General features: G+C 35.4%; 4 protein-coding genes across 39 annotated transcripts; 3 read left to right on the top strand and 1 right to left on the bottom strand.

Moving 5' to 3' along the window:
* Nucleotides 1–3,121: 3,121 nt before the first annotated feature.
* On the top strand, nt 3,122–3,724 carry LOC18446078 (uncharacterized). The gene has a single exon (XM_011629487.3). The coding sequence runs from the start codon at nt 3,141–3,143 to the stop codon at nt 3,567–3,569; it is 429 nt and encodes a 142-aa protein (XP_011627789.1). The 5' UTR covers nt 3,122–3,140; the 3' UTR covers nt 3,570–3,724.
* Nucleotides 3,725–8,583: 4,859 nt separating this feature from the next.
* On the top strand, nt 8,584–9,114 carry LOC110008266 (uncharacterized). The gene has a single exon (XM_020674765.1). The coding sequence runs from the start codon at nt 8,584–8,586 to the stop codon at nt 9,112–9,114; it is 531 nt and encodes a 176-aa protein (XP_020530424.1).
* An 8,317-nt stretch (nt 9,115–17,431) lies between these two features.
* On the top strand, nt 17,432–30,476 carry ATSPO11-1 (Spo11/DNA topoisomerase VI, subunit A protein). 31 transcript variants are annotated; one of them, XR_016042822.1, is made up of 15 exons: nt 17,432–17,511; nt 17,908–18,013; nt 18,759–18,832; nt 19,045–19,146; nt 20,847–20,920; nt 23,532–23,548; nt 24,077–24,146; nt 24,228–24,264; nt 25,522–25,569; nt 25,643–25,701; nt 25,787–25,813; nt 25,942–26,047; nt 29,790–29,910; nt 30,124–30,187; nt 30,282–30,476. XR_016042822.1 is itself a non-coding variant. In XM_011629488.3 (15 exons), exons 1-15 carry the CDS (start codon nt 17,454–17,456, stop codon nt 30,406–30,408), a joined length of 1,095 nt encoding a protein of 364 aa, XP_011627790.3. In that variant the 5' UTR covers nt 17,432–17,453; the 3' UTR covers nt 30,409–30,476. The 31 variants fall into 31 exon arrangements, 16 of the variants coding, with proteins under 16 accessions (XP_011627790.3, XP_088705892.1, XP_020530507.1 ...); XR_016042825.1 differs by having other exon boundaries at nt 20,844–20,920; nt 25,651–25,701; XR_016042826.1 differs by having other exon boundaries at nt 20,844–20,920; nt 25,651–25,701; nt 25,782–25,813.
* Nucleotides 30,477–32,455: 1,979 nt separating this feature from the next.
* KCO1 (Outward rectifying potassium channel protein) lies at nt 32,456–40,844 on the bottom strand. Of its 6 annotated transcripts, none has more exons than XM_088849778.1 (4): nt 40,453–40,844; nt 40,155–40,234; nt 34,774–35,762; nt 32,456–33,087 (listed from the first exon to the last, which is right to left on the bottom strand). In XM_088849778.1, the coding sequence occupies exons 3-4, from the start codon at nt 35,670–35,672 to the stop codon at nt 32,937–32,939; spliced, it is 1,050 nt and encodes a 349-aa protein (XP_088705904.1). In that variant the 5' UTR covers nt 35,673–35,762; nt 40,155–40,234; nt 40,453–40,844; the 3' UTR covers nt 32,456–32,936. The 6 variants fall into 6 exon arrangements, with proteins under 6 accessions (XP_088705904.1, XP_020530481.1, XP_011627791.1 ...); XM_020674822.2 differs by having other exon boundaries at nt 40,458–40,844; XM_011629489.3 differs by lacking the exon at nt 40,155–40,234.
* Between the last annotated feature and the right edge of the window lie 31,245 nt (nt 40,845–72,089).

The following is a 72,089-nucleotide window of genomic DNA, read 5'->3' as shown; positions in this document are numbered from 1 at the left end:
CCTGCTTGTAATCATAATTCAGCCATGCACCTTGCTGGCCCTAGCAATGGGGCCGGGCGGCCCGCCCCTAGCAATGAGGATTAGGCTAGGCTAGGGCTAGTTCGGGTAAAGTTCGGCCCTGCCTAACTTTTTTTTTATGTTTTTTTTCTTTTATTTTTCTTCATTTATTTTTGGCTATGCCCTATTGCTTGCTTACATCGACCGTCCATCGCAAATAAACGGTAAGAGATTGGACAAGAGAGGGAAACAACCGTACAAATGAAGACGAGCCAGACCGCACATGCAATCTGAGTCCCACTTTATTCCAAGGTAAATTAAAAAGGAAAAATTTTATATAAGGTTTCAACTTTAAAATGTAGAATTACACATGCATCTCATAAATCCATCAGAAAATGTTGTTTTTATGTTTAAAAAACCTCTAATTGATCATCTCGACATTGAGATGTATGAATATGAAGAAAAAAAAAGATTTTGAGTCTAAAAAATAGTGCATCTTGCAATACATTATCTAGACCGTCCATTTTCAAGATTTTCATACGTTTATAGATGTACTTGATGTTAACCATTTTTGGAGTTTAAAATTTTATAATTAGATATGAAAATAGATTTTGAGATAATTCTAAGAATATTTTTCACCAAAATTACATGTTAAGATAAAATTTGGAGGTGCGCCTTAATTAGATCGTTGAAGTTGCAACTTTATAAAAACCACACCCAATTAAAAGGGGGAGACATGATACACCCAATTAAAAGGGGGAGACATGATACATTATGCTCTCTAGGGAGTTGTATAATTCTTCTTTTGTTTTATTTTTTTTATTTTATATATATATCTATTATTCCTAATAAAATAATCGACTCTTTCTTCATTGATGCATTATTTGAACCATTGTCCCCATTTTAATATGATACACGTGGCATGAACAGAATTAGTGTGAATAATTAAATTATATAAACTAAGATTTAAGTGATTCCAAGGAAGGGGGAAAGAGAAGAGTGGGGAAAGGTTTTCTTTCTATCAAAAGGAAAGCATAAATCCTTGTCCTCATTCTCTGTCTTTTATCACTAAAACTATTTTATCAAAAATGAAACTTTATGCTCTCCCCACATATCAATTCACAAGATTTTTTTTAATCAACATTTCTTTTGTATTCTTTGATTGTCTTTTAATTCATAATTATTTCAAAAAAAAAAAAAAGAGAAAAGAAAAGTAAAGGAGTTTTTTTAACAGAGGTTAACTAGAATGTTTCTAAAATTTATTTGAGTCGACAGGGTTACTATGATTAATTTTTTCAATAGATTTCCTACTCCCTTAGGAGTAATACTATCCATTTTCTCCCCCTCGGGCAAAACACAAGCTAGATATATTTTATAGATCTCAAATTTTGGAGATGTAATCTCTATGGCCCACAGAATAACCTTGGCCAAAAAAATAAAATTTCAAAATAAACGATGTACCAAAAAAACCCAATGTCTCAAGATTGAATAGAAACCGTCAAATATTTGAAGGGCTAGATCTAAGTGTTTCAAAACTCTAAATTTATCTTATTTTTGTTGAAAATAATCATCTAATAGTAATTTTTATGTGGATTCGAGACTAATAAATGATTTTCCTAAGTAGGTGTTTTGGGCGAGGAGGTAGGCACATAGTATGCTATATGCACTCATTAATTTTAGGATTCTACACTTTGGACCTCAATAATAAATGTGCATTTGAAGCACTTGAAGAAATAATCTCATAGGAAACTCAAATTTTAGTTTTTTTTTTTTTTGGAGAATAATCATCTAGTAATTCTTAAGAAATGTAATTTGTATAAGGCTGATGCCCAATCAAAGTAAGGTGCACTTTCAAATAGTGTCGAAATATGTATTTCAGTATTAGAATTTTTTTTGATGGCCTGAAAATTTATTTTCCTCTCTAATTGTAAATTTTAAATATTCCAAGTTATTGTAGAACAAACACATCCATGAACATTTAAAAATCTTGAAAATTGGCAATCTAGATAATATATTACAAGATGCATTATTTCCATTACATAAAAACTATTTTTTTTCGTATCCATACATCTTGAGATCGAGATGATTAAATTGAGGGTCTTTCAGCATCGAAGCAACCTCTTCTAGTGAATTTTTGAAGTGTGCTTTAATTTGATTTTTTAGGGCCTCACCCTTATATAATCTTTTTTCATATTATCCCAAAAATTGTGTATTAACAGATAGGGATTATCAAAATAAGAAAAGCATCGCCTTAGAGCTCAATGAAAATTGTATTGTTTGGCATGAAAAAACCCTCAAATCGATCATCTCGGCCTTGATCATGTGGTTGTGAAAAAAATTAGGATTTTAAGTCCTAAAAATAGTGTGCATGGTAACGCATTATCTAAACCATCCATTTCGTGCTAAAATCTGTGTTCACAAATCTGCAAGAGATCTATACCACTTTTTTTAGCTTCAAAATTTATAGTCGGCGTTGAAAATTGAGTTTAGATCTATGATGGAGATTCCAATACCCAAAGTGCCTTGTAAGGAGGATTTACTTTGTTTTTCTAAAACTAAGGTCATATAGAAACTGCATAAAAATAAAAAATAAAGATTGAAAATCATCTTTTTACCGAGGGAGTAAAAGTACAATAGGGTCCAAAGGGGGGGAGCATAACATAGATGGAGGGCAAGGAACATAAAAAGGACAGTGTCAGCTAGCAGGCAGGGTACCTTAGGAGAAATGCAATGAAATGCAAAGCACTTTCCTTTGTGGAATCTTTTCAACCCTTCAATAATCAATCCATCACCTCCATTCCCTGTAATCTCTCTCTCCATATATTGGCCCTTATTCAGTGATCCTTCCCCAATCCCTCCAACTCCTATCACCATTTTCTCAAACCCCATTATTCCATCTCTCTAAGAAGGAACTGTAATTTCTCTCTCTAAAAGCAAGAGAGGTACTCACTTTCTTTCTCTCTCTACGCAAAAAGTCAAGGGTGGCCTATTGTCTTGCTGAAAAAGCCACAGGATTAAAAGCTTTTTATCCCCCCAATCCCAAAGGAAAGAAGGTAATCCCTCTCTCTCTCTCTCGACTGAGATCCAGAACTTTTCTTGCCCCCTTTCTATTTGTGGGTCATTTGGAGCTGACAGTGAAGGCCATGGAAATATCAGAGATGCTCCTCAAGTACAAATACCATGCCATCTATGCATCTCTGGTCTTTCTCTCTCTATTGTCTCTGGTTCTTGTAGCACCCAAATTCCTCACCATTTTGAAGTTTTTCTGGCCTCTATTGGTTTCCACTGGTCTTTTCCTTGTGGCCATCATCTTCTTTGGTAAAACTGCTTCATGGGAAATGGGGTCTTCGGAGAGAGGAGGGGAATTTTCAGATGGGTTAGAGAGTGAGAGCAGAGAGGGATTTGTGGGTACCTCTGAAGGTTCAGTTAACTCCTCTAATGGCGTCCTTGAATCAGCTGCAGAGCAACATGAAGGTGGGGTTTCGGTGTTTAATAGCATCATGGGTTTTATGGGTCACAAGGAGGAAGATGCAGGTTCTCGTAGAGAGAGAAAACAGAAGAAATCTCTTTGAAATTGTGTTTTTCTCTCTTCATTTTCTCTTATTGTAACTATGTAAAAATTGTGTGTCTCTGGTTACTGGTATTTTTATGATACATGTAATGAAGTACCAAGAAACCCTTCTGGTTTCATTAATTGTAAATCTGAATAAGTATCTCTCTCTGTAAATTTCTCCCTCTCTCTAAAAGCATTTGGTTTTGCCCTTTTTCTGGATGTGGATTTTTGGGGACATTTGATTTTAGTGCGGCTCCCTCTGGTCTTTGGAATATAGATGGTAAAGTAATGGACAGCCGTCAACCATGAAATGGACGGCTGTAATTGAAAAGCCTGCACGCTTTATTCTTAATTACTATATAATAGAATTTATCTTTAGGCTTCTCTTTGGTATACGGGTTATGAAAAAAGAGAGAGAATATCGACAATGTTTTTTTGTTATTTTTCAATATTTTTTGGGATCTCCTTTTCAAATCGATGTAGACCTAAATCTGAATCGGTAATTCAACTGTCCAAGATGAATATGTGGGATTGATGATCCACCTAATAAGCTGAGTTTACCGAAATCTGAATCGGTAATTCAGCTATCCAAGATGAATATGTGGGGTGGATGATCCACCTAATAAGCTGAGTTTTACCAAAATCTGAATCGGTAATTCAGCTATGCAAGATGAATATGTGGGGTGGATGATCCACCGAATAAGCTGAGTTTTACCAAAATCTGAATCGGTAATTCAGCTATCCAAGATGAATATGTGGGGTGGATGATCCACCAAATAAGCTGAGTTTTACCAGACTAATGTAAATCGTAAACCTTTAAACTCAAGAGGATATGGAAACCAATAGGAAGTCATGATTTTTTCTCCACGAAGGATATGTTTTGTCATCTCGAAATATATACTAAAAGGTAAAGACATATTAATAAAGTACTTATAAGTTTTGTTCATAATCACACTTATTTTTTAGTAAAAACATCATCATTATTCTTTTTAATAAAAAAAATATCCTTACTTATTTTATGAACATTAAATAATTAAACCGGACACCCTTTTTTAAATGTAATTTATAAAATTTTATAGGTGTCAATCGATAACCGGCTATAAAAAATACTACCAATCAAAAGCCTCAATCAGAAGGGAAAAACTCTTAATTCTCCCCAAGGCAGGATAAATGTTTCATTGTAAAATTATAAATGATTCGCCCTTTGCAATCTTGCCAAGCCTTAGGTCTTCATGACGCGCCCACCTTTAAGTAGTGTCGTTAGGGAATTGTAGATTATAAAATCATATAATTGCTGAGTAAACAGATAGGTGTTACCTGTCTTTTATAACTGTAGAAAAAAATTATATAATGTTGTAATTTTATATTATAGAAGTGAGGTGCACTTCAAAAATCTAATAGAAAAGAATGTTCTAAAATTAAAAAACCTTCCAATTGATCATTCGGATCTCGATATATATGAATATAAAAAATTTGAAGTCTTATAACAAGTTATCTGAACCGTTTATAAATTTACAAATTTTAATTATTTATAGATCTACGCAATTTGTATTATTTTTAAAATTTTAAATTTCACAATTAATTTCCAAACCATCTTAAGGTTTTGAATACGGAAACTGCATCTTCAACCAATTTAGAGGTGAGCCTTTCTTGAATCTCAAAAGCCACCCCCGTACAATATATATCGCAAAAGGCAACCCCTTACACTCTATATCTCAAGAGAAATATTATTGGCAGTTTACTTGCACGTGTAAAGCCATATGTAAAAGAGATTTGAAAGTTAAATTTGAAAATTTTGATCAAAATTTTAAATATCAATTTCTATAAGGCCTGGGTTTTATGAAAACAAAGTAAAGACTCACCATGAGTCCTTGTCCTGAAAGTACTTTGGGAATTGGAATCTCCACGATAGCCCTAAAATCAATGTTTGGAACCAACTACAAAATTTTGAGCTCAAAAAATGCTCCAGATCTTGTACATCCATGAACTCTTATTTTTGGAGTGAAATTTGAATAATGCGTTACAATATATAATATTTTTTAAAGAGAAAAACTATCTCAAATTTTAAGTTTTAGAGAGACAAAATATTTTAAAATTTTAGAGAGAGAAATTATATCAAATTTTAGGTAGAAAAAGTAGTTCAAATTTTTAGAGAGAGAGAGAAACTATTTCAAAAATTTTAAAGAAACTATATCAAATTTTAAGTTTTAGAGGGGAAAGTTTATTAAAATTTTAAAGAGAAACTATATCAACTTTAAGAGAGAAGCTATTTCAAAATTTTAGAGAGAGAAACTATCTCAAATTTTAAATTTTAGAGAGAGAAAGTATCTTAAACTTTTAGAGAGAGAGTAATTATATCAAATTTTGGAAAGATAAAATATCTAAATATCTTTAGAGAATGAAATATTTCAATTTTTTTTTAAAAAAAACCATCTCATATTATAAGTTTTAAAGAGATAAAGTATCTTAAATTTTACAGAGAAAAACTATATTAAATTTTAGAGAGAGAAATTACTTGCAAATTTTAGAGAGATAAACTATCTCAAAAATTTTAGATCGAGAAGCTATTTCAAATTTTACGTTTTAGAGAGATAAATTATATTAAAATTTTAGAGAGAGAAACTATATCAAATTTTAGAGAGAGAAACTATATCAAATTTTAAATAGAGAAACTATCTCAAAACTTTCATAGCGAGAGACTATCTCAAATTTTGAGTTTTAGATTGAGAAGATATTAGCATTTTAGAGAGAGAAACTATATCAAATTTTGTTACCAAACAATAAACGTGGAAATGATGATAAGGAATAAATCTTGTTACCAAACAATAAATCTTATTTATTGAAAACTTTATTAAAATAATCCTTAATATTAGAACTCCATAGATTTTCTTGAATTTTAAATATTCAAAATTCTTAATTTCAGCCTTTTCCAACAGGCCCTTAATCAATTCAAATAAAAAAACAAGTAGTCCACTTTTTCCTCATTGAAGACATTGATAACGGTCATAACTCTTTTTCTTAATTGATCAATAGCAAGACATGTATCACACCATTAAAGAACCATCTGGATGTGAATTTTTTTTTCTAGAAAATTCGACCTTTTTTTCTCTCTAATCTGTACGAACCCTTTCCTTCTCATTAAAACTCATTGTCTCCATTTCTCTCTCATCAGTTGCAGCAATAGATAATGAAAAGAAGATATTTTTTTATATTAAAAAAAAAAAATTTACATATATATCCATTATACTTTACATTATTACGGTTACACCTAATAGTGTAAAATATACCAATTTTTGGTAATTTTTTTGTATTGATTTTTTATAACAGTAACTTTGTTATTCATTTAATACAGTTGTATTGACGATGGCTACTGAGGGAGTGCAACTGGTATTCTGATATGGGGGGTCATTTGAGACGAATGCAGATGACAGACTTGTTATTTATAAAAGAGGAAAATTAAAGGTCACTAAGTTTAATGGGAATAGTTCCTTAGAGGAACTAAAACGTCATTTTACAAATTTAACCAAGTGTGATCCAAATAAATTAGGTATTATGTACCACAACACAAGTCTATCTAGTGGGCGTGATTTGATTGATGTTAGTGATGATATAGATGTATCTTTTATGTTGGGAGGGGAATCTTCGAGAATTGTAGTATATATTGCCGAGGCACAACAAGAATTTGTTGCTGAGGACCCATCTTCAAGGAATTGGTATATCTACAATTTATTTTTTCATCTGTAAATTGCTTTATTTTAATCTTATATGTGTAGAAATTGTTGTTTCATCTTACACTCTATCTTTTGTCAATAGTCGGCGTAACACTTTACCTGAGCAAGATCAAAAAATTGGAGTGGTGCCCAACCCTAAGCTCGTACCAGAGCTGATATGGAGGACATTGAACTACTAGAGAGTCCATGTAGAGGAGTTGGTAACGATGTTCAATTGAGTGTTGGGCAATTTTTTGAAAATGTTAATGAATGTCGGCATCATCTAGATGATTTTGCAATCCACAACAATTTTATTTTGTAGTTTGACAAAAGTGAATTAGGACGAGTGTGGGTAAGTTGCAAGGCAGATGAATGCACATGGCAAGTGCGATGCTTACGAGTTGGCAGCACCGCATACTTTAAAGTGAAGCCTATGGTTAAGGAGCACACATGTAGTGGTCCAATGGGGAGGGTCCATCAGCCACTAGCTCGTAGTATTGGGTAGCAAAAAAGATTAAAGGCCGCCTTCTTGACCAACCAAAAATTAAAACAAAAGACATTGTAAAGGATGTTCCACGTGATCACGGAGTCAGGCTTTCCTACATGCAAGCTTGGCAGGGAAAAGAGGTTGCTAGATAGATGATATATGGATCACATGATCAACAATACCATGACCTCTCTCTGTATATTGAGAAGATCAGAAGAACCAACCCGGGAACTGAAGTTTGCATCCATACAGATGAAGGCATGTTCACACGACTATTCATTGCCTATCGTCTATGAATTATGGAGTTTGTCAATGGATGCAGGCCACTAATTGGTATTGATGGAACAGTCCTAAAAAGAAAGTATCAAGGCATTTTATTGTGCGCTATCGCGGTAGATGCAAATAATGGGCTCTTCCCATTGGCATTTACAGTGATTGAGAAGGAGAATTACCAGAGTCGGTATTGGTTCTTAAGTATATTGAGTGAGCTCTTAAATGGGTACCTTAATCTGCCCGCCTTAACCATTATATCAGATCGACAATTAAGCTTGCCAAAAATAATAGAAAAATGCTTTCCAACATGTTTTTCATCATTTTGCATGTGACATATGGGAGAGAACTTCAAGGGTTTTATGAAGAGGTCAGCAAATACTAAAGTATTGCTGATGCTGTTTTGGAAGGCTGCTCATAAAGCGACCATTGATGGGTTTGAAAAAATAATGTTTGATATACAATGTGCCGACCCAGAAGCATATGATTGGATTAAGAATATTCCACCGAAATTTTGAGCAGATGTCTATTTTCCAGGGTCTAGATACAATTATCTTACATCAAACATGGTCGAGTCTTTCAATGCTTGGATTTTATCGGCTCGAGAAAAGCTGATCATTACAATGTGTGAAGAAATAAGGATACAGTTGATGACCAAGTTTGAAGAGAAGAGGGAATTAGGTAATACTTGGAGCAGCATGTTAGTACCGAAGGCTCAAGAATTACTTGACATGCGAAAGATGAAGGCTCGATTTTTGCACAAAGTTATATCCGTCATAGACACGCTTTTTGAGATCCACTATCTTGGGAAGAAGTACGCTATCGATTTAATGCAGTTGACATGCAGTTGTAGAAAATGGAAACTCAGTGGCATTCCGTATGGCCATGCTATTGCGGCAATTAACCATATGCATATGGATCCCACTGTGTACTGCCTTAAGTATTTTACAGTGGAATACTTTAGAAAGGCATTTGAAACTCCCTTTGCACTTGTCCCAGATGATATTGAATTGACAGGCATTTACAACCGGACAGTGTTGCCACCAAGGACTACGCGCCTTCCTGATAGGCCAAAAAAGCAACGAAGAATATCCTAGACGGAACATCTGATCATCAGGCCTTTGAAGTGCAAACGATGCGGCGTAGAGGGTCATAATAGGACAACATGCAGAGAACCGATAGAGTGAATTTGATGTTAATATTTATTCTTGTATGGAATTATGATTTTCATGAATTAATGAATTGAGTGAATATTGTGTTTTTGTTGTCAAATTTGCGTCAGTGCAATCAGAATTCTTTGTTGTCATAAATCTTCTAATGGATGAGTTTGCCAATCTTTGTGTCGAGATAGATGATATCAATATTAGAAATCTTTGTGATAGCCTTAAAATAAGAAAAATGAATCTCATATCCATACATCTAGAAATGAGTTATTCTCATGTCCATGTATCCAAAAATGATGTCCATATTTTTATCATGTCAATGCATCTTGATGTCCATAATCAATGTGATGTCTAAACAATTTCCGATGTTCAACATCGAAAATTGACATATTTTCGGATTTTCAACATCCGAAAATGGTACTATGAAAATCTCCCAGTAAGTTTTCGGATGTTGAACATCCGAAAAAACGTACTGTGAAAATCTAGGAAGCTCCGGATATTCACAATGAGTTTTTGGATGTTGAACATCCGAAAACTCACTGTGAAGATCTCACAGTAAGTTTTCGGATGTTCAACATCCGAAAACTCATTGTGAAAATCTAGGAACTAAGTTCAACATTCGAAAATATTACTTTTTCAGATGTTGGACATCCGAAAATTCATTGTGAAAATCCAGGCGCTTTCTGGATTTTCACAATACCATTTTCGGATGTTGAACATCCGAAAAAGTAATATTTTAGGATGTTGAACATCTGAAAATTTACTTCTTAGATTTTCACAGTGAGTTTTCGGATGTCGAACATCCGAAAATATGAGATTTTCGAATGTTGAACATCCAAAAAATCACTGTGAATATCTAGGAGCTTTCTGGATATCCACAGTGAACATCCGAAATTGTTTAGACATCACATTGATCATGGACATCAAGATGCATTGACATGATAAAAAAATGGACATCATTTTTGGATGCATGGACATGAGAATAACTCATTTCTGGATGTATGGATATGAATTTTATTTTTCTTATTTTAAGGCTATCACAATTGTTGCCATCATTGATTTTATGATTTTGGATGCACAATAGTTGTTAGTTTCACCACCATCAATCACAAGAAGTAATGTAAATAATGTTAAATTAATAAATCCCATTAATCTTATATCAAATGTATACTGGATAGCTCTAGGCAGTGATATGATGCTAAACCCAATATACATATGCAACCACTAACAATCAAATTTCACGAAGACTCCAAGAATTCTCAAGATGGCCCATAAGTACAACAACTCTCATTGATATCAATAGTGATACTGAAGATTCTGCAATATATTTAGTGAGCAGTAATAATACAAATACTATAACATTTCATAAAAAATATACTAGCTCTATATTACCCTCAAAATGACCCATTACAAAATTGGATTCCTTAAAAACGAAGTTCAATCCCAAATTCTATCAAAGTTGGATTTTGGATAGTGGTGCTACACATCATACGTGCCCACACAAGTCACGGTTTAGTTCATATGAACCATGTGATGGAGGTTTTGTAGTGATGGGAAACAATTCAAGTAGTAAAATAGTTGGAATTGACATGGTGAAATTAAGGATGTATGATAGAAGTATCTGCACACTTGAGCATGTTCGACCTGTGCTGGACTTGAAAAAAAATTTAATTTATCTTTCTTTATTGGAATCCCATGGCTATAAATTCACTGATTAAGGGGAGTTCTCAAGGTATCTAAGGGTGCTCTTATTGTGATCAAGGGTGTTAGAGTTGGAAACTTGTATAAGTTAGTTTGAAGCTCTATTATTGACGATGCGGTAAATTCGGTAGTGGAGAATAATGATCTTCCACTACACTTATGGCATAGAAGGTTGCGTCCCTTGAGTGAAAATGGTATAGAGATTTTGATAAAGAGGAACTTAATTTCTACCAGAAAGTTTGGGCAATCCGAATTTTGTGAGCATTGTGTCTATGGGAAACAACATAGACGACTTTTCAAAGCTAGAAGCCATGTAAGCAAAGGATTACTTGATTATGTTCACTCAGATTTATGAGGGCCCTCACCCATAATGTCATATGGTGGTGCATTATATTTTATTTCTTTTATAAATGACTTCTCAAAGAAAGTATGAGTGTTCACTCTTAAATCAAAGAGTGATGCGTTTTTGGCCTTTAAGCATTTTTAGGTTGAAGTTGAGAAGCGTACAGAGTGCCACATCAAGACACTTCGCACCAACAATGGGAATGAGTACAATTCCGATGCGTTTACAAAATTTTGTAAAGATAAAGGAATCAAGAGGCAATTTCCCCACAATTTACACTCCCAAACAAAAATGATGTTGTGGAAATGATGAATCACATTTTGATGGAGCGAGCTAGAAATATGTTGAGCAATGACAAATTGCAGCAAGAACTATGGGTCGAAGGCACAATGACATCAAGTTATCTCATCAATCAATAACCTTTGGCGACTTTGGGAGAGAAAACACCCCAACAGGTATGGTCTGAAACTCCTTGTGATTATTCGAATTTGAAGATTTTTTGTTGTGATGCTTATGTTTTAATTCCTAGTTGCTAAAGAGATAAGCTTGAACTAAAACTATAAAAATACATTTTTATTGGGTATAACAAAGGGATGAAATGATACTGGTAATGGGATCCAAGTACCCGAAAGATAATTACAAGCCGAGATGTGTATTTTGATGAGTCATCCATGTTGACAATAGGTATAGAAAATGAGATTAAAGAAAGTGAAGAATCTCATAATGACACCCAAGAAATTTATTTTCAATATTATGTCCTAGTATTTAGTGAGGGTCATATACTGGAAGAAGCACCCATAAGTTTCAATGAAGAAGCTGTTGATGAAGAAGAACAAGTTGGTGAACCAAGTGATTCCCATGAAGAAGTTGCATCATCCATGACCAGAAGATCTACAAAGGTAATTCGTCCACCCGAGCAGTTTAGGGATTATGTAGATCCCGAAGTCCTATATGCCTTGGTTATTATGAATGAAGAACCGAGCACTTATCAAGAAGCTATGGAAGGAGATGATTCCATATCTTAGAAGAAGGCCATGGAAGATGAAATGTTGGCTCTTCGGAAGAACAAGACTTGGAATTTTGTAGAATTGCTAAATGGTAGAAAAACGGTTGATTGCAAGTAAGTGTTAAAAATCAAGAGAGGGATTATAGAAATCTAGAAAGGTATTGGGCAAGGCTATTTGCATAGCGAATTGTATAAAAGGAAGGTGTCAACTTTTTTGAAATTTTCACACTGATTGTCAAGTTAGACTCCATAAGGTTGGTGCTTGGGCTTGTTGCATTACATGATTTAGAGCTTCAACAAATGGATATAAAAACAACTTTTTTACATTGTGAACTTGAAGATGAAGTGTATATGCAATTACCGGAAGGATTTCTTGAAAAAAGAAAAGAGAGGCTAGTGTGCAATTTGAAGAAATCCTTATATGGATTCAATCAAGCATCAAGACAATTGTATTAGACTTTTGACATATTCATGAGTGGTCTTGGATACCATAGGAGTGGTTATGACTATTGTATTTATATGAAGTTTTTTTATGATGGTTCTTATTTAATTTTAGTCTTGTATGTTGATGATATGCTTTTGGCAAGCAGGGATAAGGTTAGGATTGATGAGCCCAAGGCATCTTTGAGCAGGAGTTTTGAAATGAAAGATCTCGGGCCGGTAAAACAAATACTTGGAATCGAAATCCAAAGAGATCGACGGAGTGAGACTTTATCACTTTTACAAAAGAGCTTTATAGAAAAGATGCTTGATAAGTTTGACATGAGCAAGGCAAAGCCAGTGAAGACTCCATTAGCCCCTCATTTCAAGTAGTCTTCCAAGCAAAGTCCAAAGGCTGTGGATGAAAAGAAGAATATGGCTAAGGTGTCATATCCACGTGTTGTGGGAAGCCTACTATTTGTCATGATATGTAGTAGATCGGATGTAGCATATTCGACTGATGTCATGAATCGCTTTATGGAAAATCCTGAAAAATGCTCATTATTAGAAAGGTACAAAATGAGATCTTCATTATTTGAGAGGTACAAGTGTTTATGCTATGATATTTAGCGAAGGCTCTGGGCACATTCAAGGCTACGTTGATGCAAATTACGCCGATGATTGATAGAGGAAGATCAACTACTAGTTATGTTTTCAAGTTTAGAAATGGACCGGTAAGTTGGATGTCTAAGCTTCAATCAACGGTGACATTGTCCACCACCGAGGCAGAGTACATGGCGGTGACCGAGGTAAGCAAATAAGCGGTTTGGCTTCAAGGTTTTATTGGAGAATTGGGTATCAATTCTAAGCCCATGAAAATATTTTGTGATACTATGAGTGCCATTAATTTGGTCAAGAATCTCGCTTATCACAGAGGACGAAGCACATATTAGTCTGATACCATTACATTCGACAAGTTGTTGAAGATGATTTGGTTCGGTTGGTGAAAGTTGGAACTAAGAAAATGTAGCGGATATGCTCATGAAGATGGTTCCGATAGAGAAATTGGAATAGAGCCTAACTTATCTAAGCTTCATAAATAAGTGAAAAGGGGAGTATCGGCAATGCAAGTAGGTGACTTACTATCAAGGTGGAGATTGTTGAACAGTGATAGAAAAATCACGATTTGGATGTTTTTGCATTTTCCCATTTGTTTTTAGTTTTTTTGTCATTACAATTAGGTGGCTTGCATAAAAGCAAAAATGAATTTTTTGGGTTGCACGATTCACGCTTCTTTGGGTTTGCTCTTCTCTCCCTAGAAAGGAGTTACGGTTCCTTGGGTTATGTTGAGAAAGGGAATGAGGTGAAGACTGATTTTTGTCCTATATTTAGGAGAAATTATATGCGTTTGTATTGCTCATATTCTTGGATCATCCGAAGTGAAGCGGGGTAAATCGTGGTTTTTGGATGATCACAAGAATATATTCTTGGTGATGTTTTTCACCAATTTTTTTTCCTTGAAGGTAATTTTGTATCCCTTTATAAATTTCTCTTTTGATAATTAAATTACTTGCCAGCTTGCCTGTGGACATAGCCCTACAGGGTGAACCACATTAAATTTGTGTTGTGGTTTGTCTCTCTCTAATTTTATCTCCTGATTATGTTTCAATCTCTAATTCGTTTTTCCCAAATTATTGTACACGATCCTTGAGCTTATTATTGAATTATTAATGTTACATATTCGATATTGATTGTGTGATATTCAGTGATTGGTTAAATTGGGATTTCAAGAATTCAAACTTCCAACACTAATCTTTGCTAAAATAATAGAAAAATAAAAAATATATCGCAAATAAATATCTTATTTTTTTTTTTAAGATTTTTATATTTTTAAATTCTTTTAATATCCCTGAGTAGAACACCCAACTTGGACAAACTGGGGCTCACAAGGATGGTGAGCTCGAGTACTCGCCTCGAGAGATTGGGACATAGACCGAGTTATCAAGCACTTATTGTAATTGGTTGTTGATGTGAGTTTGAGTTGGGCAAGGAGGAGGAGGTGAGGTATGTTATATACTAGAACAAATTTTAAAATAAAATTTCTTAAACCGAGAGGCACACTTTAAGCTGTCGGATTCAGCATTTGATGAGTAAAGGTAGTTATCATTTATGCACCAAAAGTGAATGGTAATAGTTTATTATGCGTTGAGGAAAAGTATATAATGAGACTTTTTACTTTTTGTACAAGGTGGTCACCATTTCACCTTGACTATTGGATGTGAAATTGAGTAGTTGCATTTATTCTAGGGTTGTGTTAGGGTGCTTATACTATAGAGTCAACAAAATTTGGATGCTTATATACCTTGTTTTGTATATGGAGTATTTTTTTAATAAGGGTATTTTTGGTCATTAAGAGGGGTGTGACATTATCTTGGTGTGATATCACCCATATAGATCACACTAGTGATATTTAATGCTCAATGTGGGTGATGTTAGACCCCATGTAGGTGAAACATATCCCATGTAGATGATATCACACCATTCCTAATGACCAAAAATACATTTATTAAAAACAAACTTGTACAAAATAATGGTATATAAGTGTGAAAATTTTGTTGAGTACAATAATTAATTACTCTATAGTGTGAGCACCCTAACATAACCCTTTATTCTATTGGTCAAGCTCAATATTCAAAAGAATTTTTCTCAAACTTTATGACACACCCAAACAATTAGATTTCACATGAGATGGTGACAAGTAATTCTGACCTCCTTGTACCAAAGGTAAATGATCTTGTAGTGTACAATCCCTACCGTTAAATATCCATATTAACAAGGGATGTTTACATTAAGGAAATGTATACAATGAGACTATTTTTCTTGTGTACAAGGTGGTCACAATTAATCTTGATCATTGAATGTGAAATTCATTGGCTGCAATTATTTCATTGACTAAATTCAGAGTTCATATTTCACATTAGATAGTCGTAACTAATTGTGATCTCTTTGTAGAAACGGTGACTGGTCTTGGTCTTCGTTGCTTCTGCATGTTAATTTTCCTCTTTTATAATAGGGCGAGGTTTGTGTAAGGTTGCGTCCTGATACTGTAAAAGTCTGGTACACCCATAAAATTTACTTAGAGATGTCGCTTCGGCGTTGAAAATCTTATGATGGCTTCAAAATCTCTTTTTATCTTTAATTAAAAAATTTAAAATTTAAAAAATAGTATAGATCGAGCATAGTAATAAATACAACAGATATTCCAAATGACTTTTTACTGGATATACTATTCTCCGAACTTGGAATTCTTTTTTTTTCTTGATATCGATTCATCTCAACGTCGAGATGATCTCGAGGGTTCTCCTATGTGGGAACACTCTCCATCAGTGTTTTAAAAAACGCCGAGTCGAACCGGACTCGCCCGGTTCGACTCGAAAATCGTGAAAAGGGGACCGGATCGCCTAAAAAATCGGAAATCGATTCTGTACAGTGAATCGCCGATTCACTGTACGGAATCGGAGAGTCCGAACAGTGAATCGGCTAGTCCGTACGGAATTTTTTTTTTTTTTTTTTTTTTGTAATCCATGATAGATTTTTTTGTAATACTTGATCGATTTTTTTGTAATCCATGATCGAATTGTTTTTGTTTTTTTGTAATCCATGATCGAATTTTTTGGTTTTTTGTAACCCATAATAGAATTTTTTGTAATCCATGATCGAAATGTTTGTTTTCGTTTCTTGTAATCCATGATCGATTTTTTTGTTTTTTTTTTTTGTTTTTGTAACACATGATAGAATTTTTTGTAATCCATGATCGAATGTTTTGTAATACATGATCGAAATGTTTGTTTTTTTTTTGTAATCCATGATCGAAATGTTTGCTTTTTATTTTGTAATCCATGATTGAATTTTTTGTTTTTTGCTTTTTTTGTAACCCATGATAGAGTTTTTTGTAATCCATAATTGAATTTTTTGTAATCCATGATCGAACTGTTTTTTTCTTCTTTTGTGATCCACGATTGAATTTTTTGTTTTTTTTTGTTTGTTTTTTTTTGTAATCCATGATCGAATTTTATGTAATCCATGATCGAATTTTATGTAATCCATGATCGAATTTTATGTAATCCATGATTGAATTTTTTGAAAATTTGTGATTTTTTTTTTTTAATCCACGATCGAATTTTTTTTTGTAATCCATGATAGAATTTTTTGAAAATTTGTGATTTTTTTTTTAATCCATGATCGATTTTTTTGAAAATTTGTTATTTTTTTTTTTTAATCCATATTATTCAAAGAGAAAATGAGAGAGATGATGATTCTGAGGCCACCCTATCCCAGCCATATTATTCACATATCGAGTCCCAACAGCAACAGTGTAGGGATGAGCACGAAATACTGTAAATTAAATGCTGAATGACGGTTCATGCAGGGAAAGAACATATCAATATTCGCATATTCATTCAAAAATATGAAAATTCTTAATGGAGTACCCTCATTTTTTATTGAATTCCTAAAAACAATATTTATAATGAATTTTAATAATTTTTTCGAATTTTTTTTAAGCTTTATTCTGACCGATTCACCTGATTTTCGATCCGAATCGCCGATTCATTGATCCGGATCGATTTTTTGGAAACCCGATCCGGGTCACCGATCCGTTTTTCAAACCATTGCTCTCCATAGTAGAATTTTTGAGATGCACCTTTCCTCAGCAGTGCAAGGTTGCAACCTTATACAAACTTTTTCCTTTATAATATGTGCTTAACCGTTAAAGCAGCATTGAGCTCGAGGAAGGTGGGAAAAATGGGAGGGCGAAGTGAAGCTTCAACAAACCCTTCACATTTGCTCCAGAGAATTAGAGGTGTCATTTTTAGGGCATAATCTTTCCTCCTTCTTCTTCCGGGTCTCGTATCCGAAACCTAAATTTAGCTGTTCTCTATTTCTTCTCTCAAATCTCATATCCAAACCTTAATCTTAGCTGTAGCTTCTGTATTCTCTCTCTCTCTCTCTCGCTCTCTCTCTCTGAGTGTTCATGTGTGTGTATGAAGGATTGAACGCATTCAGGTAGAAAACTCCTATGTATCTTCTCAGTAAGCTTAGAGCAGAATCCTAAACTCTCCACTAGTTTCTCTCTCCCTCTACGAGCAAAAATTCATTTTCTTCTCAGTAATATATGATGTGCAATACTAAATTAATCACTTGTGTATGCAATTTTTCTCTGCCTCTTTCTCAGTCTTATTTGTCACTGTATTTATAGGTTTTACTCTAGTTTTGATTGAAGATTTGTGTAAAGGCCGTACTTCTCTAGTCTCCATTGATCGTTACAGGACTCACTGTAAATTGATTGGTCCTGGTGATAAATGGTATGATCTTCACCATTACAGCAAAATAATTAGAATTTTGTTTATATTTTCATCCGTTTATTTGGAAATTCTATATTCAAATTGGATTTAGTTGCAAAAGAACGATTATAATTTACTGAACTAGAAGATTGTTTTTGGTTTAGATTGCTATTTGTTGTTTCCTAAGAGTGTAATTTAGGCATGTTTCTTTCCATTCTAAGCATAAAAACGCATATTTACTTCTATTAATTGTTGCCAATCAAAGGCTTTCATATTTTGATGATGTGATTCCTCTGCTTGACTTAATAAGAAAAATTACCAAGGAATTAAAGTTAGAAATTTCATGCTAAAGCCATCCAAGAAATATTTGATGAACTTCTTTTTAGCTTGCTGAGAATGTATACAGAAGGAAAACCATTTACAAGTTACAAGGATAAGCAATGCTGAGGTGGCATACCAGCCATGTTTACTTTCTTAATGGCAACCATTAAGTACCTGAATTTCCTGCTCATGTACATAAATGACATCAATGATGTTTTAGAAAAGCATCTTGGGAACTAGCTTGGTTTTTAACAAAGCATCTTAAGAGATTCATTCCTTTTTCTGTAATTATTGACTCTTGTCCTGGTGATAAACTTAGCTCTGGAAAGATTGGAATTAGAATTTTATATACGCGAAAAATTTCTTTTAAATTGATGCAATTTGAAAATTGACAAGCATGTTGTCCTTGTTGATAATTTATTTCCATGTAAATTTGGCAATGCAGTTCTTGCAACTCTGACATGACTGACGGAAGAGAAATCATATCTATGGAAAAGGAAAGCCATGCAAATAGGCTTGGTAAAGTAGAATCAAGATTCTTTGTTACTTTTTCAAATGCTATGCCTTGTAGTTTACTATTTTGCAAATTTATGAAAAAGAAACTAAAGAAATAAGTTCTCACGTTTTGCTATTTCATTCTGCATTTTTTGCTTATAACTTTGCTCAGGTGACAATAAGAGGCAATTTGTTTACTTTAATTGAGGTTGATGGTGCATCTCTTTTTCTTTCAGATGTGCTGCTTAGAGTTCTTCTTATTACTCAGAAGCTGCTTTTGGAAGGAAAGCATGCATCAAAAAGAGACATTTACTACATGCATCCTTCTATTTTTATTGGTAACATTACTAGTAGATCAAATTGAAGCCCTTCTTGTTTTCTTGTTATCGAGAGCAACCTATCATCTTGAAATCCTTATGTCCATTCTTTTGCATAAAGCTAAGTGATAGAGTACAAAAAGGAAACTATTGGCCAGTCATGTGTGTGACTCATTATAAATGGTGGCTGAGGGATTTCCTTATTGTAACAATTATTCCCTTGGAACTTTATTAGTTCAAGGTAAAGGATTTGAAGGATTTGGATGATAATTCCTTTTATTGTTACAAATAAAATGCATATTGTTTTTTTATTTTTCTGATAGTTCTTGAGATTATTGTGCTTTGGAGTTGCTTTCAATATTCTTACGAGTTGTAAAACCTTTTTATATACCTCTTATTAAGAAAGAAACATATCAACGTACCCATGGTTGAGGTAAATTGCTTTATTTACCTCAACCATAGTAAATTGCTTTATGTCACCCAAAAAAAGAGGTAATTGTTTTATTGTATCTGTAACGTTTTCTTGCTCCTATGCATCTTAGGATATGCATCTGACTCATGGATTCGTATTGACTCCTACTGAAATTACCAAACTAACTAGCAGTTAGACCTAATCCCTTTCTTATAAAACAATTCTGCATGATAAATGCAAATATGGAATGTACAAACAGATTGTTAAATTCTTATGCTTTGTCTAACGTTACTCAAGCTTTTGTGCTAGAAATTGTACAGTGCAAGCATCCAATGATGCTATCTCTTACGAATTAACAAAAAAAAAGAAAAAAAACTAACAAACTTGATGCATTATAAGCTATGTCAAACATGCAAGAATCAGTTTTCCCCTTGATATATTCCACAGTATTCCATGTGAGCATAGTATCGTTATTTCACAAAGTTAGCCACTAGATTGGTGTGCTATAAGATGAATCTGAAGGCGTTCCTCCCTCCAGCTATCCCCTGAGGACATTTTCTGATGGGTAATAGAATAAATGGATGAGTTTTGAAGACAAAACATTCTCGTCTCCCTTCGTATGATGAACTGTGATTCAGCCTTACTGGGTTTTATCCACTCATGATATATTGGATGTGATGCGAATTGTATAAAGTCCATATAAAGGTATAAGAGATGCTAGGTGCATAGTTTCTAAGGTGATTTATGGTCTTAGGTGACGCGAGGCTGGGTTGCCTCTCCTAACAAGCTGAACTCCTCTTTCCTCTGTGGAATTGCCTCTGAAACCAAGGGCTTCTGTTGGGGTACCCTCAGTTTTGGGGAAAAGTGGTTACTTGCCGGCAAATTCATTGTTTCTAGAAAATCGATCATAGTATCTTTTTCCTTTTATGCTTGAAAACATTCTCATAACATCAATGAGATTTCCAAGCTTTTCTGGTATTCCATTTCCCATCTGTGAAGAACAAGTAATTTTGTTGTTCTTGTACTTGGTAACTATGGTCCAAATTTCTTTGCCACAGAATTAATTGCCAAAAATAGTCACATATGGATGTATCAAACTACCATTCTATACTAGCCTATATACATGATGTCTACGACATCTTACAATACCATACAGTCGGCTTTTGCAATTTCATCTGATGTTTGCATTATGAGAAATTTGATCCTTTATGTCACAGTGCTATCCATGTAAAAGTATACCATAAATGTGGTTTGAAAGTGTATACTGGAGTCATTTTTTTGAATTCTTTAAATTTCTTTTGCATAGCAGACCAAGCAAATGTAGATCGAGCCATAAGCGACACTTGCATCCTTTTACACTGCAGTCGTCATAATCTAAATGTTGTGAGTGTTGCCATAACTCTGCTCCCCTTTTGTATTTGATCCATGGTGAATGATTTTTCCTGTGATTCGTGTAAATATTCTGTCCATTTATCTTGCTGAAACATATGAACATGAACCCTATTCTGTGATTTTCTCTGACTTCCAATTGTTTTTCTTGTGTCTTTGATACAATAGCAGTATTTTTAGACCTTTATTTGTACATATGGTGCACTGTTTTCTTGCTTAACGGGTTCAACAATCTACAATTTCTCATTCAAAATTGAGTCAAAATAATGGGTCTATTGTACGGGAAACATAAAATGGTTGATAATTTTCACTCAAGATTGCAAAATTTTAATGTAGCAAGCGATGTAGGAATGCTTTGATAACAATTGATGCCAAGAAAAGGGGAAAGAACAGTAACTAACCAAAAGAATATAAGACACGAATAAATGGTTAAGAGATTATATCCTCTTTCATGGTCTACAAAGGAATCCACCCTAAAAACATCTCATTACAAGATCTAAAATAAATTGTTCTTCTGTTCTTCTTTTTTTTCTGATCCAATAGTGACATTTATAAAAAATAACTCTAAACCCTAACTTTCTCCCTAAGAAATCCTGATCAATATTAAATCTTTTAATTCTACCCCTCAAATCTTTGCAACTAAAAAAAAAATACAAATGCCCCTAACGAAAACTAGAGACGCAAAATAACCCCAAAAAAAAAAATCTAGAAAATAGTAAAACAAAAAAAAAATTAAAGAAACCCATTATGTTATTCTCCCTAGATTGGGAAAATGCGGCCCCAAGTTTGTTGAATTCATTATATCCTTTAGAGGCCTTCTTAAAAGTTGATGATGAAGTCCTACTAGTCTCTTCAGTATTGTATCTTGTTCAGTGAACCAATTAATCAGATAATTGGTGTGCATCATGTAGTGGAACTTTAGAATACCAAACTTAATCTTGATTTCCCTTTCAAGCTTAAAGGGTGCTTTTTCGCATACTACAAAAAGTGTATTGTCTTCTTCATTATTGATTGTTGAAATATGTAGCACTTTTGGGTTTTAATCAATATGTTTTGTACTGAGGTTTACCTCTTCATCGTATTCAATATATTAAAGTAGTGTCTTTATTTGATCTCGAAGATTAAGATTTGGTGTTAGATCCACGTGGTTATAAGCTCCATCTTCTCAATGAATGGTGTTGTCTAACCGTTGCAACCTTTGATTAATTTCACGAATCTCTTCTCGAGTTCTGCAAGTCTCACCTTGAATATTTGCAATAGCTTGATTTATGCTCTCTTTAATTTGTTGGTCCGTGCTCTCTTTCATTTGTTGATTCCTAAGCTCTATGATTTATGGCAATATTTCCTGTCAATGACTTATGGCAATTTTTCCTCGATCATAAGAGCTGGTTTTGGTGGCATTCTGATTGATGGAATCATTGGCTCCAATACTAATTGATGCAGGGAGAAGGGTATAATACACCAGAAAATAATGTAAGGAAAATAAAGGGTCAATAGATTATACCCTCTCGGGGTCTGTAAGGGAGGGTATAATCTTTCCACAAGATCCAAAATAAATTATTTGTCTCTTCTGCCTTTTTTCTAATCCGGTGTTTACATACTTATAGAAGAAAAAACCCCGAACCCTAACTTGCTCCCTAGGAAATTCTAAGCAATATTAAATCTTCTAATTCTGCCCCTCAAATCTCATGAAAGTAAGAATCCTAAGTATGGCTGTAGCAATAGAGCCACACTTGTTGTTGTGTCTTTTGATTCTAGATCGTGTAAAATTGCAAAAGAAGGATGTAGATTAGAGGGTGGTGGGTTTCAACCAAGTGGCCACTAAAAAACCAAGAGTTGGGGAAATCCCACTTGTAGTTCTAATTTGAACAGTTCCATATTTGTAGTAACAAAAATACATCTTCTTTTAGTGGCATTCATGGTTCCCACATTTCCAAAATTGTGAATACTTTTACCTTCAATAAGTAGCAGACAATTCCCTTGTAATATACATTCACAACATTTGGCCATGTAATTTTCTTGGAACTGGGATCTGCTCTCCTGCAATAAACTGTTGATAAATTTTGCATCCAAACCTACACCACACCAGGACATTGGAAACACATATGATCTTTTGGATCTTTCAAGACTTTGGATATGTATTCACCCCAAAAAAAAAAAGGATAATGCCAACTGTTGGGATCTTGAGACGTGAGGAAGAAGAAAATCTGGAAATGCAAATCCAAAGGGGATGTTGTGATGGAATTTGGAGACCTTTCCATGTGAACAGAGGGGCAACATGAGTGCAAGCATCGTTCTTTTCCATGAGAGAGGTAGGGATGCACCGCAAGTCCAACCATCCTTTTTTTCCATGAGAGGGAGGGAGGGAGGAGGGGGGGAGGGATCATGAGCTCTAGAAGGCAAGATCATGCAGGAAATTTTTTTTGATCTTTCTTATGTATAGACTTTAAGAAATCTCAAGCTGCAGATGCTTCAAGTTGGCTTAGATAGGACCTCATAAAAATGCATCCTGTTTATTACACTAGTATAGAATCTCTATAACCTTCTAGTGACTTATGTTTTGCAATTATAGAGTACTATCATAATGGTTTTCTTCCATTTGCAGGTCTCTGCTGGCAAGGGGTAAATTCTACACTAAAAAGCTCCATTTAAGCATGGGATGTTTGAGTTTTCCTTTCCTTTTTCTCTTCACATTTCTAGATTTGGAACTCACTACTTGAGAAAGTAAAGTGATTAACAAGTAAAATGTGGGAAGTAGACACTGGGAATCATGGGAAGGCAATAACAAAGTACTTAATGTGTAATGGATGTCCTGTATATTTCTATTTCGATATCCATGAACTGTCTCTAAATAAAAGTTACATCTGTGTGAATGAGTACATGCCTCAAACACAAGGATGCTGGCTCCTCTGTTACCGTGAAAGTCTATAAGAGGCAAAGTTACATTTATGAATTACATGTATAGATTTTTGGCAAAAAGATATCAAAGGGGTTAGAAGAATACCAGGATGTTACAACATAGATAGGATGATAAAATATGCATGCAAAATACTTGAATGGCACTGTACTTTTTAATGAGATTTTATGTCATGTTCCTATCTCATTCTGTTCTATGATCTAATATCAATGCTTCATATTTGGTTGCTTTAGATTGGTGATGGGGTGCTTAAGGTTCAAGGAGTCCAACAGGATGTTCAATTGTATAAGAAGACCTAGTGTTGTAAGAATGCTAAGTGCTGCTGCATTCATGACCATTTTTCGATGGATTAATTAAGAAATTTAGTTGTGGTCCAATGTGCAGGCTTATCCAGTCCCTGTTTATGTAGAAGAAGTCAAACGTATCCTTCTAGGCCATATGGTTCTAAGCTTCCTCCCCAAACTATACCTCAGATATAGTAGAAGAGATGTTAAACTTTTCCTGAAAGTTACATATGTCCATAGGAATTATATCTAAAAAGTTGCGTTTATCTCTTAGCAATGTAACAATATATTGGTCATTTCAAGAATTTTCTAGCAACCATTTTCCGAATAATATTTACAATATTGAGTAATATGTTATGAGTACCCACTGCTTTTTCATAGATGAGAATGTTTTAGAACCTGCAATTTAGTTTTTGGATGAAGAGTTCAATATCGCTAAGCTATAACAGAAGCGCAGTCAGTGGCATGTCAAAAACAAAGATGTTTCAAATTGAAATAGATACGGAATGAGTTTGGTGCGTTAGATCATCTTTAGTTCGATTAGGGGAAACATGAATCCTTTGAACATAATGTGCAACTGATTGCATATAAGGTTGCAACCTTAAAAGGTAGAATTAAGGTGCACCTCAAAAATTCATTGGGAAATGCCGTTTTATTGTTGGAAAAAACCTGTAATTGATTATCTCGACATCTAGATATGAAAAAAAAAAAGATTTCGGTTCCCAAAATTGTGCATCTTGCAATAAATTATTTGGACCATCCATTTTTAAGGTTTTTCATATGTTTATAAATCTACTTGGTTTGATCTATTTTTTGGGTTTAAAATTTTATAATTAGAGATGAAAATAGATTTTCAAGCCATCCTAAGAATTTTTTACCCCAAAATTACTTGTTATAATAAAATTTAGACGTGCTTCTTAATTTAATTGTTTAAGGTTGCAACGTTATACAAACCACACCCTATTATAAAATATGAACTTTACTTTTGTAGAGCAATGCATCCCACCATGAGGCCTTTTACCTGCCTTTGGCAGTGTACCCTTATTAGGGATGTTTTGTTGTAATTCTAGACAAGCCTCTTTATGGTGCATCCTGAATTTGGAATGCATTTTCATTGATGAATGAGGAAGATTGACATGCGTCTATCAAAAAATTGATACAAACGTTTAATTCATTTTGTAATTTTATTAGATCCATATTTATCAGAATGTTTACTTTTACTCACCTGCCCATAGATATATTCAATTAACACTGTTATTTCATATTGTTAAAATAAAAAGGTTGCAATCCTGTTGTAAATGGCCCCCTTGTTATAGTTAACCATTCACAATTCAGCTGTATATGGTATCAGAGACTTAAGAGATCAGATGTTATCCAAATGCTCAATGTGCTAGATATCATGGGCTTCGCTAGATATATACTAGTTGTGGAGAAAGAAACAGGTAAATAGTTTTCTGTAGGAGATATGTTGCATCATTTATGTGCTTTGGATTGCTGATCGTATTTCTTTTCTAGTGTTTCAGCGCTTGGCAAATGACAAATTCTGTGAAATGAATCGTTGTATTGTGATAACGGTAAATACTCTTTTAGTTTGTAAGTGGTTAATTGTTGGGGAGTATTATGTACTTTGCTTAATTTACAAGTTCATTTGTAGGGCAGGGGTTATCCTGATGTTCCCACCCGAAGGTAAGAATTCCTAGCTATTTCAGGTGGAAGTTTTATTTGTTATGTATAATGTTTTCAAGTCGACATCTTTACTCTTTCCTCTTTAAGAATCCAAGTCTTGGGGAATGATTTTTGTATGTTTCTAATAGATTCTTACGACTTCTTATTGATGAGCTGTCCCTGCCTGTCTACTGCTTGGTGGACTGCGATCCTTTTGGTTTTGATATCTTGCTGACATACCGATTTGGTTCAATGGTAAGAACCTGCATTATACATATTATAAGAGCCTGCACAATTAATGCCTTTATTCTTGAGTTTTTCTTAATATAACTTTCAATTTTTTATTGGTTTGTTTGAGAAAGGAAACTAGTATTAACTTGATAATATCTTGATATGCTTTGGGGATGACTGCCATTGAACAAACTGATCCCTGAACCGTGGGCTTGGTTTATTTTTCTCTTGTTACCATTTAGAGACCTTTGACGTGAAAACTATGGAATTTTCTTGTTACTTTTCTTATGGAGTGTTTGGTACTTCTGATGAATCTCTTTTGTGCTTGCTCAAATATAATCCATTGGAAGAAAGTGCACTTTTGTTTTTTGAAGAAACTGCACTTTATGTTTTTGAATAAAATCATATAACTTCCATGAATATCACAAACATTACAAAACTGATGTGGCATTCTAAGTAAAAAGACAAGTGCTGAATATCTGAACTCTTTACTACGAAGGCTCCGTTTAGCCAATATATCTGCCTCCTCATTGCCTTCCCTGTAACCATGCACAGAAGAAACACAAAATCTGGCATGGATGTCCTCAATGTCGACCACATTGATCTCATGTTCCAGGAGACCCTTTCATTCTTGCACTATTTAATAGTGTTTAAAGAGTCACCTTTGGCAATTATCAATGTTTTGAGTTGTTCAGCCTGTATACCCTTCAATCTTTGCAGGATAGCTCTTATTTCTATTTCATTTGCTGTAGTTGAGCCACATGGTCCTAAAAGAATAATCAGTGTATTACCAAGATGGTCTCATATTAATCCTCGAAACACAGCAGGACCAGGTTTACTAATGGAACTTCCATCAAAACTTAGTTTGATGGCACCCTGTGGAGGAGGCTGCCAAAGGCCTCCAATCATTCTCTTTTGAATCCCCATTTTTGCAACTTCTTAAAGATTGTACAATGTATCAGTTCTCAAGATACCCCAATAGTCTTCTAACATCGATTTCCAAAATCCTCCCTTTGAGCCTTCTACTCTTAGACAATTTCTTTGAAAAACCCTTATATTTCTCTCTTTCCATAATTCCCGAAGTGTAGCTGGTTTGAAAACTTTTCAAATCAGCTTACCAACGTTAGTCTGTAGGGCAATGTCTGCATGATCAACTATAGCAGTGGCATATCAGGGGAGTCTTACTTGAATTTCCATTTTTCCAATATCCCACATCTACAATTTCTTGAGGATGGAGGCATCTTAACAATAGATGATCCCCTGGTTCTTCATCTTGGTTACGCAACATACATATATTTACTATGATATGTACCTTATAGCATGTCATTGGTTAGAAGCTCACTAATGAATTGTACTTTCTGTGGAATGGTTCATTTCAAATCATAGATGTATTAGATGGTGCCAACTTATTCTTGTCATGAAACAAAAAAAATAGTGAGAACTCACTACCAGAGTCCACTTCCCACACAATCTCATCCTCTCTTTCTGGGCTATAGTACAACTACTGCAACTCTTGTATCAGCTGGAGCAAACTGGGAATTAACACTATCTAAGAATATTTTATATAAACATGGTCTGCCAACTAGTCAATCTTCCCCTACCAGGGACACATCCACATTCTCACATTCTGGTCTTCCACTCTCTGAAAAAGTTCAGAAAACTGGAGTTTTAGTGCCCCACCATTTATGATGCAACAACAACGTTCTATCTCCCTTTCATACAATTTTTCTGACATATCTTTGTAAGAAAGGCTTGCAGTGCACTATCCCTTTCCAAAGAGTTGACTGCCTTCTCCCATTTCCACCATCTCCAATGAGGTAACTGGCCCTGCATATGCCATTTTTAACCAAAACTGACACGCAGTATATGGGTAATTGACAAGGATAGAGTTGATCAAGGTTATCCTTCTGCCTAATGACAAGTTTTTGGCCTTCCATGTACCTAGCTCAAATAAAAATATAATCTATGAATTATTAGGTGCCAGATAGATCCAGAAATTCTTGCGTCTGTGATGGGCACAACCAACTTTGTATACCATAATTGCTGCAGTCTTGTAACCTCGTCTTCTTGATAAGAAATACCCACCAAAGTAGTCTTCTCTAAATTTACTTTAAGACGAGGATATCTCAAAACATCTTATAACCCTCTAAAAGTGCACAATTTGGTTTTGGTCAGTATCATAAAAGATCAATGTATATGTGAGTACTTAGTGCTTCTCTTGACACTTTGAAAAAAGAAATCAGCACTTTCCACAGATTTTTCAACATGACAATAAATGCCTCTGTTATTGAAGTGAATAGAAATGGGGATAAAGGATCCCCTTTTCTAATTCCCCTAGTTTTTTTTAGAAATGATTTCGGCGTGCCATTAAGTAATACTAACAAATGTGCACTTGATAAGCACCCCTTAATTCACTTGTGTCATCTCTGACCAAAGTCCATTACTCTCACTATGTTTCACAGCAGTCCACAATAGACCTTGTCATATGCTTCTCTTTATTAGTTTACAAATTATACCAGGAAGATTTTCACACTTTCTAGAATTTATGCATTCTTTTGCAATTAGAATACTATCAGTTATCAGCCTTACCTGAATGAAGGCAGATTGAGTGCGAGAAACAACAAATGGCAAACTCTCTTCATCAAATAATATCATTGTTTTGTTGTCATGAATCTGGATGAAACCAATTATTCAGTGCAAGTTAAGAATCGGGTTTGGGCTTAAGTGGTTAGCAGTTGACGTTAGCAATGTTATATCTTAAGTTCGAATGATACTGCTGAACTACCAAATATATATTTAATTGAAAAGGTTTAGGGTGATATGTCTAATGTCGGACCACCCTTGATACTTATAAAAAATTTGAAGTATCAAGCAGTCCAGTTTTGGAAGTATCAGACAGGATACTTCAACAAAACAATCTAAGTAGGGGGTCGTCCAATGTCTGGAGCATCAAACTTCCCCATACAAAACTTGATGATGAAACTTGGGGCAGTTTGATGTTCCTCAAATTGGACCACCCAAAAATGGGGCCTCCATTATCTGCATTGTCTTAGGATTTAACAAAATAAAAAATAAGAAAAATCAGGCAATCTAATATTTGTGTGAAACCTGGGATAAAAAACTATTCAAACATAGGACTTCAATGTAAAATTTGCAAAAATATGGACCAAAGCATATTAATTAAATCCTATTTATATGTAAATTTTCCTTTTCCTTTCTCTTGCACTTCGTATTTTAATTTCTTGGGTATGGGGAAATATTTATATAGTTGAGTGATGGTGATAGTCAAATTTATGGTAATGAATGACACACAAGTAACAAGGATTTCAGAGGAAAAAACCAGATAGTTTTTCAACATTTTTTACTCCTCTCAGTTAGATTTTTTGAAGTTGGAAAATCTGTGTTATCATAACTTAGATTTTTCGAATTGTCTCATACTTATTCCCTTTCCATGAATGTGAGTCTGGAGAGTTGAGGATAAGGGTATCGGTTCTCTTCTTAATGGTCTTCCTAACCTAAATTAGGGAATGCAGGTGGAATTTTTAACTTTGCTTTTTACAATTTTATTCTGTAGGTGTTGTGGGAACCATGCAATGAAAGGATAGGATCATGGTTATTTTCCTTTCCTAGTTTACATCATTCCCATGCATTATAGATTTATAACCTCCAAGCATCTACTTGTATCTGATTCTAGTATATGTCGAGTGCTCTGTGTTTTGTCATGCATTCGTTGGTAATGTATTTATCTCTAATAATGTCTGCGAAGCAAATGGCCTATGATGCAAAACTACTACGTATCCCAGAGATTCGTTGGCTTGGTATCTTCTCTTCAGATGCTGAAGCCATTGGCCTCCCAAGGAGATGTCTACTTCCTCTGACACACAGAGGTGAGAATCATAGGACAAATTCTCACTCCAACAGGCTAATGAAGTTTCAGACATGTGCTATGTGTGTTCTTATAATCAGCCTTCCCCCTTATTAGTTGATCTCTCTCTCTCTCTGAGATAGTGAACTTTTGAGTACATCTCTCTCTACTGGACTAGTGAAGTTTTGAGTACTCTCTCTCTACTGGACTACTGAAGTTTTGAGCATATATACAGATAAAAAGAAAGCTGAGGCCCTGTTACAGAGATGCTATCTGCACCAACAAGTGCCACACTGGCGGTAAAATTGAACTTTTAGAGCCTGAAGGATTGAGAAAGTCTCATGTTTAATTGGAGTACTCTGCTTATTTATGACAGGGAATTGTTTTCTGCAGGTTGGAGATAGAGAAGATGTTGCAAAGAGAGGTGAAATTCGAAATTGAAGCGTTGTCTGTGTTTTCTATATCCATGTTATCAGAGGAACATCTTCCAGCCAAAATACAAGAGGGAAGGCACTTATGAAACTTCATGTGATTATCATATAAATATGGTTTAGAAATAATCGAAATGTTCAAAAGTTTTCCTCCGCAGTGATCGTACTGTTTGTGTTCTTTTTAGCAAACTCGCATCGTGGATTTCCATCTTTTCCCAACTCTGTCACTTGAACTTGGTTACACCTTCTCTCTCTCACTCAAACTGCTATCTATTCTCAATTGGTTTTGGGACACCCAAATTAGTGCTGACCACGTAGATGCAAAAACTGCCCGCTTTTTGCCTAGGTGCCTGCCCTACGCCGCCTAGGGACCAAGTAGTCAGGCGTTTTGGTTAAGGTTCCGCTTTCGGGCAGTTTTAGTGATTGGTCAGTATTTAAAAAATAAAAATTTTAAAAAATATTTATAAAATCTCAAAAATAAGGAATTTGATTTTTAATATTTTTTACATTATGATAAATACTAAAATTTGTTTTGATCATTAATATTCACTTTTAAAATCTATTTTTTTATTAATTTTCAACTTTATTTGAATGTATTTTGTTTTAATCATTCTTTATATGTTTTTCATATTTTAGTAGATTCTTTTTAACATCTTTTTATTTGTTTCAACAATTTTTTGGCTGCCCAAGACTTGCTCGGTTAGAACGGTTGAATTGCTCGGTTTACTGGTTAGGCCGGTTAAACCGCTTTCGGCCCCATGTCTAGTTAACTGTTTTGGTTCGATTTTGCGAACACTACATTGAACCATGCGCCTAAGGCGGAAGTACCCTTGACCAAGGGGCATTAAAGTCATTTTTTCCCTTTTCAATAGGGGGTAAAGGGATGAGAATGTTTTGAAGTCCCACAAAGTTCTGGCAAAAAACGGCATAAAAAAAGAAGAATTTTTCTCTGGTCGAAAAATGTTTAGTTTGAGAAATCTATTACCGTTCTTTTTTATTGATCCATATTGAACTGTCAAGAGAAGTTATATTTAGGAACCTCTAGGTAATTTAGAGCTTGATATTCATCCAAACATCAGTGATCAAGAATCAGGCGTCAGTGATACACACACGGCCTTTTTGGATATAGCTAATCTTGTCATGTGTATATTAACTTATTTGAAATTAATATGCTTGTATTATTTTGCTATTTTTTTTAGTTAGATTTTTTTAAAAAAATGTAATTTTTAATAAATTACTTTGAATAAAATAAAAACACTTCAAATATTTATCTAAAATAACTTTACAAGGGACACTACCTAACAATAAGACAATGCATTGTCATGATTAATTTTATCGACAGATTTACAATAGAGGCAACAAGACCAAAGCACCACACAGCCAAAGACACGAGCTGAAGAAGAAATTTGGATACTGTACTTGTGTCAAGTCAAAGGAGAGAAACAAAAAAAAAGTAAAAAAGCTGGGCTACACCCCTGAAAGGCCCCATGCTCTAAAAAAAAAAAAAAAAGGAAAAAAAAAAAAAGAAAAAAAAGCCGATTTGAACACTTGAAAGGCGCTAAAAAGTGAAAAAGAAGAATGCAAAGGAAAAAATGCCAAGTTGAACACACGAAAAGGCACCCTCACTCCCCTGAAAATCGAAGAATGATATCAAAGCACGAAGCTCAAATAGAAACCGATGTAATCCATCGTCAGTGGATGAAAGTTACCGCAAAACAGAATCACTTAAAGGTTTCATCCATGGATATCATTGCTCTTCTCCGCAAAACAAAATCACTTAAAAGGTTTCATCCATGGATTTCAATGCTCGTCTGTGAAATCCTTGTCAATAGCTATGAGACAATTCATTGTCATGATTAATTTTATCGAAACAATGAATAATCAGTGGTCATAAGTACATCGAAACAAAGTCCATATATGCATTTGACACACATACATACATTTATTTGTAACATCGGTGGGAGATTGGGGAACCTCGAAACCTAAGCACCCATATATCACTCAGCACTTTTACTCTCCTGACCACTTAGGCGCTGCCACGTTTTCTTTACAACCATGGTTGAAAACCATACTAACGAAGGAAACGTTCTAACCACAAAGATTCAGCCCACTCAATATCCAAACTCTAAAACCAACTTTTTATCAAAAGAACTGCAAGAACAGGGTTGCAGGGTTGTAAATTAACACGTAACCAAAATACATCTTTCTGCAGATTCACCTTGTTCCTCAATCGATTCTTAGGCACAAAATAAAAAATCAAACGGTAGAATACAATATTCAACTCGAATTCCAATCCATCAAATAAAGAAAGAAATAGGGGAAATCAACCCATAGAAACACTCTTAACTTGTCAGCTCCTCTTTGAGTGATCTAGCTTCCATTAATCAGCTCCATATTGTTGCAAAGGGATCTAAAGCTAAAGCAACTGATACAAACATTAGCCAACACATGCGTGGTTTACACGTGGGGTACCCAGTATTTCTTCTCAAGATTAAAAGAGATGAACAATGGTTCCAGGTCTCTGTTCGTGAAGGGAACTATGGTTGATCTCCTCTGGCCATCATTGAGAATGGATGGTATACACGTCATGTAATGTACAATTAAACACTATCAGAATTCAGAGATTGCGAAAGTCTTCCAAGTCTGATATTGATATTGTCCCTGACCTGTCAACATCGAGTTTCTCAAACTCCGCCATCACAAGGACAAGATCTTCTTGGCTAATCTTCCCCATCTTTTTCAGCATATATAGCGCAAACTCCTCGGGCCTGTTCAAATAAAGAAAACGCAAACAAAACTAAGAGCTAAGAACCCAATTGAAAAGGCAGATGGACCTTTCGAAATTATGGGATAAAATAGGTAACCTATACATGATTCAGTAATGACGAAAAGCAACTCAAATACCAGATTAACCACAGATGAAAAAACGAAGTTAAATGACATTTATAATGTTTTATGACATACCAAAAGAATTTCATATGTCGAGTACAGAAGCCAGCTCTACCCACAAATTAGATATAGTAATACATGAATCTCAATAATAATAAAGAAAACTAAAATCCAGATTACAAACAGATGTAACAGACGCATTAACTGATATTTATAGTATTTATTCTATCTGTCACAGTGCCAAAGCCATGTTGCTTTGTGAATTTTTCAGTGTAACTTTTGGTTTTGGCATTAATTTACTCTAGCCTGCCCCTTTCCTTTCTGTTGTCATGCTTAATATCCGTCATTCCTTTGGTTACTTTGTTCGGATATACTGTCTTAGTCAATAGGATAGCATACCATATACAGACCACGTTTTATAGGGTAAACAAACAGCCTGGTTATCCACTGGTCTGCTCCCAACAATCACTGGCAGTGTTTGCTGATCGGGGCGAGCTGACTCGTCTTGTCTAAGTCACTCTATCTTAGCAGGCTGCTGAGCCCGGAACAACCCCAACTTGGGGATATATATATAATGGATTTGTAATTGAGCTTGTGTATACTTTTCATGTTTTTATGTTTTTAATTAATTAATTATTTATTTATTAAAATGATCTTTAAAGCAGTTTTCTCTTTTTCTATTATTTGAAAACTTTTTTGTCATAGATATAAATTTTATGTTCTTGATCATTATTTCTTTTTTTGGGTAAGGTTTGTATAAGTTGTCCACCTTATACTATACAAGTACGGCGCATCTTCAAATTTTGCGGGAAGATGCAGTTCTGGTCTTGAACACCATACGATGGCTTGCTTGAAAATCCATGTTCAATCAGAATTATAAAATTAAAAATCTAAAAACAGTGCAGATGGTACAGATTTATAAATATTTGAAAATCTTAAAAATAGACGGTCCAGATAACTTTTTATATGATGCATTATATTTAAGATTTAAAATTATTATTATTATTTTTTCTTTATGTCCATACATCTCGAGGTAGAGATGATCAGTTGGAAGGTTTTCCAACTTCGAAGCACTCTTTTCTACTAGATTTTTGAGGTGAACCTTTCTTCTATAGTATAAGGTTGAAACGTCATACAAACTTTTTCCTTCTATTTTCCCCCTTATTTTTACCCATTTTTCAGAGCTTCCCCCAATTTGTTTGGGGTATTTTGGGCTCCTAGGACAGTTCACAATGGACTTGATCGAGTTGATTCACTCACCTGAATCACTTGGACCATCCAAGGCCCAAGTTCCGCAGCCAACTCATGTTTCCAGACACTAGTTGTGTGCTTTTAGAGAGCACACAACCGATGTCCCGATTCGGTACCATATACAACACATACTATACAGGGCCTGTTGTAAGTATGATTTCCCTCAATATTAGTCTTGTAGTGGAGGTAACGTTCGATTAGGTTTCTTACAGGATTTTTGTTAAGTGTCTATGCAATCTGCTAATCAAATTAGATCACTTAAAAGAGAAGTGCAAAATTTACAGGGTTATTAAAGTTGTTTTTGAGATAATTACCCTAAGACCCCATCAGCATCAAGATCGGCTGCTTCAAGATCCGAAGAGGCCATGGTCGTCTTGAGCACCTTATGAGCAATATGTCGCTGCTTTTTCTCTGTGTACATCTCAGTTATGTAGAGAAAGAACTGAGCAACACATAGAGTACTTGTCAAAATCCAAAACACAGCAAATATGCGGCCCCCTTGACTGGAAAAGCTCTTATCCCCATAACCTAATGTCGTAATTGTGGAGCAAACACAGTAGAAGGAGTCTACAAAGCTCAGCCCCTCAACCTTTACCAAGAAAACTGTCCCCACGATTATCAGAAGAGTTAGAATAGTCCCCACAGTGAGCAGCTTATACTTCACTCTATTGATCTCCATCTCCTTGATCATCTCATTAAATCCAACTTTTTGGTGATTACATATGGCTTCAACCACTAGAGTCTCTTGTTTCTCAACAAGGTAATCAGCTGCACTACTTAGAATAAGCCCCACCATTGCCATGCCTGTGAAAACAAAAGCACAGGCTAGGAGCTTTGCTGTGATAGTTTCAGGAACGAGGTCTCCATATCCAACAGTTGTCATTGTTACAACACAAAAGTATATGGCATCGAGGATTGCATTGGTCTTCTTTCCACCTATTTCATGTTTTATGCTACAGAAGCAGAGCGTACCAATTCCCAAGTAGAAGGCTAGGAATATGAAGACATGACAGAAAGTTGGGCGATACTTTCCAAAGCCTTTTAGGGGATTCAACCCCATTCCATTCTTTCCGGGAACAAGAAATGCGTCAACTGAGGGGGCGCTTTTGCACCGCCGATATTTTCCTCTATTGATTCTGGGTTTTTTGATATTTGAAGCATTTGGATCATTGACATCTGAAAGCAATGGCTCTGCTGTAGAGTCTTGAATCATCGTGCTAAAATATTTTCGTAGTCTGCAAGATTTTGTGAAGCTGCGAGGTCAAGGCTTTGTAATTCCCCCCTGGTGGGCGATCTAGCAAGTCTGAATAAGCAATAAAGAAGCATATTAAGATTTACTGCTCTCCCAATTCAGTGGTACATGGTATACTCTTAGTTCATTGGGGTTATAACTTTCAGATGAAATGACAGATGGCGATTGATGGAGAGTGAGACCATTGTTGCAAAAAATCGCTTCGACTGCCTAGGCAACCAGGGATCCAGGCTGCCTAGGCAGCTGGGAGGCCCATCTAGGAAGTTGGGAGTTCTAGACCCCAAGGATAATGTTGAGGGGGTTGGGTTGAAAGCCAAACACCACAAATTGACCTTAGAAACCATTTTTTTCAGAAATGGAAATAAAAAACATTATCTAAGTCCCATATATACTCATACATAAATCAGTTTTAAATTCTAAATTGAAATACTAAGGGTTTAAAACTATTCCAAAAATACCATTCTACATTATCTGTTCATCATTGCCGATAAACAGAAAATCACAAATCATAAGTTACAACCCTTGCATAACCAATATGTTGAACTCAAATTGGCAATTGAGTTTCATTATCACTAGCAACAATGTCTACATCTCCGTGATGCAATAGACATTGGCTTGAATCAGTGACCATTGTTTGCCAAAAGTGTTTTTCACAACCACTTCAACCCACAAAAAGCATAGGGTTGATTTTTTTTTATTTCACCAAGCAATCAAAAAGTTTGGGGAAAACAAAAAATTCAATTAAATTCTTGAAAAATCTAGATTTTTGAGTTTTGCTCTCTCTAAATGCAGTCAGGCGGCCTAATTTTTGAACGGTAAGTGGGACAACTGGGGACATCTCCTGTTTGGTGCTTCTCTCTCTTTCTCAATAGACATTAATCATCTTATTAGAAGCTTAGTACACTTTCCCCTTTTGTTATTGTCTCCAATGTTCAAGTAGGCGGATTTAGTCGCCTAGGTATCTGGGCGGCCACCTAGATACTTAGGCAAACTTGAAAAAAGGGTCCTTGCCGATGATTATGGCAGGTTCTGCTGGTTACTAAACCCCCTTGATTGAGTGTGCAGAAATTATATATTTTTTAAAGAACATTGTTTTATGGTTTTTAAAGAACGTCTAATTTCTTGCCCCTTTTCAATATTTGGACAATCTAAGGAAGAACAGAACATAGCATGCTTGAGTTTATGGACATTCTTTTAGGCTTGACTTGACATTCTTTTAGACTTGACTTACTCAAATCTTAATAAATGCCGAAACACATATGAAACCTACACTTCAATGAGCCAACAATCGAAAGTCAAAAATGAAAGAAAATCCACACAAACAATAACCAAATTGTATTAAAAAAAAACTAATACCCAACATTCATAAATATCACCAAATCCCCTAAATCAAGAAATGAATACAATAACCTCTCAAGACCCAATCGAGCTTAGCACAAATCGGTGACCATTGGTTGTCAAAAGACCTCTTTTGCGACCATTTAAGTTTCAAAAAGTTTTGGGTCGAACACTTTTTAATTTTTGCAAAAAATAAAAAACTTTGTCATTATTTTCTTTAATCTTAAAAGAAAGAACACAAATCCTTGTTTGTTAGGATGTTTTTCAACCGAGATATGAACTCGAATAAATTTTGGGGGCGCTAAAATGCCCCCGCAAACCGCGTCCCCCATTTTTTGTTTGGGGTTGGGAATACCAAATTTTGCCCTTGGTGAAGGACCTTTTTCCACCCTCAGCCAAGAGAACTTCATCTGGCTGCCTAGGTGGCCCTAGCTTATGCCCTATTCTGTTCACTTGGCCTTCTCGGCTGCCTAGGTGGCCAGGCGGAATTTTCATCCATTGATTGTTCTAACATTAAAAAGGAAACATTTTTTATTCTCTGATTCATGGATATATACATAGTGTCAGAGCTTTTTTAGAAACTTCAAGGTTCAAGAGAACACCAATTTTAACAGTTTACAATATGTAGAGAGCAGATGATAGTTATAAGCACCATTGTACCGGATTCCTTAAGATGAATGGTTGTCTAATCAAATAAAACACCTGAAGGAAAACAATGGCCACTGTTTCTCAACACAAGGAAATATTTTTGCTACACAAGAATTATGGCCCAGGAAAAGATACTTCAACAGTGGCATCTAACAAAGATTCATATGATCAGAAGCATACTTTGCTGACAAGTACAGAAAAACTCTCAGCCACTAAGCTGAGTTATTTCATGAATCAAGTGAGTCCATACACCAATTCAAATGGATGGTACCTTGATGCATGTATTTTGTAAATAAATAAATAATACAGTGATCACAAATTGTGAAAGTAAAAAGAACAATCAGAACAAACAGAAAAATATAAGTGATGAAAGAAAATGAAAAAGAGTTCACCATATGAGTTGATTATATTACTCCATTCCATGTGCATCAAGTTTGTTTAAATTTGACAACTGGGTTTGAGAATTTCACTAATTTAAATAAAATTAGTTGTTTTATGGGTGTTTTCAATAAGGGTGCGATTTGCATAAGGTGTCAACATTAAACAATCAAAGAAAGATGCACCTTCAAACATTATTTGAAGATGTTATTTTGGTGTTGGAAATTCTTAGGATGTCTTGAAAATCTATTTTCCTTACTGGCTATGAAATTTAAAACTCAAAAAAAAGCTGTAGATTGAGCTGTAGAAAGACTAGGAATTGCAACGGGGTTGAAAATCTTAAAAATGGACGGCCTAGATAGTGTGTTACAAGATCCATTAATTTTTAAGACTTGAAATCCCACCCACCCCCTCCCCCTCCCCCTTATACAAATGCATCTCAAGGTCGAGATGATCAATTTGAGGGCATTCCCGCATCGGAAAAATATTTTCTCATGAATCATGTGAGTTGACTGACGAAATTGAATAACTGAATGACATGGTCGCTTGATGCATGTATTACAATAAATACTATGATGATTAAAACTAGGGAAAGTAACAGGACAATTAGGAAAAACAGAGAAATATAAGTAACGAAAAATTAATTCATTACGTAATTTATTCCATGTGCATAAGAAGTCTTTAAATTTAATAATACAGTATTTAGAACTCAAAAAATGCAAAGTAAAATTACTCATTCTTATACAACCTATTGACTCATCAAAATTTCACTCCTTCCATTTAATCTTAGGAAATAGGAAAAATTGAACAAACAATAGCTATTCTTCGTCCTAAACTTATCAGTTATCCATAAATGTTTTCCTAAATGGCACTGGGCATATGTATAAAGCAACTCAATACCCTTATCAAACTTGCTTATACCATAGAAACCCAAATCCATGCATAATATAAATAGAATGGCATGTAATTGGAGTATAGAATTTTTTTTTTAAAAAAAAAAGAAAGGAAGAAGAATGATCCAAAGATCCACACATTTTGAAACGAATCGAATAACTTGAGTAACTTTGGCTTAGCGGTTAACATCCCCGTTTGGGTGATAAACGGTTGAAACCCTTTGAAGTTTGTACTAGAGACACCAAATATCGAGGCTTAAAGGAGGGGGCTTTTGTATCTACTAGATGACCATTAACTAAAATATGTCTATGGTTAACCAATTGTCTGGCTCCAAGAAAACACATTTTTACAAAGCAGCAATTACATAACATAATCAGATAAAAGAAGGAAATTCATACATAAATGTGAGAAACAAGGACATAGTATGTATGTGTGTGTATATATATATATATATATATATATATATATAATATTAGTCCACTAGGTCATATGAACATATGAGCCCGGCTCAGATTGAATCTGGGACGATTTGACGGTCACGACCTTATTTTGTGTTTGAATTTTAATTTTTTTTTATAGATCTAAATAACTTGAAATTTAGACGTCCATTCTTCTCATTAAGGCTCACTTAATAAAAAAATTTAAAAAATAATTCGTAATAAATAAATTGATCAAAATACCCTTGAAACGTTTTAGGGATATTTTAGTTAATTTATTTATTGTAAATTATTTTTTTGATATTTTTATTAGATTATCCTATTTTTGAAGAACACAAACCTAAATGGATTTGTAAAAAAAAATTAAAATTAAAATTCGAATTGAGGTCGTGGCCATCAGTTCAGCTCACAGATTCAATCTGAGCAATTGGGCTCATATGAACTCATATGTTCATATGAGCTAGTGGACTAATCTCAGCATTTTCTATATATATATATATATATATATATATATATATATATATATATATATATATATATATATATATATAAAGCAAAACCAATTGTATCATCAACCCCAATAAACCCCAAAGCATAAAAAGATAAAACTCACAAGAAAACAAGGGAGAACATATTACTGATTAAACCAAAAAGAATAGGCATAACTGCTGTAATTGAAAAAGAAAATGTAAAGGCAGAAATGAATTCAAATTTCCTTATTAAGCAAAAGCCCGATAACCATAATCACCTGAGAGGGAAAGAAAAACCTGAATGCAAAACTAGGAAAAAGAACACCATATCTCTGACTAATCCAAGATCCAATAATCACTACATAGAATTGAATTGTAAGATCCCTGAATGAATTTTCTGAACTTGCAGCAATCAAAGTAAAGCTAAACATGTGAGCAAAGCAAAGAGCAGAAAATATATGAATTAGGGTTGAGGAGAGTTCTTTTGTTTTCCAGTCAAGGAATTTCCCATTTCAATATCAGGAAACAAAGGGAAACATGAAATGGGTAGTCAAGAAAAGGAATTGGTTTGCCCACCTTACCTGAGAGGTTTGGATTCATGACAAATACGAGATTGAAATTCATCTACCAGCTTAAAATGCACTTGGGATCCGTCCGAATTTGAATTAAATAGTGTTATCAGAAGCCAGAGAGAGAAAGAGAGTTGTTAACAAGTGCTGTAAAAAACTGGAGAGGGAGTGTCGAGAATGATCTGATTAATAAAAGAGAAAGAGAGAGGGAACAAGTGCCATAAAAAATTGGAGAGGAAGTGTCGAGAATGATCTGATTAATCTGTTGAGATCGAAGATAATTTATTTTTTAAGTAAATCGAAGAGATTTTTGTCAACGAATAAGTGGATAACATGGCTGAGAGAGACAGATAGCGTTGGGAAAGGGCTTAGGGTCTTGGTCGCCGCACCCCTCACCCTAGTCACTGACACCCCGCCATTAATACTTAAAAAAAAGCTAATCCATTTGAAAAGAACGGATAGGGCCCGTCTTCAAAATGATATTTATGATTATATAGCTCGAAAGAACTTTCAAACACACGATGGCCTCCAACACACCCACAATAAATTTGAAACTAAAAAACTGTATAGGTCATTCGGAGATCTTTGGATATATGAACGCTTATTTTTTAAAAAAATTTATAAAAAACACACTTTCAAATTCACTATTCATATAACATACCCCAACCCCAATCTTTTCTCCCACGTTTTTCTCAAAACAATATTTTCTCGTAGAAACCCTCAAGATAAAAAGTTATTTTTTGGATGGAAATACCTTTTTTATACAAACCAAATCAATTCGCGTGTCCCAAGTAGCGTACTGCCGGAACAGGTCTTTGCGCTGTTGGAGCCTGTCTTTGCACTACCAGAGCGTTGTGGTTCAGACCTACATTGTCGGAGTGCACATTCATAATGCCAGAGCACAGTCCTTCATTGTCAGAGCACTGTGGCTTTAGAGACTTCATTGCCAAAAAGGAATGCCGGTACACGTCTTTGCACTACCGGAGCGAGTTCTCATAATGCCGGAGCACTACAGCTCAAACCTGCATTGCCGGAGCGCACATTCACAATGCGGGAGCACGTGTTTGTATTGCCGAAACGTATGTGAAAACATGAGAAAAGACCGTGTGAAAACAAACACTGCTAGTTTAGTCTTATTTCATGCTACTTTTGGATAGGAGGGTTATTTGCGAGAAAAAGTTGTTTGGGGAAAAAAGTGAGAGAAAAGATCGGGGTGGGGCAAGTTGCATATATAGTCTATTTAAGGGTTTTTTTTTTTTGGTAATTTTTCTTATTTTTAAGAAAAAATTACAAAAAAAACACCCTAAAATGAACTATCTATGTAACTTATCCCCACCCCAAACTTTTCTCACACTTTTTTCCCCAAACTACCTTTCCTCGCAAAAACCCCCCAACTCAAAAGTAACATGAAATAAGATTAAAGTACCCTTATTCCTTTTCACACGGCTTCTCTCTCCTGTTTCCCACAGTAAAGACAAGCTCCGGCAGTCCCAATGTGAGCTCCGACAGTGCTTTGTTTGACCCACAATGCTCCGACATTCTGATAATTCGCTCCGGTAGTGCAATTACATGCTTCGGCAATGAAGCCTCTGGAGCCACAACGCTCCGGCAATGGAGAACTACTTTCTGACAGTCCAATGTGCGCTCCGGTTGTCATTTGTCTGACCCACAGCGCTCTGGCATTCTGAGAAAGTGCTCCGGCAGTGAAAATATGCGCTCGGGCAGTTCGCTCCGGCAATGTAGCACCGCGCTTGCTTTTTGACATTCCACTTCGGCAGCAGTATACTGCGCTCCGGCATGACTCTACTTGGGATCCGTGAATTGATTTGGTTTGTATGGAAAGAGCATTTTCATCCAAAAAATAAGAACTTTTTACCTTGGGGGGTTTTCGCGAGGAAAGATTGTTTGGGGCAAACAGGTGTGAGAAAAGATTGGGGTGGGGTAAGTTGCATAGATAATGCATTTTAGGGTGTTTTTTGTAATTTTCCCTATTTTTAATGCTAAATAGACGGTCTAGACAATTTGTTAAGATATGCACTATTTTTAAAGCCTAAAGTCTTTTTTTTTTACATTTATAATAATATTCAAGCCAAGATATCAATGTAGAGGTTTTCTAATTCTTAAATTATAATTTTTCAGGAGTTATGAGCTGAGGCTTTACTTATTTGATATGGCCACAGCCCTATCAAACTATTTTCCTTCTATAATTGAAAAAAAGGGAAAAGTTTATAGTTTTTATGCAAGGTGTTAGCTTCACAATGTAGATACGGCAAGATGCATATAAAAAATCCACCAAAAATTGTGGTTTCGGTATTGAGAAATCATTCAATCGATCATTTCGGTCTTTGAATTTATGACAAAAATAATAGATTTTAAATCTTGAAAATAATATATTTTATAATGCATTATCCATACCGTCAGCTCTCAAAATTTAAGTGTTTATTGGTCTAGTTGATCTATATTATTTTTGAGTTTTAGGTTTCATAATTAGAGATAAAAATAGATTTTTAGGTTATTGTAAGAGTTCCTGACACCGAAACTTCATGTTTTGGCAAGATGTGGAGGTGCGCATTGTAATTATTTAAGGTCACACCGTAAGCTTCACCTATTAACAAAGGGTGTGGTTTGTATCAACTATCCATCTTTAAATAATCAAAGTAAAGGGCACCTACTCAAACTTGTAGTTTTGATACTGGAAATACTCACGATAGTCTGAAAATATATTTTCACTCTAAATTATAAAATTAAAGTTAAAAAAAATGTATATCGAGCATATCTGCAAACACTTTAAAACTTAAAAAATAAACAAACTAAATAATGTATTACAATATTTACTAATTTTAAATTTTGAAATCTTTTTTTCACATGTTTATATTTTAAGTCAAGATGATCAATTTATATGGTATTTCAACGTCATAACAACATTTTTTGGATAGATTTTTGAGGTGCACCTTACTCTTTTAGTAAAGGGTGTGGTTTGTATAGAACCTGGGCTCTAAACAATCAAATTAGAGCTTGCCTTCAAATGGTATTGAGAAATGTGGTTTCAATACTGGAAATCTTTGTAATAGCCTTAAACTATATTTTCATCTTTATTTATAAAGTTTAAAGCTTCAAAAATAGTGTAGATTGACAGATCTATGTAAACTTGAAAATCTTGAAAATTGACGATCCAAAAATGTGTTATAAAATACACTATTTTCAAAACTTGAAATCCATTTTCTTCTCATGTCCATACACCTTGATAACGAGATGATCAATTTGAACATATTTGGGCATCAAACAAACCTCTTCTAGTGAAATTTTTGAAGTAGGCTCTAATTTGATTGTTTAGAGCCTAGGCTGTATATAAACTTTTTCTTCTAGTAAAAGTTTGACACCTTATGTAAACCTTTTCCATTAAAAAATGGAAAGTCCCCAGAGTTCCCAACCCCTTGATGCTTGCTTAGAATTACAAATGAAGAACATATTGTTCAGGGTTAGTAATGGTGAACAACTATGGATACCTTTGTGATTTGGTATCCATGTGTTCAAATGACATAAACAACCGCCATTGTGTCCATGTGGGAAACGCTTTCGCATCTGAGCTCCCTATGTCTTGATATTTCGACTTATCCAAAAAAAACCGCCCTTGTTCTTCACTAAGACTTCTAAACAACATATTTTCTATTTAGAACCTTGAATAAGCAGGGCCATTTTGTCATTGGTTCGGTATCTTAGAATCAAATTACTGAAATGCCCTTGATTGTGTAAGCTTCCTAATCCTTAACAAAGGCAATTTAGTACTTTTTAAGATTTTTGAGGAGATACTACTAAGAATGAAAATGAAGAAACAACCCATTAAATGTCAATGGAGATAATTTTTCCTCTTTCATAATTTTGATAGGGGCTTCAACCACTTAAATGATATTTTCTCATTATATAAGGACACTAATGTCTTAAGATTATAAGTAACGATGAAAAGATGGGAGAAATGTGTGTATATATTAAAAAATGAGTTACTTGCTCTTGTTTGTTATTTTGAAAATTATAGCAATCATTTTATCGAAGTTTTTGTATTCTTATATTATCAGAGTCAAGGACTTGCAACCATACTGGGCTTAGCTGGCCAACCCTAGTCCTGATTTGAGCTGACAAGGGTCCAGACAAGCCCAACTGGCCCTTGTCCAGGCCAAAGGGCCCCTAGTAACATGTGTCTAGCTGGCCCAGTTTAGGGTAGTCCATGCCTACCATGGCCCATGGCTTAGGGATCGGCCTAGTCCCTCAGGAAGAGGTCACCCGGCCGACATTTCCTGGGGCTGGGCCAACCCATCCCTACCAATGTGTCCTTCACATCAATAAAGTTCATTTTTGTCCACCCTCTTGATACCATAGAAATATACCATTCATTTTCCAACCTTTATAGGATAGAATCATAGCTATCGGGACAGGGAGCGGGAGTGGCTCCGGTTCCGAGAGCGTTGGATCGATAACTGCCCGAACTTCCGGAGCTTGGGGAGCGAGTTCCGATGATGGTAGAAGTTACAGGAGCGAGATCCCGATACATTGGGATCGAGATCCCTATGTAACGGAAACACGTTCCATTTATAGAATGAGATCTCGTTTGATTAGGAAGCGAGATCCCGTTTGAATAGGGAACGAGATCTTGATACATTGGGATCGAGATCCCTATTTGACAGGAACACGTTACATGTAATATGGGATCACGCTCCTGTCGACAACAAGAACGAGATCCCATTTAATGTTGAGTCTCGCTCCCATCTAAACAATACCATGATCTTATTTGGCTAGGATCAAGCTCCATTCATTGTAGGATCGCGTTCCACACATTGGTGGTCCGCGCCCCCATCGCAGAACTCCACTTGTATGAAGAACCAAATTCCATTACACATGGATTCATGCACCAACTAAGCACGACAACTCGTTCCCATACAAATGCGATCTCAATTTGGTTAAATTTTTAGAAACCATTGTTCTATTTATCAATGGCCCATACAGCTAGATCCATGCACAACCAATCCTAGATGTCCATGGATTAATTAAATCCCATTAATCTAGTATGAAATAAAGTCTTCTAATGCTATGAACGAATTAAAGTTAGTATATTTCAAATTCGCATACATGATAAGAGAATGAGCTTTACGTTGGCATTTGAAGACATGGAAATATATTGTCTAGGATTTGGGTACCATTTGGATGCAACCTAAGCATATATGGTTAAGGAAATGCATCACCATTATTTTTTGGTAGAAATAACTATATAAAAATTTTACTGAAAATATTAATTTTTATATTTAAATGTTATTTTTATTTAAGAAGTTTCTTTTAGAAAGTTATACAATGGAAAAATAAATTTAGTCAAAATTTCAAAAAATTATTGTCATAGAAATAAAGGTATATATATAGGTATATATGTATATAAAGGTATATATATATATATATATATATATATATATATATATATATATATATATATATATATATATATATATATATATATATATATATATATATATATATATATATACCAAATTTAGGAACTCATTTGAGAATTATATAGTATTTTATCAAATCAAAGATATAGGAAAATGTTTATATAAGGTTGTACTCATAGAGGTTGTTTTAATGTTGAAAAAGTCTCTAATTGACCGTCTCGACATCAAGATGCATGAGTGTACGAAAAAAATTTAAAAATTTGAGTGCCAGAAATTGTGCATCTTGCAACATAGTATCTACACCGTCCATTTTAAGAATTTTCATATGTTTATAGATCTACATGATTTTAACCATTTTTGGAGTCTAAAAGTATTTAATTAGATATGAAAATAGATTTTCAGATAATCCTAAGAATTTTTTACACCAAAATTACATGACATGATAAAATTTGGTGGTGCATCTTAATTGTATTGTTTAAAGTTTCAACCTTATGGAAACCACACCCAAGGATATATGAAATTGAAAATAATAAAGGGAAAATTGCAACACCCAAAATGGACTTTTTACGCGCTTTACCCCCACCCAACTTTTCCTAGCAACTTCCCACAAAAAATCATGTTTTTTTAGCAAATACCCCCTATACAAAAAGTTACTTTTTTTGACGAAAATACCCTTCCATCATGTAACAAATCATTTTCGAATCCCAATAAAAGGAAACACCGGACCGCACTTGTACAACGCTGGACCGCTCACTTCAAAACGCTGGACCACTACTTCAAAACGTTGGACAGCCCTTTCCAAATACCAGACCGCCATATCAAAACACCGGACTGCTCCTTCAAAATGCCGAACCGCAACTTTAAAATGCCAGACCGCCCATTCTAGTAAAAAATAATAGCCGGACCACTACCATAAAATGCCAGACCGGCCATTCCTGCAAAAATAATTGCCGGACTGCCTGTTCAAAATGCCGGACCGCCATCTCCAATAAAAATAATTTGTTATGTAAGGGAAGGGTATTTTTGTCAAAAAAAAGAACATTTGTATGGGGGTATTTGCTAGGAAAAGTTGGGTGGGGGTAAAGGGCGTAAAAAATCCATTTTGGGTTTTTTTTTGCAATTTCCCAATAATAAATTTCAAGGTTGGTATGTTAAGGTAGACCCTGATAGATCATGGGTGCGGGCACACTCAACAACTCCTAGTGCAATCTATTTTCCATTGCCAGTGGTATGATAGGGTAGACCCTGATGGATCATGGGCAGAGGCACACTCGACAACTCAACGTGCAATCTATTTTTCGAGAACGTCAGGATCGCGATCTTAAAATTCTGGGAGTGGGGATCTAATTTGTTCAGGAACCACATCTACAATGTTATGGAATGCGTTCTGTGAGACAATGCGAGCAAGATTCATGAAGTAGATGGAGTGAAATCCATTGTGTATGGGATCGAGATCTGTTCTTTAGCAGGAGCGAGGATCTGTTGTGAATGGGAGTGAGATCCCTTAAGTAAAGGGATTGAGATCCCTAAAGTATCGGGAGCGAGCTCCGTTATGAATATGATCGAGAATCCTAAAAATTGGAGCGAGATCCCAAAAAGATGGGAACGGGTTCTGAGCGAAATCCCAGCTCCAAAATACTGGAGCGAGATTTCGGAGCTAGAGCTCTCGATAACTATGGATAGAATACACATATGCTTAACCACCATCCTCTATACGGAACATGGATTCTTTACCAGTAGGTACAATAATCTTTTACCATTTGTTTTGTTCAGCTCACCCTTCAAGGGACCTGCTTAAGTGGGACTAGTGTCACCCAACTAATGTTTAAAGCTCGGTTTGGGTATCCAAACAGACAGGGCCTGGTCAGCTGACTCCGCAAGTCTACTTGGCAATATTTATAAAAAAAAGAAGGAAAAGATAAAAAATGGCGAAAAAAAAAAAAAATCACAACATAGAAACAAAGAATTGATTTCATAATATAGGAGGCATAAATCAAAATGTAAAACTTAAATAAAAAACTAAGAAAATAAATTGGTGGAAATCAAACGATGGGAAAAAAAACAACAAATGAATTTTAGATATTTTCTGATTAAACAAATGATGTTTTTACAGTGGCTAAGAGAGATCGATTGGTTACTGCAATCGGTTTAAATGAAGCTGATTACAGCGTCCTATCATTTATTGAGGCAAAAAAGTTCAAAAAATGGTTTGAAGCATGTTTTCTGAAATAATTTTTATGTGCAATATGGAGTACCAGGTGACACGTAGCGGTGAAAATGGGTCAGGTCTAGGTCCGTCCGGACCTGGACTCGAAAAATATCCTCGGACCTAGACCTGAACCTGGACCTAGACCCGAAGTCACAAGACGCAGACCTGGATCCGCACCCATACCTAGATCCGGACTTGGACCTGGACCTGACCAGATCCGATGGGACCCAACCCAAAAATCAAAATATCTGTATATATGAATATATTAAAATATATTTTATAAATGGGTGTGGTTTCCATAAGGTTGGAACCTTAAACAATCAAATTAAGGCACACCTTCAAGTTTTATCATAACATATTATTTCGATGTAAAATATTCTTAAGATTACCTCAAAATCTATTTTCATATCTAATTATAAAATTTTAAATTCCAAAATGGTTAAAGTAAAAAATATCTATAAACATATGAGAATCGTGAAAATAGAGGGGTATGTATAATATGTTGTAAGATGCACTATTTGTTAGACTCAAATTCCTTCTTTTTCCATGGTCATACATCTCAATGTCGAGATGATCAATTAGAGGGTTTTTCAACATTGAAACAACCTTTTCCAATAGATTTTTAAGGTGCATCCGTAGTTCTACAGTTTAAGATTGTAAACTTATATAAAATTTTTTCTTTATAAATTTGTTAAATATATACATGCATTATTTAGAGGAAAATGTTTACATAGAGTTGAGGCTCTAGACAATCAAATTAGAGCCCACCTCAAAAATTTCATTAGAAGAGGTTTTGATGCACACATATCCACAAATTGATCATCTCAACCTCAAGATGCATGGACATGAAAAAAAATGGATTTCAAGTTTTGGAAATATTGCATTTTGAAACATTTTTTTGGACAGTCAATTTTCAAGATTTTCGAGTTTTCATAGATCTGCTTGATCTTCACTAGTTTTGAAACTTTAAATTTTATAATTAAAGATGAAAATATATTTTAAGGCTATCACAAAGATTTCCAGCAATGAAACCACATTTCTCGACACTATTTGAAGGTGAGCTTTATTTCGATTGTTTAGAGCCTCGGCTCTATACAAACTGCACTCTTATTTAGATATTACAACTATTAATATATAGTCAATATAACTACATATTTATTTGAATATTATTTATATATCATATATAAATATTATGTAAATATCAATAGTCAATATAACTACATATGTATTTGAACATTATTTATATATCATATATAACTATTATGTAAATATCAATATTATAAGGATCAGTTGGTGTCTGGATTGGGTCTACAACCTGGATCTGAATAGTGTTTGGTCCAAGACTTAGACACTGACCCGATCTGCCAAGTCCAATTTTTGGATTCATAACCGGACCTGAATCCTACCCATTGAATCAAGGTCAATTATCATCCCTGTTGATTCGGCCGTTTCTCGGAGAAAACCGGCATGATCCCCTTCCGGTTGTCGTTCGACTTGGGCGGTCTGGAGTCATTAAACGACATGTTGATACCAACGACAAAATTTTGATTAACTCTTTGGCGGGTTTCATTTTGCGTGCCACGTAAGCTAAATGGAGAGAGATGCGTCTCTTATTCTCTCCATCTCGATGCCTCGATGGTTACTTTAGTAATGGGTTACCAAAAAAAGATGCCCAAAAAAAAAGAAGTTCTGAACAAAAATGCAGCCATAATTAAAATTAAAATAAAAATACATATTATTAATAAATTTCCATAGAATTTCAGTGCAAGAGAACTCAAGCAATAGGAATTCCACAGGGAATTTCAAAAGCAACGGAACACATAAAACAAATAGATTCGGTAGAAATCATAAACCTTTGTTTAGATTCGACTCTTCCAGTGGAGCCGTTTTCTTTTACATAAATATCTTTCGGTTCGAGAGTTCATCCCAAGGCCGACAACCGTTTACGAGAACCGGCAATGTAGTATGCATAGTACTTTTATGGAAGGTCCAAGAGCTCTTGCATCATCTATGGGTTTTTATTTTAGGGGTTTTAGGGAGAAAAAACTAGGAGAGACAGATGGAAGCTTTTTGGTTGTAAACCATTTTTGGAGAGGTACATACACCCATTGAAATCTCTTCTTTTTCTCTTTTTTTAATAACTTTATATGGAAAAATATACCATGAAAAATCTTATAAAAAAATGGAGTTATTTTACCTTTTTGGATGATGTTCCTTGAATTCAACCTTATCCCATTAAAAAATCACATATCATATGGGATTTTCATATCTCTTCTTTCTACTACTAACAAGTCTATGGATATTCTCTTATCTAATTGGCCACTAAGAATGCTGAAAATATTATGGACGTCCCTGCATCTACAAAAGGGCAGAATCCAAATCTATTCCCTTAAGAGTGGATAAATATTGATTGAGAATCTATTCCCTATCCCAAAAAGGATATTGGAGATTGTGTAATGCTTACTCTTAGTTTATTTTACTTCATTGTGATATTATTTTGTTCTCTCTGTCTTTTTCTTTAAAAAAAAAAAAAAGGGCATGAGAAATAAAGAATCAGAGGTCTTTCCAACAAATGAGCTAAGCTTAATAGTGGCTTGTTTATATGTAGCCCATGCGGAACATCAAATCGCTCCTTAGGAAAGCACTGTAGAGTACCCTCTAGAGTGTTTTTACGGGTAGCAACAAGCTAAGTTGTAGTTGAAGAGTGCTTTCCATGAAGTCAAATATTTCGTGAGCCAGAATGAAAAGTTTACTTCATCTTCAACAACAGAATCGGGTTCATCATCACTAACTCAAGATCAAAGAAATGGGAAAGAACTATTAGTGTTAAAGGTCTTGACTGCAATTGAGTGAAGAAGCACTATAGCATGTTCTTACTAAAGGAACAAGTGATGGACAAAGTTGTGAGGAATGGGAAGCTATCAATAAAGATGAGGAAGAAATAGAGGTGAGGACATGGGTTGGAGAGATAGAAGAGTTCTTACCCAATTCAAGTATTGAGATTCTGGTCAAAGCCGACCTCTTCGGCAATAACTACCCGATTCGGTAGAGAAACATGGCTTGAAAATTAGAGACAAATTCAATGTTTGGGGTCATCATGATTTAGTTACTAACGAGCTCTATTTTGGGTTCACATTCGATAGGAAAATGTAGACAGCGCAATTAAGAACGGGTGTGGTTTGGCCGAGAAACATGGCCTGAAAGTTGGAGACAAATTGTATGTTTGGGGTCATCATAACTCATAACTCTATAAGTAACAAGTTCCATTTCGAGTTCATCTTCAATAGGAAAATATAGAGAGCCCAACCATAGAGTTCACTTTTTCCTATCTCCATTTTCTCTCATTCTTTTGTTCTTTCATTTGTTATGACAGTTTTTCCTATTTCCATTTTCTCTCTCATTCTTTTGATGGAGACTGAGTTAGAGGAGTATGTTTATTAGTCGTCTAAGTCCATTTCTGAGAATGGCCTGGTGCTTTGACGGTAATATTGTAGAGCCCCATGGGGAGGTCTCTAACTCCTTTCTCATCAAAGGGTAGGGGGCCAAATCCCCAGTGACTTGCTATTTTTTTCGAGAATGGCCTGGGGCATTGGCGGTATTACTAATGAGCCCTGAAGTTTTTGACTCCATTCTCACCAAAGGGTAGGGGCCCAAATCCCCACTGATTTACTCAATTTTTTTTTTTTTGTACATGTGATTATGATATTTAGTTCCTTTTAAAGTTCCAATTTGCAATTGAGGCCAAGTTTCTACAGAGGTCCTTCAGTCCACAATAGATTTCCAATGATTGAGATTGAACAAGGCCACATCCAATGGCGGCAAAAATAGTTTCTATTTTAGATTTTATTTATTTAAAAATTATGGATATCTAAAATATTGTGAGAATACACATTTTTATATGGGCATACCATAGAAAATAATACAAATTATTTTGTGCAAAACAATTGACAAAAATACCAATAAAACATTTAGAGGTACTCTGGATATTTCATAATTTTTTTTATATTATTTTTGCTTTGTGCATCATGTAAATATACATTTACTTTCCAAATTTAGCAAAAATGTAGTTATTGTTTAAAATGTGTTGTTTATATAAGGTGGCAACCTTGTGTAAATTAGATCGTGATGTTCTACACCATCCATTTTAATTGGACGGTGTAGATTTGACACATGTTTTAAGACTGTGTCAAAAAGGGGCATGTCTTTTAAGATAGTCCCAAATCAACATTATCCAAAAGACAATAAATGGTATAGATCATTGCAACTTTACTTTTACATGTGAGGTTATAAACTTATATAAACTTTTTTCTTATAAAAATGTTTTAAGTTATACTTTATGAGATAGAATGTCGGGTGATCAAGAAACAACATATTTATAGAATGAGTACAACTTAGACAAAGATGTTGAGATAGATGAGTGACAAGACAAGAAATTATAAAATTAAGAATAAATATATTCGCTTCAATATGCGATAAGATGAGCGTAATTTGTCACAACCTCGCCCCCTACCCTTTAGCCCCTATCGTACTTGCCAGAGAGCAACAGGGTGTCGGATCGAGACCAAAGGTAGCGAATGCCACTTAGGTAGGAGTGCGCTCAACGCTTTAAGAAGAATGAATCAAAGAAAACTACAAAAAAAAAACAAAAACTCCAGTCACACAACCACAAATAAAACTGAACAACCAAGTTCTAGACTGTATATATATATATATATATATATATATTAGAGATCCAAAGGTATTACAAATATGTCCAAGGCTTCAAAGGCCCAATAACATTTCCATGACTTCAAAATAGACAAGAACTATATGGCCATTGCCATATAAAATATACAATTGAAAAAGACTTCCACAAAAAGCACAAAGCTCAACGTCAACCGCGATCACCAAGCCGCCCATCCTCCAGCCGTGGCTATCGCTCTACATAGATGAAAGATAAAAGAGTGAGCTGTAAAGCCCAGTAAATAGATCAAGTTCGCATGCCTTCCTACCTATGAACATTATCTTATAACAATACTCAGGGTGTTATGTAATTCTTATAAAACATGAGCCATGTAGCAAAATCATCGTTACCGGTGTGTAGTGCATAATTCACAGTAAAGCAATGACAAATCATATCAAGCATATATGATACGAAGCAAAGGTCAATTTAGTTATTCAACCGTATAAGTCTTAATAGATCGACGTATTTAGCTAAGTAATAACAATTGTCAACTAACTCACTCTCTCGTTCCCCTACTCCCGAAGTGGAAGCCCTATCTATCTGGCCAAGCCAATCCCATTGCTTAGGACTTATACTATCACTTAGGAGGGAAAACAATGACAAATGGGTGACCTATTTCGTAATACCTTCACACACACACAGAGTCCCCAGCGCGCTTTGGGGCTTTTGATAGGTGGAGGCCTTACAAGACACGACCGTCAATTGTTCTCTAGTTGGAGGGCCTTACACCACCAATGGATGACCCATTGCGTAGTGCCCTACACACTTCTTGGGGGTGCGACCCTCCCATGCGACTCACATCCTAACTCCTTTCCTATCATCGGGAGTCAGGAAAAAATCTTAACTACCGGTATAAATTTATCATCATATCACATTATACTACCAACGGATGATTCGTTGTATAGGGCCTCATACATTTCTTATCATATCATATCACACTACCAATGGACGACCCATTGCATAGTGCTTCATATCGCATCTGTAGCATGTCTTATTACAACCATGCACATTTATCATTTCATAGCAGAGTAGAGATTCATTTCATGAATTTATTTCATAGCAGAGTATGTCTTATCATAATAGAACATATCACAACATAGCATAACTCAGGCATGTATGTCATCGAGCTCATTAGCTAAAGAGACATCATCAGTTTATTTTCTGGTGTCTCACACTGAACACAATCAACCTTTAGGGACATAACGTGAGATTCATAAGTCATTTAGACCCAAGACTACTTTCATAGCAATCGTGCTCATGAAAACACAATATTTGTGTGCGGGGTGACCCCAAATTTTGGCCTAAATCTTATCAAACTGTTTAATATTCTTTGAGTATAGATCATGTTTTTACAACAGAAATTCTTGTGTGATATTCTTATAGAATGATAGGCATAACTTTCAAATTATAGGAAATTTTATCATGGTTCCAAAACTATTTTTAGAATAAACTCATTTATCTTTCATTTAGAAGTGGTTTGACCTCATTCTGATATATTTTGATTAGTAAATAGTTCCACACAAGAACACATAACAGTTACGCAAATTCATGTCATCACAACAAAAATTTCAGTATGACATCCTCATAGAAAAATGGGCCTAATTTCAAATCCACATGGAAGTTTATCAGGGTTCCAAAATAATTTTTAGAATATACTCATTTATCTTTTATTTAGAAGTGGTTTAACCTCATTCTGATACATTTTGATTAGTAAACAGTTCCACACAAAAAAACATAACAGCTCTGGAAATTCTAGTTATCACAGCAAAAATTTCAGTGTGACATCCTCATAGAAAAATGGGTATAATTTCAAATCCACTGGAGTTTTATCGTAGTTCTAAAGTCACTTTTATAATAAACTCATTTATCTTTCATTTAGAAGTGGTTTGAATTTATTTTGATATATTTGGTCAGTGAACAGTTCCACACAAAAATACAAAAAGTTCTTGGAAATTCATTTCACAATCCTGGCATACTTTTGGAAATGACTCATAACTTTCAAACCAAAAGAGATATTGACAAGAGATCTTTTCTATCTTAAAATAGATTTAAAGAGGTATTTTCCCATAAAATTTTATGATCAATAGAGATGATTTCGATACTCAATCGATTACACAAATAGGAGTCACGGTTCTGAAAAACATGGCACATTCTAGCAAGATTTCATACATCCACACCCATAGTCACAATCATATCCATGTTCATACTAGAATTTCATACTTGGTCAACTAAGTAGACATATATCAAATAAGAGTATGGAAACATAGAAGCTAAATCTACGTGCCTGCACCAAAAAAAACTCCAAAGTTCCCCACACAGGTTCCTTTCAAAAGGTCAAGCTCCAAGGATGAGTTCAAGCTTAAGGCTTTAAGTTTAGAGAGGGAGGACGTGGGTGAGAGAGGGTAAAACTCATGGAGGGGTATGAATGGGGTACAAATAAGCAAAAAAAAAGAGGGTGGCAGTAAGCAACAGACAAATGGCACATAAGAGGCATGCATGTGCCACATGGCACACAAGAGGCATGCAAACAATCATGAGAGAGAGAAGAAGAAGAAGAAGTTCCCTTGTACCACCAGGTTCGGCAGTGTCACGCTCAACAACATCCTCGTGCCGACGACTCGTCGGCGCATCACAAAATACCGGAAAAGTTCGGGTCCTAACATTAGTAGAGTTAGATGGGTTGGCCATATGTAACATAGTCCTAATACAACAATGATGAGTAGGTGCGATTTGGTTCAAGTGGAAGGCTCTAAAAGGGAAGATGATGGCCCAAAGGACGTTGATGGAAGTAGTGAGAAAAGATATGGTGATTTATGAGGTATGTCCCCTTTTTTTTTTATTAGAAATTCAGTGGGGAAGATTAGGGGGTTACATTTCAATAGATTGGAGAGTTGCATTTTGAAGGTGTTAATTAGGGGTGTCAGCGGTAGGAATGGATACCATAATGTAGTAAATGGGTGTGGGGATGCTACCACCACGACCCCAGTTCCTTTTATATGCCCCTTAATAGAGCAAAATGACATAACGAGATTTGTGTAGCTGACCTCAAATAGTTGGGATAAAGCTCGGACGATGATGAGGATGAAGAAGTATTGAGAGAGAGAGAGGACTTCGACTTCATTTTTTTTCCGTCTCCTCCATCGGTGGGTTTCGAGATTTAACTTTGATAAAAAATTGGATGTTCGGAGTTATTCACCCAAAAATACGTTGAGTGACTGAAATTAGGGGTACCTCACCAATTTCAGATTTGTGGAGGGCAAAAACTTCATTTTCTTTGGTTGTGAATGTCGGGCTAAAAATGAAAAAAATCCAATTTTTCGTTTTGTTTTTTTTTATTGCAGATGGTCACATAAATCCATGTCTACTTGACGGTTTGGTTGTCTTGACCTTAAATTGAAACGTGATAGAAATTCATTGAAACATTAAAGATCACCGAAACTTGGTGAAATTCATTGAAATTAAATCAAGGAAACTGCTTTGATAGGGCTGCAACCCTATGAAAATAAGTATATCCTTATCTCAGAACTCATAGGAAATTGTAGTTTTGGTATCAGAAAACCTTCAAATCGATCATCCTGGCCTTGACCACTATAGTTGTGAAAAAAATTGGATTTCATACCCTTAAAATAGTATATATTATAATGCATTAGCTAAACCATCCATTCGCCCTAAAAATAGTTGTTCACGAATCGACAAGATCTAAACCATTTTTTGAGCTTTAAATTTCACAGTCGGTGTGGAAATTGATTTTAGAGCAATCATGGAGATTTTTAATACCCAAAGTACTTTCTGGATGAGGACTCGAGGTGAGACTTTACTTGATAAAACCTAGGTCTTAAAGAAAACGGTGTGGTTTGTATAGAGCCTAGGCTCTCAATAATCAAATTAGAGGCTACCTTCAAATAGTGTCGAGAAATGCGGTTTCAACACTAGAAATCTTTGTGATAGCCTTAAAATATATTTTCATCTTTATTTATAAAGTTTAAATCTTCAAAAATAGTATAGATCAGCAGATCTATGAGAACTTAAAAATATTGAAAATTGACGGTCCAAAAATGCATTACAAAATATACCATTTCCAAAACTTAAAATATATTTTTGTCTCATGTTCATGCATCTTGATATTCAGATGATCAATTTGAGGATATTTGGGCACCAAAACAATCTCTTTTAGTGGGGTAGGCTCTAATTTGATTGTTTAGAGCCTCGGCTCTATATAAAATTTTCCCTAAAGAAAATGCATCCTTAAATCAATTATTATTTTCTCCCTGACATTCCTTCTCTCTCTGAACCTCCCCTCTCATTAGCAACAATGGTGTAGCAAAGAATCACCAAAAGCTCTGCTGCCTCGATCCCTCTCTCCCCATTGATGAAATGATGAAAATGGAGATCTTGCCATCCTTTTTGCTCTCATTACAAAAATTTTGTTTTTAACCGATCTAGAAACCTCAAGATTAGAAAACCTTGGCCAAATGATCTATGGTCCTGTCTTAACTCTTATTTTACAAGGTGGGTTACAAATAAATTTTGATCTAAAATCTATCTCTAAAATAGATTTTTGAGTTAGATTGCACTAGTCAAGTCAATTGATACACCAAATCCTCGTCGTGCAAACCGAGATTGAGTTAGCTGATTTCAAGCGAACTAGCTCAAATATATGATAGTAATAAAAAATAAATAAATAAAGTGCAGGTAGACAACCATATTTATCCGGCCACACATGACCACTAGGTCAAACTGTCGCCTAGTGCTTTGATAGGTTTGGTCTAAAAAAAAATTTAATTTGATTGAAAACTAGTCAAAATCTATGTTTGACTGATTTTATCCTGTCAGACTAGTTTTGATCCGTTTGGCCATCTAAATGAAATTGAGAAACTTTTTCTAATATATTATCATATTTCCAATTGCCCATTGCAAAAGCAAAAAAAATGCATGTTGGGTTTTTGAAATAGTTCGAATCATTTTGATAATAATTAGTTTGATCTGTTTTGTCGAGAAGGTCTACGATTCGAGTCCGTATAGCCCTATACATTTATAATTTGTTTTGGTTTTGTACCCATTTATGTCAGACTATTCTAGACGGACGGTTGGGCTATAACATATAAACCATTCCCACATGCTCCCCCAATTTTCCTAGGGACATGAAAATGACAAAGAAGAATTCATTCCAATTATCTATTATTTATATTTTTTTGATTTTTATTCACCAATTCAATCTTCGTGGATGAATTAGTAGATGTGCTTAGATACAACTTTTTCTTCCTTTCCTGTCCAAGATCAAAGTGCCAGAATGGCTTAGCACCAATAGTTCATTATCTAATGGATCTTTCCATTCTAATATGCCATCTGAGAGTTATCAGCATTTATCAAATCTGTTCTTATCTAACGGAACGCTATTGGATCAAATGGCAAAGACATTGTTGAGATTGTTGAGAAAGAGATGGCTTTTCCCAGATGAAATGAAACATTTGATTCATGTAACAGGAGAAAGATTTCCCATTCCTTAGCCGGAAAGAAAATATATTATCATATTTCCAATTATTAGTTTTATATTTTTAAAATCCGTTCCAATTGATTTGACCTATAGTTGAATTGGTTTTATTGGTATGGATTGGATTTTGAATATGGATGATATTTGAATTTGAAGTTAGATTTTCATTCAAAGTCATTTGAATTTTACATTTTGACTCAAGCTAAAATTTTGAAAATGGATAAGGTTTTGAATATAAGTTGTCTTTTTCATTTTTTAGGATAGTAGTAATCGAACTTGAGATGCAACACTTCTCAAGGTCAGCTATCAACCACTTAAGCCCAAGCCCAATTCATAAGTGAATTGGATGTTTGAATCCTTTGAAATCTCATTTAGTGAAGTTCAAATTTCAAAAATCTGACATATGGTTTTGAAATTCCAATCTAGGGAAATATTTTTTATAGTTTGAAGTCTAGTTCCAAGTTTATTATCATATTTTTGGCACATCATCTTATCCAATTCGTTGCAGTGAACTGTTCGATTTTAGACAGATAGGGCAGTTAGTTTGGTGGCCAATTCGAAGTCAAATCGAGCAATTCACATTTGACCATTGGATTTCTTGCTTCAGACTTTTGAGAAGTCACCTAAATAATTAAGATTTTTGGAGAGGAAGAGAACGCATAAATGAACTAAAAAAAAAAAGGGTCTATTCGATACCGAATTCTCTTTTAGCCTTATATTGATGAATGGAACGTGGGATGGTATAGCGCCCATATAATGTGGATGCTTGAAGGGCGCCCAAGTACCCTTTAATAGCTTAAATTAAAGTATCCAAGGGCCACAAATTGGTTTCATTTATTTTTAATTCATAAACATTGACCGAGTGAAATTTGGGGTGTCCATTTATCTAGAAACGATAAACCAATTAGAAATTTTTTGAAAAAACAAGTTGACCAAAAAAATGAATATACACCTTATATGCCCCAATTCTTTGGTACATAGACTGATCTCTATCCTTAGTTCTCTCTATTGATCTTCTTCGTGCCATTAATACATTTATAAAGGAATTCTGACCAGACTTTAGCCTAGATTTTCTGTCAGAAGTATTGAAACAATATAATCAAATTCAAGAGATTTTGCACTGCTGAGATTCATGATTAATCTATTTCATGATTCCGGCATAGAACAAAGTAAAATAGTTGCTTCGTCTTCTTCATCAATTTTTACATCCAATGACATCAACTTACTAATAAAGGTATTAAACTCATTTAAGTTCCTTTGGAAAGATGCACCATCACTCATCTTGAGATTATAAAGTTTCTGATGAAGAAAATTTTTATTAGGAAGAGACTCACCTTCATAAGTATTTTTTAGCTTTTCCTATAAATCTTTCACGATAGTTTCTGAGGAGACATTGAATAAAACAGACTCATCAAGCGTCAAGAAAATATCTGCCTTGGCCAATTCATCATTATCATCAAATTCCTCATCATCCATCTTTTCCGGTTTATTTTATGTCTTTTAAAGCCACTGTACAACTATCTTTCTCCAATACCGCATGCATATTTAATTTCTAGGTTGTAAAATCCGAACTGTCAAATTTTAAAATTTCATATCTGGTTAAACTTCCTCCAGCTATCTTCAAAGATCTATGATCTGTCACAAACCTCGTGCCCAGTACGGATCTTAAATAACCCTAAGGCTTTGATACCAATTGTAGAGGATAAAAACCAATGTTTGACAAAAATAAAGAAAATAAAATAATGTTGAAAAATAAAACAGAGAAATACAAAGATTTAGGTGGTTCGGCAAGTTGCCTACGTCCACGAGGCAATAAAGTTCTCTTCTATTAATAAAAAAATACCATTCAAATATGGAGAATACAAGGGATTACAGGCTCTCTCATTAGAACATGGTCTTTCTCTCTCTAAAATACCCACCCAAGGCCTAAAAAAAACCAACTCTTTTTCCCTCTCTAAATTTCCTATATTATTTTCTCTCTTTACAAAGTTTACCTTTTATAAAGAAGAGTCCCGAGAGCAACTTGCGTGAGGTCTCTATCTTTATTTCTTTCTTTTGGGAATGAGGAAGTTTATTTCTCCATGAGACAACGTGCCATGTAAATCCATAAGGATTCACACCCTTCAAATATAATATTCTCATAAACATGAGTAAAGATAGGTTGTTATAAAAAAATATTAAGATCCAAAAGTCAAGGAACCATCCCAACATGGTTTCATGCCAATAGTTACATGCAATATGCAATTTCAGAGTTGGTTATATGTAATACACACTTTTCTATCTTGTCATATTATCTCAAAAAAAAAAACAAATGTTGTCTTTCCAAAAATTAAAATTCTTAAATTTAACTAAGATTCTTGAATTTATTTTTATTACATGTGACTGTTGGACTACCAAATGTGAGAGGAAGGGAACAGATTCTTAGGGTACACAGTGGAAACAAGAAACTTGACAGCAATGTATCTCTTAATGTTATGGCCATGGAAACAAGAAACTTGACAACAAACTCTCCTTCCAAAGTTCAAATCCCACCAAATGAAAAATCCAAACCTCCACTTTCCTCATCTTCCTTTTCTTTTCATTATTTCATAGAACAGCCCCCGGATCTTCTTCAAAACCCCGAACAAGAATATTAGAGCCATAACCAAAGGGCTCTCTATTAACATGAGTTTCAACCCCATGAAATTCTAGAACAAGAGGACTCTCGGGTAATGGATTTTTCGACCTCTATTGTCTCCTTTGAAGCACACGATCTCTCTGCTACTCGTCAAGCCTCTTCTCTTTTTTTCTAGTTATCGGTTCCTTTTCACCCCCTTCGAAAGATGTTTCGGGATTGACTGAGTGGGCCCAAAGAACCTAGAAATTACCCTATTATCCTATTGTTCGTTCGTTTGGGATCAACCAAATTGCTTTTTATCTGTCTACGATCGATGATGTCCGTAGAGTGTTTGCTTTGAATAATTGGAGGGTGCAGGATAAGTCTCTAACCATTGATCAATGGAAGCTCATCGATCACTCATCCATGGTTCCTATGATTTATTCTTGGATGCGTTTCTGAGGTCTTCCCCTTCATGTCTGGAACCTAGGCGTCTTTCAGAGTCTTGCTAATAGTTGTGGGAAATATTGTGAAGTTGATTGGGATTCTGTGGAGGGCCATGATCTGTCTTTTGTTAGAATCAAAGTCTTACGACTACCTAAGTCTCTGATCCCTAAGCAAATCTATCTCAAGGTTGGTCATGACTATTTTCTTTTAGATATTACTGTTGAATGCAATTCTACTCCTCCTTTTGATTCAACTTTGGATCATGATACAAAGACTGTAATTGAAAATGAACAACTTGAATCTTGGGTTGAGGTTGTCAAGAAACCTTCTTCAAAATCTCATAAACCAGCTTCAGCAAAGCCTTCCATACTAAGGCACACACACACTGTTTTTAGGCGCCCTTCAACACGTGGTGTCACATCCCAAGTTTATAACACTAAAATCCCTGAGATATGACAGTTTATTATTATTATTATTATTAGAGTAATGATATTATGAGATCCTCCCACACCCATGTGAGTAGGACTCAAAATGATCATCATTAAATTTTGACACAGATTTCTAGAAAATTCTCAATAAACTCATTCATCCAAGTCCCACACCCATGTGATAACTTTTCTAGGGATCTGTGTCAAAATTTAATTGTGATCCTTTGGGGTCCTACTCACATGGGTGTGGGAGGGTTCATAGTGTCATAACTCATATTATTATTATTATTATTATTATTTTTACTACTCTTATTATTACTATTATTATTTCTTTTCAGTTTTAGAAAAATCAGGGTCATTACATGTGGCAAGGCTAAGATGCTCCCATCCGTTGGATCCTCCACATCATACTCCTCTTGCAATTCAAGTTCAACAGTTACGGTGATAAAAAATATAAATCCCAACCGGCCTTTTGTTTTAAGCTGATTTCACAGGATTTTCTTTTAATGGTGCAGGACCATCTAAGGAAGGTTCGATTGGATTGTCTTTGAACGTCTTGGACATCCCTGGTGTTACCATTTTAGATAGGGACCCAAGACCCTACTCCTTTATATCCTCTCCTAGGAAAGCTATAGTTGGCAGTTTAGATGGGTTGTTGATCGTCCAACTATCATGGAAGGTAATTATGCATCTGGTGCAGCCCCTCATTTGGATAGTGCACATGATTGTCTTGCTATTATGAAAGGCTTTCCTACAACTGGTGAAGTTCCCTTTTTGGATGGTGCACCCTCTTTGGATGATGAAGAAGCTAATTTTGACGTGGAGGTTGCAGTTAATGGTCCAATCATGGCTTTGGTTCTGGTACCTATTGCTACTGATGTACCTTTGGTAGTCTTTACCCTTGAGTTTCTTGACAACCTAGCACAAGTGTATGATGTCGATCATCCTGTGGTTACTGCTGAACCGCTAATTGATCCCCCAACTTTCAATCCGAGGACCATGCTGCATACTTGGTTATGTTAGGGGACATGAGTGTCTCCTTCCAAGCTCCAACTCAGCAGGTTCTCAGTGCTATGCACGCCTTTGCTCAGGCAGCTGCTAAGGCAATAGCCAACAATGTTGTCCATCCTTCGATGACTAATACATCTAAGGAAGACATGAATGCTTCCTCTTTTCCACCTGCTCCTGCTCTTGCAAGTGAGTCTCCCATCATCGGCCTTGATGAATCTGATGTTATTCCCTCTTTGGAAACCCAAGCCACTGCAAAAGCTAAAGGCAAAAGCATAATTTCACATAAACTTACTTGTTCTTTAGCTAGACTTGCAGCTCGAGGCACCACACCCCGCTCAGTGGCTGGTGGTATTTCATTTAGAGTCATATGCAATGAAGATCAACCCCTTGTAAACTCTAGCTCTTCTTCCTCAACTGACTCAGTCCAAGATGGTGGCTTCGATAGGTCAGATACTATCTCATCTTTTTATAAAGATCATTAGTTGGAACGTGCAGGGACTTGGAGAAGAGCGCAGACGAAAATAAGTTCTTTTCTTTGGTACTAAATTCCATCCTTTTGCTTTACTTTTACAGAAAACTAAATGTTCTAGTCCCTCGTTTTTGGATGTTAAGAAAATATGGGGTAATAGTTCTGTCTGTTTTTAGGGGATTGATGCTCAACGTAATTTTGGTCATTTATGGTTTTTATGGGACCCTACAATTCTTCTGTGTTGCAACGTATTTAAAACTGATAGATGTATTGCTATCACTTATGAAAGGGCCTCTTAGAAGTTTTCGTTGGGTGCTAGTTAATGTTTATAAGCCTAATAATTATGCTCTTAAGCCTTTTTTTTTAGATGACATTTTGTCACGATCCCGCCCCCTGACCCTTGCCGGAGGGCGACAGAGTGCGAGATCGCGACCGGAGGTCGCGAACGTTACTTAGGTAGGAGCGGCTCAACACATGAAAATGCGGAATCAAGAGCAAACCATAAAAGAAAACTAGAATCAAACCATTCATTAAACAAATAACAAATCAAAAGTATAGTCATGTCATTCATCCGATGTTAAAAAGACTTTACATGTCCTTCTTGGCGCTACTGGCCCAAAATACACAAAATGAGGTACACCACACAATACTGAGACATTTAAAACATAAAATGAAAGTCTTCAAAGGATGACTTTTTAACCTCTCGTCTTTAAGCTTCAAATCCCCCAATGGTCACCCACCTAAAGCACAGGTGTCAACACTCTTCACTCTACAGTTATGAAAATAAGATGGAATGAGCTAACAACTCAGTAAGCAGATCTACACCATTGCATTTCAACTAGTATGATAGTGATAACAAATACACAACACACATATACGTACATATATATATCAAACAAAGTCCCTCAACATGCTTCTCAATACTTTAACAGAAATATGAGAAAGGCAATTCAATATTTATAATGCATAAGTCATAATCACCTTTCTTAAAGTAGAGTAATAAAGACAGCAAATCACAATTACAGTTAAAAGCTCATGCAAAAAGCGTAAATAAGGCAGGCAAACAGATCCATCTACTCCTAAAGTAGAAGCTGCATCAATTAGACTAAGCCAATTCTGAACTTGGGACTTCTACCCTCACTCAGGAGGGTGGACCATGATAAGTGGAAGACCCACTTTGTAAGGCCCTCACACACATACACATCCCCAACGTGCTTTGGGATTTTCGATAGGCAGAGGCCTTGCAAGACACTACACTCTCGTTGCGCCATTTTGGCAAGAGGGAGTTACACTACCATTAAGTGAACCAATATGAAGTGCCCACATGGATCTGGGGGGTGCGACCCTTCTAACTACTCACATCCTGAATCCCGTCCTATCATGGGGAGTCAAGAAAAAATCACAGCTGTCAGCACTATCATTCACACAGCAGGTGCCCCTTACATATAGCATAAGCATCAAGATACCATCATTCACATAGTAGGTATCCATTCATATATAGCATAAGCATCAAGTTATCATCATTCACACAGTAGGTATCCATTCACATATAGCATAAGCATCAAGATACCATCATTCACATAGTAGATATCCATTAACATATAGCATAAGCATCAAGATACCATCTTTACACAGTAAATATCCATTCACATATAGCATAAGCATCAAGATACCATCAGTCACACAGTAGGTATCCATTCACATATAGCAAAAACATATTAAAATCATACAATTCATATCGCAACAGGGAATTCATCACAATCATGCTTCCATGTCATAGCAAAGCATAACTTCATTATCATGCATGTGTACGTGCGCTCATAATTGGGGTCCTAACTTTTGGACCATTTAGAGTTTGAAGATGGTTCCAAAATCAATTTCGTACCAAACACACCTATCCCTCAGTTGGGAGTGGTTTAAAGACAACATGATTCCGTTTGTCCTCTTAAAGGTTCAAGGAAATGGGGGCTTACTAATTGCCCCTACTGCGTACAGTGGATGACAACCTACCCTGCTTCAGATCATTATAACATTCAAACCGTAAGGCAGCTTGTGAAGTGTACAAAATAAAAGTTTAAGCCAAAACATATATCTTTCTAACAAACCATATTTGAAAGCATTTGGATTCCATTTGGCAGTTCAAAAATTTGTAGAAAATAGGGTGATAATTCTGATTTACATCAATACTGCCCACAGTGACATACCTTAAGAAAGTTAGGTATAACTTTCAAATTAGGAAGCTTTTCAAAATAGTTTCCCCATATAAATTTTAGCCCATTCAAATATTTTTCAAATGGTTATAGTTTAGCCGAGAACGAACTTCATTTGGCTCGCTAAAATCAGCAACCATAGTGGTATAAATGAAAAAATCCAGGAAAACAATCAATAATGATATATACCTTCCCATTTTGAATTATAACTTCATTTTTGTAAATAATTTCAGAAATGGGTAAAAACAAACATTTTACTAGATTCGTATATCTTTCTAATGGGAGTAGTTTGAGGTCAATCGGACCCCATTTGTCTATTCAAAAGCTTCCTGCAAGAACATGCAAACTTCTGGAATTTCACAGTGGCATACAACATGTCTCAAGCATAATTTCCATGATCTTCATTTCATGCACATGATAACAACCATTCTCTCACAATGTGAATACAGACATAATCATTCATAGCATGAATTTCTTACATAATCTAAGAATCATGCATTCATTCTTGACATTCACCATTATCATAGAACAAGAGCTCCAATTTCTAAATAAAAAGGCGTAAGGATTTTCTTAGGATTTTCTTACATCACATACACTTTCATTCTCATTTTACATGCATCAATTCCATGTATCATTACGATTATCATGCAATGGTATAAACAACAATGGTGTCTTCTCCACTTCTCTCCTCACAACTCTCACCCGCCCAACAGTGGCTGCCGACCAACAGTCACTCCTGCCCACCTTGTGTCTTAGAGAGTAACAATGAGTGGCACGGGTGAGGAAGGGGGCTTAAGTACTCTTGGGTTGAGGTGGTTGGCCAAGTGTCACTAAAAGAATGTAAAATCTGGACATGTGACACTCAATCAACATGCATTTGACAAGTGGCAAATACAACTCATGCATGTCAGAGACACAGCCGGCGTTGCACACAAATCCACCCGGCGCTGGCTCTTCCCGACACTGGCTCTTCCAACCGGCACTTGCCTCTTCTCTAACTCACCCGGCGCTGACACTTCCAACCGGCACGGACCTCTTATCCAACTCAGCCAGTGCTGGCTCTTCCAACCAGCATTGGCCTGCTCTCCAACTCACCCGTTGTTGGCTCTTCCAACTAGCGTTGGCCTGCTCTCCAACTCACCTGGCGCTGGCTCTTCCAATTGGCGTTGGCCTCCTCTCCAACTCACCCAGCACTGGCTCTTCCAATCGGCGCTGACCTCTTCTCCAACTCACCAGGCGCTGGCTCTTCTAACTGGCACTGACTTCTTCTCCAACTCACCCGGCACTGACTCTTCCAATCGCCGCTGGCCTCTTCTCCAACTCACTCGACGTTGGCTCTTCCAACCGGCGCTGGCATCTTCTCCAACTCACCTGGCGCTGGCTCTTCCTTTGCCTCCCTATCCCTCCATGCATTCTAATTGGCCGGGAAAAGTTTGGGTTGTCACATATTTTCAAATACGTCTATTTATTCTGGGCTGCCTGTTTGTATTGGGGGCCATTCAACTTGATTAGGCATTCAAATGAAATTTCTTCCTCTATTCAATTTAATTCATATATGCACCTATTCAATGAATTTATTATGAGGAACAACCTCCTCGATCTTCTTGTTTCTGGGGCACATTTCACATGGTCAAACAATAATGTCAATCACTTAAATCTTTTCAAGCTGGACAGATTCCTGGTCTCTACCGAATGGGAGAAAGTCTTCCATCTTATTAAGGTTAACACTTTAACTATGCTCTCTTCAGATTATCTGCCATTGTGTCTTCATATTGTTGAAGTAATCGCTGGTCCGAGGCTGTTTCAGATTGAAATTTGTTAGCTTGAAGAGCCTAATTTAGTTGATATCATCAAACAAACCTAGGGTAACTGTGTTATCCTGGGAAGTGCGAGGTATCAACTACATAGGAAACTTAATTTGTTCAAACATAAACTCATTGCCTGGAAGAAATCTACCTGATACCAAATAAAGTACAAAATTGATACTACTGTTATGACCTTGAGATGTTGGAAAACCATATTCAAGAGCAACAACAGTTCTCTGCAGAATTATTGGCCAATAAGAACAGTTTGTTAAATCAATTGCATGATTATCTACGATTAGATGAAATCTATTGGAGGCAAAGGTCTAGAGTTAAATGGCTCAAGGAGGGAGACAATAACACAAAATTCTTTCATACCATAGCTAACTCTTGCATGAGGTAAAATGACATTTCAACACTGCGTATGCCTGGAGTTGTTGTGGGAGATTCTCTTGATAGAGAAATGCTATCATCAATCATTTTCTTAAGGCTTTCTCTTGTGAGCATACTCTTGGGGTTATCTTGGATAGGGTTCTATTCAAAATGTTATCTCCTGATTTGATAGAGGACCTAAAGAGGGAGGTTTCTAAAGAAGAAGTGAGAAAAGTTGTTTTTGGGCTAGCAGGTGATAAGGCATCTAGAAGATGGTTTCCCTTTGGTTTCTTTCAACATGTTTGGGGATTGCTTAAATCATATCTCTTGTCTAATGTCAAGGAATTTATGTGTAATGATAAGATTATCAAAAGCATTAAATTCCACATATATTTATCTTATTCCCCGAAAGAATATCATTGTTGATATAGGATATATTAGGCCAATTAGCCTTCTGTCGAGCCTATATAAAATTGTTGCAAAAGTCCTGACCGAAAGACTCAAAGTGGTCCACCCTTCTCTGGTTTCGGGTAAACAGTCTGCCTTTATTCATGATAGAATGATCTTAGATGGTATTTTGATTGCGCAGGAATGCCTTCACTGTCGATCTCTTAAAGGGAAAGTTGGGGTAGTTATCCAGTTGGATATGGAAAAAGCCTTCAACAAGGTTGAATGACAGGTCCTTCAAGAAATTATGAGGTATATGAGTTTTGGCACTGAGTGGATTTCTTGGATTTTGGGTTGTCTTTCATCGGCTCACTTCTCCATCCTAATTAATGGTTGTGCCAAAGGTTTTTTCAAAGCTTCTAGGGTCTTAGGTAGGGTGACCATCTTTTCCCCTTCTTATTTTCCCTGATAGCAGAAGGGTTCAGCATGATGTTTAAAAATATAGTGAGGATAGAAAGAATGGAGGGGTTCCAAGATTGGACCGACGGACCTTTTATTTCAAATTTACAATATGCTGACGAAACTTTGATTTTTTGTGATGCAGATCCAGTCATGATTAATTCCTCTTATGCTGCTAACTAGCTCAGGACCTCAAAGTAAATTTCCATAAAACCTCCATAGTTGGAGTTTCGTGTGCCAATGGCTTGCTTCATTCTTTGGCTCTTATTCTCGCTTGCATAATTGACTCTTTCCCTCTCAAATATTTGGGGGTTTATGTCTTAGATTTGAGGTTTCCTAGGTCTGCATGGGACCAGCAGTACCAAGTAAAGCTAAACCTCTGAAAGTCAAAGACTCTCTCCTTAGGAGGCAGTATTACCCTTGTCAAATCCACTTATGCAAATCTACCCATTTATCTCATGTCCATTCTACAAATGCTGAGCGATGTTATTAAAATCATTGAAATATTTTTGTGCAACTTCATATGGGGCTCTTTCGATGATGGTCAAAGAAAATTCCATTTGGTAGCATGGGATAAAATTTACACTCTACTGAAAAGGGGTGGCTCAAGAATTTGAAAGCTTAAATATATGAATTAGGCTCCTCTCTCAAAGTGGTGGTGGAGAATCATTCAAGGCCTCAGCCAGTTACAGAAAGAGGTCTTAGCAGCAAAGTACGGTTTTGATCATTTCACTCATTTGATTAAAAAAGGGCGAGGCGGTAAACGTTTTTCTCAAATTTGGAAGGGAAGTTATAGTTGCAAAAATGTGTTGCTCGGTAATTCTCACTGGCTTATTGGTAATGGTAATGAGATTTTCTTCTGGTTTAACAAGTGGCACGTGGATCAACCTCTATATCTTCTCTTTCTAGATCTCTTTGCAAGAGAGCCCTCTGGCGGCAAAAATTTTAGATTTATTCTCTCGCTCAATTTCGGGTGCCCCCGTATGGAATGTTGAATGTAGCTATAACAAAATGCAGCACCAAGTTATTTCACAACTTTAGAATTTATTATCTATCCTTCAGGATATTTATATTTCGCCTACAGGTGAAGACAAGGTTATATGGGAAAGTGAAAGTGACTGGATCTTTTTTGTTAAATCTGCCTATCGACTACTTTTCTATGCTCGTCTAAGGTGGTTTAAGGATTATCTTTTTGCAATATGGAAATGACCTAGCCCTATGAAGATTGAGGCTTTCCTTTGGATTTCCTTACAAGGAAAATGTCTTACTATAGACAATTTTCGAAAAACGGGGAAAATCATTCCTAATATGTGTATTGCTCCTTGCAAGAACAATGAAGAAAATTGTTGCCACATTTTCTTGGATTGCTCTTTTGCTAATGATATTTGGAACTGGTCTTTCAGTCTTTTGGGTATCACTCTTATCATGCCAGCATATATTATTTCAATTATTAATCATCTCAGCTTCTTATCTTTTTCTAAAACAGGAACTATTATTTGGAATACTTCAGAAGTGTTATTTTGTGGCAGATCTGGCTAGAGTGGAACCGACACACTTTTGAAGGGAGATCTTTGAATCTTGTTAGCATTAAAGATAAAATTTTGCAGACCCTATGTGATTGGTTCTTTATTACTTTCGATGGGAGAGGAATTTCAAGGGCATATATCTTTGTTAAATTAAAGATCCTAGCCTTTCTTATGATCCAAAATACTGCTCGTCTTTCAGTTGGAGACCTCCTCCTAAAGGTGCTTATAAATTAATTTTTGATGGAAGTTCTTTGGGAAATCCTAGGCAAGTTGGAGTAGATGGTCTTCTTAGAGATCATGAGGTTGCCACTATCTTCTATTATGTTGAGCCATGTGGTTCTACTATGGCTCACAGACTGAGATGGTTTATCTTCTTCAGGGTTTGTAAATCATTGTTAGCAAATATATTTAGGGTATTATCCTGGTCGAAGGAGACTCTCTAAATGTTATCAAATGGTGTAATCAAGAGCAAAGAATCCCTCGGTCCCTTCATGTCTTATGGATGAAGATCCTTGATATTTGTGCTTCACTTGGCCATAAGATTTCTTTTTTTCTTGTTTATCGAGAGGAAAATGATGCTATTGATCGCTTGGCTAAGCTCGACGTTTCTTTTTCCTCCATTTCTATTTTTGTTCCCCTAATTCTAGCATTTTCATTTCATGTTTTTGCAGCACTATATTAATAAAAGCCTCTGAACATTGTCAAAAACAATAAAATTGTTATGGCCATGAGGACACCAGGGTTCATGGAGGCGGCCTTGCTAACCTCATGAACAAGACTGTTATAGTTGTTAGTAAGCATGGTCAGGAGAGATTAAAAGTGAAGGAGATTTTGATTATTCAGTTGATAAAACAATTGTAGAAATGGAGAGTGCACAAGTGACAACCAGGAAAAGCAAAATCTTATCGGCCTACCATGAAATTGACTATGTCATTGTTGTATATCCATCTTGTTAATATGAGAGTGATTTGCAATAGAAATACTATTGATAGAGAGGTGGACAAATACACTAAATATTGATACAGATTACAATATTTAGAGAGTCAAGAGAGATGGAGAAAACAATCAAGAGAAAGGAATCTCTAACTGTTTGGGAGATGATCATTATAAAATTTTTTGAAGCTTTATAATGCTCTCACGCGTGTGAAACGCACGTGTATAAACTGATGATTGATTGTTACTTTTTTTTCTTTTGATGCGCATGATCATCCTATGAAAATAAAGTATATATTGTCTACCAGGTTAATATAGAAGGTTATATTGTAATCAGCATATATAAGAGGGATAGATATACTATCTTATATTTTATGGTAAGTCTTGGTATAGTATAGGTGTAGTACATGTGTCTGTGATTTATTTCTATTATTGTAATCTATATTTGTTTATTTAAGACAAGCTTGTATATTCATATTAATCAATGGACACTGAGTTTCTTCAGATAAACCTGAGACTCTTCACGTGGTATCAATGCTAGATTTATATCCGTTGTGGCCATTCCTGTAAGATCGAGTCTGTTACTCTATTACTCAATCATGTTATTTTCTATATGTTCGAGTCTATTGTTCTCTTACTCGACCATGTCTGTTTGTTTGCGAGTTGCTGAGTCGATCATTGATATGCACAGAGTTCTAATAGCACTCCCAAGTGCTATTCTGTTTCTCAGCTTACTTGACTGTTTTTTTGTCTCTAGAGAAATTTGAAGTTTTTATTTGTTGCTCAAGCCTACTCTATTCGTGCCTTTTGTTTCTGAGGCTTGTTGATCTACCGTTGCTTGAGCTTGCGCTGTTCTGATATTCCTCTATGCTTGTTGATCAACCAATCTGAGTATGCACTTGAAGATCCAATTATTCGTTTCCCTAATTTAGTGTTCAAACTCCAGCCGCTCTCTCTATGTCTCATAGCATCTTGAGTTTCAGGGAGAGTATGAAAGGGAAGTATATATTGTCTATTAGGTGATGCATATCAAAATTTGAGAGCTACAAATTTTAATTTTATTTTTTGTTAATTTTATTTTTAGAAATTGGGTAGACTTTTTATTTTTATTTATTAGGATTAATTATTAAAAACAAGGTTTTTTAT

The sequence above is a fragment of the Amborella trichopoda genome, chromosome 10 (genome assembly GCF_054954075.1).
Source record: "Amborella trichopoda isolate Santa Cruz 75 chromosome 10, AtrichopodaSantaCruz75HAP2 v2.0, whole genome shotgun sequence".
Taxonomy (NCBI): Eukaryota; Viridiplantae; Streptophyta; class Magnoliopsida; order Amborellales; family Amborellaceae; genus Amborella; species Amborella trichopoda.
Note: the sequence above shows the minus strand (reverse complement) of the source record. Positions and strands in the feature narration are given on the sequence as shown.

What these genes read in the sequence shown, in the direction of transcription:
- LOC110008266 (XM_020674765.1), top strand. Translation starts at nt 8,584, where the DNA reads ATGGTCGAGTCTTTCAATGCTTGGATTTTATCGGCTCGAGAAAAGCTG.
- KCO1 (XM_088849778.1), bottom strand. Translation starts at nt 35,672, where the DNA reads ATGATTCAAGACTCTACAGCAGAGCCATTGCTTTCAGATGTCAATGAT. An exon ending in GATGCTGATGGGGTCTTAGG is followed by an intron (nt 33,088 to 34,773) that starts GTAATTATCTCA and finishes TTATTTGAACAG; the next exon opens with GCCCGAGGAGTTTGCGCTAT.
- LOC18446078 (XM_011629487.3), top strand. Translation starts at nt 3,141, where the DNA reads ATGGAAATATCAGAGATGCTCCTCAAGTACAAATACCATGCCATCTAT.
- ATSPO11-1 (XM_088849766.1), top strand. Translation starts at nt 17,454, where the DNA reads ATGGGAGGGCGAAGTGAAGCTTCAACAAACCCTTCACATTTGCTCCAG. An exon ending in AGTTGTGGAGAAAGAAACAG is followed by an intron (nt 25,570 to 25,642) that starts GTAAATAGTTTT and finishes TTTCTTTTCTAG; the next exon opens with TGTTTCAGCGCTTGGCAAAT. An exon ending in ACTTCCTCTGACACACAGAG is followed by an intron (nt 29,911 to 30,123) that starts GTGAGAATCATA and finishes GCATATATACAG; the next exon opens with ATAAAAAGAAAGCTGAGGCC.